The sequence below is a fragment of the Panicum virgatum genome, chromosome 7K (assembly GCF_016808335.1).
Source record: "Panicum virgatum strain AP13 chromosome 7K, P.virgatum_v5, whole genome shotgun sequence".
In the NCBI taxonomy this organism is placed as follows: domain Eukaryota; kingdom Viridiplantae; phylum Streptophyta; class Magnoliopsida; order Poales; family Poaceae; genus Panicum; species Panicum virgatum.
In genome coordinates, this window is record NC_053142.1 from 51770451 (window position 1) to 51831095 (window position 60645).

The 60645-nt window shown below is 47.6% G+C and overlaps 9 protein-coding genes across 12 annotated transcripts; 7 read left to right on the forward strand and 2 right to left on the reverse strand.

Annotated features, from left to right (window-relative positions):
• Positions 1-21276: 21276 nt before the first annotated feature.
• On the forward strand, positions 21277-22546 carry LOC120642125 (phosphatidylinositol N-acetylglucosaminyltransferase subunit P-like). The gene is made up of 3 exons (XM_039918535.1): positions 21277-21620; positions 21883-22001; positions 22082-22546. The coding sequence occupies exons 1-3, from the start codon at positions 21280-21282 to the stop codon at positions 22198-22200; spliced, it is 579 nt and encodes a 192-aa protein (XP_039774469.1). The 5' UTR covers positions 21277-21279; the 3' UTR covers positions 22201-22546.
• A 1242-nt stretch (positions 22547-23788) lies between these two features.
• LOC120642127 (protochlorophyllide reductase) lies at positions 23789-25786 on the forward strand. Its single transcript, XM_039918536.1, has 3 exons — positions 23789-24040; positions 24128-25251; positions 25643-25786. Exons 1-2 carry the CDS (start codon positions 23930-23932, stop codon positions 25190-25192), a joined length of 1176 nt encoding a protein of 391 aa, XP_039774470.1. The 5' UTR covers positions 23789-23929; the 3' UTR covers positions 25193-25251; positions 25643-25786.
• A 643-nt stretch (positions 25787-26429) lies between these two features.
• On the forward strand, positions 26430-30018 carry LOC120642128 (N-acetylglucosaminyl-phosphatidylinositol de-N-acetylase-like). Of its 2 annotated transcripts, XM_039918537.1 has the most exons (10): positions 26430-26800; positions 27146-27216; positions 27571-27635; positions 27724-27768; positions 27845-27925; positions 28472-28539; positions 28782-28830; positions 29046-29206; positions 29596-29662; positions 29730-30018. In XM_039918537.1, the coding sequence occupies exons 1-9, from the start codon at positions 26613-26615 to the stop codon at positions 29657-29659; spliced, it is 792 nt and encodes a 263-aa protein (XP_039774471.1). In that variant the 5' UTR covers positions 26430-26612; the 3' UTR covers positions 29660-29662; positions 29730-30018. The 2 variants fall into 2 exon arrangements, with proteins under 2 accessions (XP_039774471.1, XP_039774472.1); XM_039918538.1 differs by lacking the exon at positions 27845-27925 and having other exon boundaries at positions 29596-30018.
• Positions 30019-30290: 272 nt separating this feature from the next.
• On the forward strand, positions 30291-32977 carry LOC120642129 (probable polyol transporter 4). Of its 2 annotated transcripts, none has more exons than XM_039918540.1 (2): positions 30291-30768; positions 31105-32977. In XM_039918540.1, the coding sequence occupies exons 1-2, from the start codon at positions 30528-30530 to the stop codon at positions 32484-32486; spliced, it is 1623 nt and encodes a 540-aa protein (XP_039774474.1). In that variant the 5' UTR covers positions 30291-30527; the 3' UTR covers positions 32487-32977. The 2 variants fall into 2 exon arrangements, with proteins under 2 accessions (XP_039774474.1, XP_039774475.1); XM_039918541.1 differs by having other exon boundaries at positions 31143-32977.
• Positions 32978-33730: 753 nt separating this feature from the next.
• LOC120643161 (probable polyol transporter 4) lies at positions 33731-35276 on the forward strand. Its single transcript, XM_039919679.1, has one exon. The coding sequence runs from the start codon at positions 33772-33774 to the stop codon at positions 35128-35130; it is 1359 nt and encodes a 452-aa protein (XP_039775613.1). The 5' UTR covers positions 33731-33771; the 3' UTR covers positions 35131-35276.
• A 1650-nt stretch (positions 35277-36926) lies between these two features.
• LOC120643162 (probable polyol transporter 4) lies at positions 36927-38510 on the forward strand. The gene has a single exon (XM_039919680.1). It carries the CDS (start codon positions 37085-37087, stop codon positions 38447-38449), a length of 1365 nt encoding a protein of 454 aa, XP_039775614.1. The 5' UTR covers positions 36927-37084; the 3' UTR covers positions 38450-38510.
• A 5261-nt stretch (positions 38511-43771) lies between these two features.
• On the forward strand, positions 43772-46719 carry LOC120642131 (clathrin light chain 1-like). Its single transcript, XM_039918544.1, has 3 exons — positions 43772-44250; positions 45764-45917; positions 46011-46719. Exons 1-3 carry the CDS (start codon positions 43910-43912, stop codon positions 46431-46433), a joined length of 918 nt encoding a protein of 305 aa, XP_039774478.1. The 5' UTR covers positions 43772-43909; the 3' UTR covers positions 46434-46719.
• A 15-nt stretch (positions 46720-46734) lies between these two features.
• LOC120642130 (cold-responsive protein kinase 1-like) lies at positions 46735-50508 on the reverse strand. Of its 2 annotated transcripts, none has more exons than XM_039918543.1 (7): positions 50081-50508; positions 48905-49037; positions 48416-48531; positions 48069-48279; positions 47725-47962; positions 47488-47635; positions 46735-47292 (listed from the first exon to the last, which is right to left on the reverse strand). In XM_039918543.1, the coding sequence occupies exons 2-7, from the start codon at positions 48966-48968 to the stop codon at positions 46948-46950; spliced, it is 1122 nt and encodes a 373-aa protein (XP_039774477.1). In that variant the 5' UTR covers positions 48969-49037; positions 50081-50508; the 3' UTR covers positions 46735-46947. The 2 variants fall into 2 exon arrangements, with proteins under 2 accessions (XP_039774477.1, XP_039774476.1); XM_039918542.1 differs by having other exon boundaries at positions 48416-48540; positions 50081-50361.
• Positions 50509-57383: 6875 nt separating this feature from the next.
• On the reverse strand, positions 57384-58867 carry LOC120642132 (stem-specific protein TSJT1-like). The gene is made up of 2 exons (XM_039918545.1): positions 58109-58867; positions 57384-58026 (listed from the first exon to the last, which is right to left on the reverse strand). Exons 1-2 carry the CDS (start codon positions 58571-58573, stop codon positions 57706-57708), a joined length of 786 nt encoding a protein of 261 aa, XP_039774479.1. The 5' UTR covers positions 58574-58867; the 3' UTR covers positions 57384-57705.
• Positions 58868-60645: the final 1778 nt, after the last annotated feature.

Here is a 60645-nt window from a genome sequence, read left to right on the forward strand (position 1 = left end):
CTCGATGTCTTGGTTGGCACCGAGCACCCTTGAGGCGCTCTTGTTACCCAACACCGGAGTCTTGCAGACAGTTTAGTATATGTTTTCGAGATCGGGATTAACCTCCGGGCGCATTCCCGAAGGTCCAATCCCCAACAATAATTATTCCGTTGACCCCAAGTACATACAGAAATTAACTAGGACAACAAGTGCTGTTGCTGTTACGTACGTGACGATCGAGATATCCACTACTACCATACAAGAGCAACAGATTGCTACCGACGAATCCTCTGGGCGACGGCGACGGCTGCACAAGGGAACGATGGACGGGCGAATCCGCGGCCGCCTGGCAACTAACGAGATTAAGAAAATCGCAAGTGCCGCTTAAACAAGGCGAGCAATCAGGCGTTTCAGGCTGTCGTCGCTCGTGTACGCACGCCTCCTACTTGTCGACATGCACGCCTCTCCTCTCTCCGCGCGAATGATTAGCTCTCTGCTGGTCCTTGGCCTATAATCCTATATGATATGATGATCAGGACGATTGCTGGTCAAAGATGAACAGATAAGCGTCCGATTACATATATAATAATAGGTAAAAAACTAAAGAATGGAGTACGACGAATGCGATCGGCAGATAATGCCAATATGTTGGTCATCTCCACGCAAGCTAGGAGCAAACCAGCAATGTTCAGGATTACCAAGTTGTAGGACATGCATCTTCTTTATTCTTCTTTTTTAAAGAAAAAAAATCAGAGGAGGATAGCATCTTCTGATGAACGATCAAATTCTGAAAAGAGTTCATTCCAAAAATTCTCATCCGATCCGGGACAAGAATGCGGCCTTTTTTTCATTTTTATATTTAAAAAAATTAAATTTCAAAAATATATGGCCACTCCAAGAAATTTCAAAAATGGGCCCCTGTCGCCCTGGCGACAGGCCTTTTTTGTAAATTTTTTTTTACAAACCGGTCATCGGTCAGCGCGACGCGGGGGCTCGGCGACAGGGTCCCTCCTCTATATAAGCCCCCACCCCCATTCTCTCCTCATTTGAGCCAAAAAATTCCACCAAAAATCCAGAAAAAAAGAGAGGAACTTCCACCAAAAATTCTGAAAAAAAAGAGGAGTGAGGAGAAGGGAAGCGGCGAAGTTGTAAGCATCTAGGCCCTCAAAGTATGTTTTGGTGATTAATGACAACCATTATTGTGACTAATGAGTTTGTGCAGCTTAATAGATCATTATCGCTCATTTGGTCATATGTCAAAAGAGGCCCCTCATTTCATTATTCAAAAAGGCGATCTCGGTATTCAACTCAATTTTATGTCAAGACTAAGGATCTTTCTAGTCCTAAGTGTCATAAGGTCGAGAAGGACACTTAGGTTAGTATAGGTTTTATAGTTTTGTAGTGATCGCACTATTAAGAGGGGTTAAGGCTAAGTAACTTGAGCATTGACATGATCATTTGAAAATGGATGCACACTGTGGTCACTCAGGTTTCTAGAAGTTCAAATAAGTGGTTCTCAAACTATATCTCAAGAATATTTGGATTTCATTCAAGACTCAAATCAGAAAAGACAAAATCAGAAAAAGTCTATACACCGGTTTAACCGACGCTCTCAATTTTCTATACGTCGGTTAAACGAAGTCAGCAGAGTCTGGACAAATTCAATACACCGGTTAAACCGACGTGTTTGAAATTAATGTCGGTGCATTAGTCCAGAGTTAGTTTTTCCAGGGTATTTCAAGTTCTATACACCGGTTAAACCGACGCTGTTTAAATCAAGACGTCGGTGCAATTGACCAGTGAGATGGTTTTTCAGAGGAATTCAAAAGTTGTACTCACCGGTTAAACTGACGATAGGTTTGAGTTAACGTCGGTGCAGTTGTCCAGAGACTTGGTTTTTCAGTTGATCAGTGGACAACTACACTCACCGGTTAAACCGATGATACGTCGGTTAATCTGCCCAAGTGGTAACGGCTAGTTTTCAGAAGTGGCAGTTTACATTCACCGGTTAAACCGACGATGACTATTGGAGGGACGTCGGATTAACCGGCGCTACGCAGTTTTCTGGCAGATTTTCTCCAACGGCTTTATTTGTGTGAGCTGCCTATATATACCCCTCCAATGGGTCATTTCGCCCACTCTTGACACCAGGCAACATCCATACACTCATACTATAGTCAAGAGCCACATTGAGCTTCATCATTCACATACTTGTGTTTTCAATCAATCAAGAAGCAAGATTAAGGACTTGAGTAGAGAGAAGCTAGTGTGCATCCGTTCTCGGTGATCGGTTCTTGCTCAAGTGAAGGCCTTAGCTTGTTACTCTTGGTGATTGGCATCACCTAGGCGATCTTGGTGATCGGGGTGTTTCTCGCTGAGCTTGCCAAGGATTGTGGGAGCCCGGAGAAGAAGATTGTACGTGGCTTGAGCTCCACCACGCCGGGATGGTGAACGGAGACTCTTAGTGAGCGCCCAAGTCTCGGTGACATGGGAGGTGACAAGACTCTTAGTGAGTGTCACAACGTGGACTAGGGGTGTGTGCCAACACATCGACACCACGGGAAAAAATCCGGTCGTCTCTTGTCCACTCTATTTATTCAAGCATTTTCTTTCATGCAATTTACTCATGTGCTTGACTTAGATATCATAACTTAGCTCTACCTTGCTAGGCTTTACTTTGTTTTTATCTCTCTTAGCTTGTGTAGGTAGCTTAGTTATCCGGTTGGTGAATTGGTGCCCTACTAGTATTGCATAGGTTAAGGTTGCTTTACCTTGTTTTAGAAATTGAAAAAGGCTCAATTCACCCCCCTCTTGGTCCATCGATCCTTACAATTGGTATCAGAGCCTCGTTGCTCATTTGGATCATTAGGCTTCACCGCCTAGAGCTATGGCCAAGATGGGTGGTTCGCCGCCTCACTTCGAGGGCAAGAACTTTGCTTATTGGAAAGTTCGCATGGCCGCATACCTTGTTGCGATTGCCCCCGAAGTGTGGTTGGCCACTAAGACCGGGTTCACCGGAACTCCCACCACCGAACAATTAAAATGGAATGCCAAGGCTAGAAATGCAATTTTCGAGGCCATTAGTGAGGAAGTCTTTGCTAGAGTTAATGGCATGGACTTAGCAAGTGATATTTGGAAGGAACTCATTGAAATTCATGAAGGCTCCACTAAAGTTCGTGAGCAAAAATATCACTTGTTTAGAGCTAAGTATGATTCCTTTAAAATGTTAGCTCATGAAAATTGCAATGATATGTACTCTCGCTTGAATGTCATTGTCAAGGACATTAATGCTCTTGAAGTTTCCAAAATTGACAGTGGCTCCATCAACCGCAAGATTCTCATGCTCCTTCCGAAGCCCAAGTACAACATTATCAATGCTATGCTTCAAAAGGAGAATCTTGATACAATGGAAGTGGGAGAGCTTGTGGGCGAAATTCGCGCTCATGAAATGAGTATCCTTGGTATGACCGAAGAGCCAACAACAAGCAAATCAATTGCTCTCAAAACCAAGGCCAACAAGCACCGCAAGCTCAAGATGGTCAAGCAAGAATCTAGCTCAAGCAATGAAGAAGAAGATCATCATGAAAGCTCATCCGATAATGAAGAAGATGGGGAACTTGCTCTCATGATGAGAAAGTTCACACGCTTGAGCGATAAGATAAACAAGAAGGGTTACAACTTTGACCCCAAAAGAAGGATGTTCCGGTATAAGGAAGATGTCAAGTACAAAACTTGCTATAATTATGGAGAAAAAGGACACATCTCTCCCGATTGCCCCAAGCCGGACAAAAGAAAGAAGGACAACAAAGGCAAACATCGCCATGATTCAAGCGATGATGAAGAAGATGAGAAGAAGAACAAGAACAAGAAGCTTGGAAAGAAGAAGAGTCATGACAAGAAGACCAAGCTCTTCCCAAAGAAGAAAGGGCACACCAAGAGAAGCTTCTTGGTGGAAAAACAAGAATGGGTGACCGATGTCTCATCAAGCGAAGATTCAAGTGATGAAGAAGACATCGTCACCATCGCCCTCACCAATGAAGAACCACCACTACCTCCGCCTCCTATGTGCCTAATGGCAAAAGGTAACACCAAGGTATGTGAGGTGGATAGTGAAGATGATAGTGATGAAGAGCTTGATCCTTATGAATTCACTAACCTCATTAATGAGTATACATCCGTCATCAAGAGGGAAAAGGGCAAAGTCAAAATTCTTGAGAGCACTCATGCCAAGTTAGAGCTTGCCCACTCCGACTTGCTTGGCAAGTACAATGACTTGCTCAAAAAGCACAATGAGTCACTTGTACTTGCTAAGCAAGTTGAAGAGAGCCACAAAAAACTTAAACAAGAGCATAGGGAGTTGGCTCACAAATATCAAGAACTTGAATTTGCCTATGAAGCAATTGACCCAAGTCTTGAGAACTTTGCTCATGAAACTATTGAGAAGGTCAATGCTTCTACTTCATGTGATGACCTACTCATTAATGCAAATGCCACTAATGCTTTGCCCAAGCTTGTACCTTCTAGGGAAAAGGAGTTGATGGATCAAGTGGCAAGCCTCAAGAGTAGTGTGGAGAAGCTCTCAAGAGGAGAATACATCCACAAGGAAATTCTCTTCAACAATGCACGTGACTATGGCAAGAGAGGTCTTGGTTCATTTCCGGAGCCAAATCAAGACACTACTCCTTCTCCGGAGATCAAGATTAGCTTCATCAAGGAAGTTGGATCATATTGCCAACATTGCCAAGTCACCGGGCACCACACTAGGGAGTGCACCTTACCATCACGTCCTCTTCCAAATTTACCCAAGAATTACTCTTCAATGTTTCAAAATAACCATTTTCTCTTGAGTAAAGTGAAGGGCAAGGTGAAGGCCAAGTTCATTGGCAAACTCACTAAGGAGTCAAAGAAAAAGCTCCCCAAGCAACTTTGGGTCCCAAAAGCTCTTGTCACACATGTGCAAGGCCCAAAGCTTGTTTGGGTTCCCAAAACTCAAAAGTGAATTCTCATGTGTGTAGGTGAACTACAAAGCCGGTGGAAAACATTGGGTACTTGATAGCGGTTGCTCTCAACACATGACCGGCAATGATAGCATGTTCACCTCCCTTGAAGACCCCGGCGATCATGAACATGTCACCTATGGTGATAACTTAAGGGGGAAAGTCTTAGGTTTGGGTAGAATAGCAATCTCTAAAGATTTATCCATCTCTAATGTCTTGTTTGTAGAAGCACTTAGTTTTAATCTCATTTCTATTGCTCAATTGTGTGATCTTGGACTAACGTGTACCTTTGACAAGAATGGTGTTGTAGTAACTCTTGAAGAAGACAAGTCAATGGTATTCACGGGGTTTAGGCATGGCAACATCTATTTAGTGGACTTCTCTTCAAAGTAAACAAGCACCATGACATGTCTCTTCACCAAGTCTTCTCTTGGGTGGCTTTGGCATAGAAGAATTGCTCATATTGGCATGAGCAACCTCAAGAAAGCCCACAAGAGAGGGATGATCACCGGCTTGAAGGATGTCACGTTTGACAAGAACAAGCTATGTAAAGAATGTCAAGCCGGGAAGCAAGTCGCAACACATCATCCCATCAAGACGATGTTGTCTACTTCCAAGCCGCTCGAGCTACTTCACATGGATCTCTTTGGTCCAACTACATACAAGAGCATTGGTGGTAACCTCTATTGCCTAGTAATAGTTGATGATTTTTCACGTTACACTTGGGTTACGTTTCTAGGCGATAAGGGTGAAACTCCGGAAATCTTCAAGACATTTGCAAGAAGAGCTCAAAGGGAGTACAACTCCCCAATTGTGAAGATCCGGAGTGACAACGGCACCGAGTTCAAAAATATGAAGATTGAAGAATGGTGCGATGAAGATGGCATCAAGCATGAGTTTTCCGCCACCTACACGCCTCAACAAAATGGAGTGGTGGAAAGAAAGAACAAGACACTCATCACCCTAGCTAGAGCAATGTTGGATGATTATGGCACGTCCGAGAAGTTTTGGGCGGAAGCAATCAACACGGCGTGTCATGCATCCAACCGAGTATATCCTCACCGACTCCTCAAGAAAACTCCATATGAGCTCATCACCGGGAAGAAACCAAATATATCATACTTTCGAGTTTTTGGTTGCAAATGCTTCATCTACAAGAAGAAAAGGCTCGGTAAGTTTGAAAGTAGATGTGATGAAGGTTTCTTTCTTGGTTATGCATCAAACTCCAAAGCATATAGAATATTCAATCAAACCTCCGGGTTAGTTGAAGAAATATGTGATGTGGAGTTTGATGAATCTAATGGCTCCCAAGAGGAGGTTGTTGGCTATGAAAATATAGGTGATGAGGAGATTGATGAAGCTTTGAAGAATATGTCCATTGGGGATATCAAGCCGGAAGAGGTGTATGAAGACAATGATCAAGGGGGAGGACCTTCCTCATCTACACCAAGCACCTCCACGGCGCCCCAAGTGGATGAAGATCAAGAAAAAGATGATACACAACCTGAAGAAGATGTGCCAACGCCAACACCCCAAGTTCAAGAATAAGAAGAGCAAAGTGTTCCACCACAAGCACAAGTCACCCATGATCCACCCCAACAAGCATCCACGCAAGTACCGCTAGTGAAGCATGGTCGCATCTCCAAGGATCATCCAATTGGTCAAATCATTGGTAGTCCATCAAAGGGAGTAAGAACTCGCTCTAAACATGCTTTATTTTGCGAATATCACTCGTTTGTTTCTTGTATTGAACCCACTAGCGTAGAGGAAGCGCTTGAGGACTCGGATTGGGTGATGGCCATGCAAGATGAGTTGAACAACTTCACCCGCAATGAAGTTTGGGTCCTCGAAGCTCCTCCGAAAGACAAGAACATCATCGGCACCAAGTGGGTCTTTCGAAACATGCAAGATGAACATGGGGTGGTGATACACAACAAAGCAAGACTTGTGGCAAAAGGGTTCTCTCAAGTCGAAGGTTTGGATTTTGGTGAAACTTTTGCTCCGGTCGCAAGACTTGAAGCTATCCGTATCCTTCTTGCTTACTCTTCACATCATAACATTAAGTTGTATCAAATGGATGTGAAAAGTGCATTCTTAAATGACGTTATTAACGAACTTGTTTATGTTGAGCAACCTCCCGGGTTTGAAGATCCGAGGAATCCTAACCATGTTTATAGGTTGCACAAGGCACTCTATGGGCTCAAACAAGCTCCAAGGGCTTGGTATGAGAGGCTTCGTGACTTCCTAATCATGCAAGGCTTCAAGATCGGGAGGGTGGACACCACTTTGTTCACTAAAGACGTCAACGGGGATCTTTTTATTTGTCAAATTTATGTTGACGATATTATCTTTGGCTCAACTAATGATTTACTAAGCCATGAGTTTGCTACCATGATGTCTAGGGAATTCGAGATGTCCATGATTGGCGAATTGACCTTCTTCCTTGGTTTTCAAGTCAAACAAATGAAGGAAGGGACATTCATCCATCAAGAAAAGTACACCAAAGATATCTTGAAGAAGTTCAAGATGGATGAGTGCAAGCCAATCAAGACACCCATGGCAACCAATGGGCATCTCGACTTGGATGTGGACGGTAAACCGGTTGATCAATCCCTCTATCGTTCTATGATAGGGTCTTTGCTTTACCTTACCGCATCTAGGCCCGATATAATGTTTAGTGTGTGCTTGTGTGCCCGCTTTCAAGCTAACCCAAAGGAGTCACACCTCTCGGCTGTGAATAGGATCCTTCGGTATCTCAAGCACACCCCAAGCATAGGCTTGTGGTACCCCAAAGGCGCTAGCTTAGATCTCTTGGGATACTCGGATTCGGATTTTGCCGGAAGCCGTGTGGATCGTAAGAGTACCTCCGGGGGTTGCCACTTGCTTGGGCGTTCTCTAGTTTCTTGGTCGAGTAAGAAGCAAAATTCCGTGGCTTTGTCCACCGCGGAAGCGGAATATATAGCGGCCGGTGCATGTTGTGCCCAAATCCTATATATGAAGCAAACCCTTTTGGACTTTGGTGTGAAACTAGATAGGATCCCACTCCTTTGTGACAATGAAAGTGCCGTAAAAATTGCCAAGAATCCGGTTCAACACTCTCGCACAAAGCACATTGATATTCGCCATCACTTCTTGCGTGATCACGAAGCCAAAGGAGACATATCTCTTCAAGGTGTGAGATCCGAGGAGCAATTGGCGGATATTTTCACAAAACCATTAGACAAGAGTACCTTTGTTAGGCTAAGGAATGAGCTTAATGTGTTAGATGCGGCAAACGTCATGTAAGTTGCCATGTCATATAGAAGAATGCATACATATAGGACACTTGTCTAACCATGGTAAGATAGTGATGAGCAAGGGTTTAGCTAGAGGTGGTGGTCCACTTGTGTTCCTCTAGGCTTGTAGAAAGGCTCATCATGAAGAAGCTTCCCGTGGGTTCAAACTTGACAAGTAGATCTTAATTTCTTGTTATGCATTTCTTGTCATATAGATGTGCACTTCATGTTTACTTTACTTTCGCATGTGGTTGTAGCTTGCATTATCATTGCATGCGTAAGGGTCACAAAGGAGATCACTTGATGAAAATGAGACTTGTTTTGATATACAAGATCTTAATTCATGAAAAGTGAAAAGAGCAAAGAGTTAGGTGCGTTATTGCCTAGTGAGCATTGTCATGATGAGTTTGAAGCTTTCTATCTTCAATATTCCTATTACATGGCTCATACATTTTATTTGGCGCTTTGTCTCTCTTGCGGCTTTTCCTTGTGTTTAAAAAGAAATTTATTTAAGCAAGTGTGCTATCCTATTTATTTTGAGGGGTAAAGTCGTCTATGCAAGTCCATTAACTTGAGTTTATTTGAGTTTTATAAGTTTATTGGACTTAGCATAGAAGAGTGAGCTGAGTGTGGGGTTTTTGGCTTCACCGGATAAACCGACGTTCAAAGGATCTCTACCCATCGGTTTAACCGGCGTTACTAAAGTTGGGTCTCAGCTCAGGCAGTTTCAGGAGTTTAACCGACGTATACAAAAGTCAGAGCATCGGATCAACCGGTGATCATAATTGCAGATCAGACCAAGCAATCAACCGATGAGTTCACTTTTGGCATCATCGGTTCAACCGGCGTTCAAAAACAGATCTCGCAGAGTCTCGGGTGAACCACACCGACGCAATCAACCGGCGTTCAAACCCTACACGTCGGATCGACCGGTGTTAAAGAAAATCGCGGGTCCCACCTGTCATATATGTGTCTTGTGCGGGCCGCGGTTTCTCCTTCCTCCTCTGTTTCGCCCGACTCATCTCACGCCGCCGCCGCTCCACAGCCGCCTCCACGCCGCCTTCCCTTCGCGCCGCCGCCGTTCTTCCACACCGCCGCCGTGCGCCCGCGCTGCCACCGCCGACGTGCGCCCGCGCCGTTCTCGCACGCTCGCCGCACCACCGTGCCACGCCGCGCCACCCGCACAACCGTTCTGCGCCGCCTGCAGCTGCCATCACCGCCGCCTGCGCCTCACGCCGCCACCACCGCTTTCCTCACAGCCCACGCAGCCACGCCGCCTCTCCCACACGCCTTGCAGCCCACGCAGCCGCGCCGCCTTCGCCTTTCACGCCGCAGCAGCACCCGATCAGCGCTCACCAGGTGCTCGACAAATTGCTTGTTCGAGATGGGTCGCGAGAAGAGAAAGGGAAAAGAAGTTGTGGTCGAGAAGCCCGCTCGCAAGCGGACTCGTGCAGAAAAGGAGGCCGAGAGGGCCGAGATGGTAGCCAAGGCCGCCGAGGAGTAGGCATCAGGCCGTGCTCGTCCGTTCCAGATCAGGGAGGACCCCAGAGGCAGAGGCAGAGGCAGAGGCAGGGGTATGGGCAGAGTGAGAGGTGCCAGGGCCACCAGAGCCGCGACGGCAGCAGCAGCAGAGTCAGATCAGTTAGATACAGCTGCAGATTCAGATTCAGAGGTAGAGCAGTCTGAGCAGTCTCAGGGGCAGAGCACACAGGAGTCACCGACTCTACGACGGTCTGGCCGCACTCGGCAGACATCCCCAGCAGCAGAGACTTCACCAGCGACCGAGCGTCGCACTGGACCGAGGACGCGAGGAGGTCACCAGCCACAGGAGCCTCGCAGGTCCGCAGCTGCAGCAGCAGCAGCTCGTAGAGCCGAGGCCCTAGAGGCCGAGCGCGCAGTGTTCCGTATGGACACTGTTGTGCGTCTGGAGCCAGGTGTGCTGCTCCAGAACTTGACCAAGGCCAATGCGGCGAAGGTCAAGAGGCTCAGGTGGAGTGTTCAGGAGGAGGACTGGTTCCCCGTGACCCGTGACAGCCGAGTCGACCGTAGGTTCTGGACGCTTCTTCAGGCCAGTTTCTACAAGACCTACCAGAGGCGGGGTCACAGGATCTTCCCGCACAGAGTGCTTGACTGGGTGTCTCTGAGGACAGCCGCAGGGGGAGCAGATGTCAGAGAGCACTTCGCTCACTTCAGGGGCCTGCCCAGGTTACTCCAGATTGAGCAGAACAGATATATTGAGGACTGGGTCAGAGTCTTCTATGCCACGGCCTGGATTGCTCCCGAGCGTCGAGCAGTACACTTTGTTTATGGAGGCTAGGTCTTTGGTTTGTCGAGAGCGACGATAGCAGGGATTCTCGGAGTTGACTTAGTTGACGTCTCCCTGCACGAGATGGTTTACGGAGATGCAGATCCACCGCGCAGAGCGATGATTGGCGGGATTGCACCTTCTCATGAGGCGATCTCTCAGTGTTTCCGCCAGCCGTTCCCTGCCTCCTACGCCAGAGTTCCCAGCCTGCTGACCCCAGAGGCATACGCAGTACACATGGCACTCCGGAGGACTTTGCTACCGAGGAGTGGCTACCCAGAGGGGTTTACAGGACTGCAGCAGCTCCTGCTTCTACACATCCTCACTCACGAGCCGTTTGACATAGTTGACTTTATTCTGGCTGAGATAGAGGATGTGATCACAGACGGGATGGGTGTGGTGCGACAGTTTCCCTTTGCACACTGGATCAGCTATATATGTTCTATGATTGTGCCAGCAGAGTCACCCATCAGCGCTCCCTACCGTCACGACGAGGCTCCCCGGTTCCCAGTTTACCGACCGACAGCTCCACAGGACCGGAAGGAGGGGCAGACAGGCAGAGAGAGCTGTCATGGCACAGTTGTCACCAGAGGCACAGGCCCGTGTGGCACTGGAGGACGAGGCACTGCTTGCCGCCGAGGCACAGCTTCCCGGAGGAGAGGATGAGATACACTGGTCTGAGCTTGAGTCAGACTCCTCCGAGGACGTAGAGTACTTCCCTGCAGCAGCCCCAGCTAGTCACGACCACGAGGCAGGGGGGTCTAGAGAGCCAGCTCCAGAGTCACCAGCACCTGCTACAGTCTCTGAGTCCCAGGTGTCTCAGCCGTCCGAGCTCACCGCAGTTCTACAGCAGCTCGTGACTCAGCAGAGAGAGGACAGGCTTGCACAGGAGGAGGCCAGGAGAGCCCATGAGGCTCAGCTTGCTGCTATACAGAGAGAGGCCGCCCGAGAGCGGGCTGCGACCGAGGAGCGTTTTGTCGGGCTTATCGACAGGGTTTCACAGAGGACAGACGCTCAGTTTCAGCAGATGCAGCAGGGGATGATGGCGATGTTCGGAATGATCTCACAGCTTTACTCTCACACCGGACTCGCCCCGCAGCAGCCAGGACAGCCAGGCCTTCAGGGTGTTGGAGCACCTCAGCTTGCCGTTACACCAGCTCCAGCCCCTACTGCAGCTCCAGCTACCTCAGCGACACCGGAGACCACGTTCTCGATGTCCGCATTTCTTGGGTCTGCCGGTCGTCCACTGTTCTCTCCACTGCCAGCGACTTCACTCTTCCAGGAGTCTCCTTCAGCAGTCCAGTCAGTCGCCCTCCCCGTCGTACCACAGACACTACCTTCAGGGGGAGGAGGAGAGGGTTCCTTGCTTTAGCAGCCGTCACAGCCGGCAGCTTCAGCACTCACTACTTCAGATGTTGACACATCTTCTGCTGAGCCGGTTACTACTTCTACGGACCCTCTTCCAGGCAGTGCCAGCACGCGAGCCTCTACCACAGCTACACCCCCAGTCACTTCAGATCCAGCAGGCAGTTCTGACCAGCAGCTCCCGTCTGTCACCGAGGGTACACCGTCCGACGACGACGACGATGATGACCCGGACCGCTTCCTTGCAGTACCATGACAGCCGGACCAGTAGCTCGCCTTTTTGGTGCTTTGACGCCAAAGGGGGAGAGAGTCAGGGGGGGTCAGAGTTAGGGGGAGGGTAGAGATAGAGAGAGCTCGTAGTTATCAGGACTTTGATTCTTTGTATCACATTTGGTGTTAATTCATGGATATGTACATTTGTCGCTTGAGTATGCCGTTATTTGAGACATATCTATGGATTTCATTTGAGCCGTTGAGCTCTTTGGTCCTTCTTTTCGAGTTCGCTTGTGTTTATCTTGCTTTATCTTTCTCGCTCTCTCGTTATTTATGGTTGTGTTGTCATCAATCACCAAAAAGGGGGAGATTGTAAGCATTTAGGCCCTCAAGGTATGTTTTGGTGATTAATGACAACCATTATTGTGACTAATGAGTTTGTGCAGCTTAATAGATCATTATCGCTCATTTGGTCATATGTCAAAAGAGGCCCCTCATTTCATTATTCAAAAAGGCGATCTCGGTATTCAACTCAATTTTATGTCAAGACTAAGGATCTTTCTAGTCCTAAGTGTCATAAGGTCGAGAAGGACACTTAGGTTAGTATAGGTTTTATAGTTTTGTAGTGATCGCACTATTAAGAGGGGTTAAGGCTAAGTAACTTGAGCATTGACATGATCATTTGAAAATGGATGCACAATGTGGTCACTCAGGTTTCTAGAAGTTCAAATAAGTGGTTCTCAAACTATATCTCAAGAATATTTGGATTTCATTCAAGACTCAAATCAGAAAAGACAAAATCAGAAAAAGTCTATACACCGGTTTAACCGACGCTCTCAATTTTCTATACGTCGGTTAAACGAAGTCAGCAGAGTCTGGACAAATTCAATACACCGGTTAAACCGACGTGTTTGAAATTAACGTCGGTGCATTAGTCCAGAGTTGATTTTTCCAGGGTATTTCAAGTTCTATACACCGGTTAAACCGACGCTGTTTAAATCAAGACGTCGGTGCAATTGACCAGTGAGATGGTTTTTCAGAGGAATTCAAAAGTTGTACTCACCGGTTAAACCGACGATAGGTTTGAGTTAACGTCGGTGCAGTTGTCCAGAGACTTGGTTTTTCAGTTGATCAGTGGACAACTACACTCACCGGTTAAACCGATGATACGTCGGTTAATCTGCCCAAGTGGTAACGGCTAGTTTTCAGAAGTGGCAGTTTACATTCACCGGTTAAACCGACGATGACTATTGGAGGGACGTCGGATTAACCGGCGCTACGCAGTTTTCTGGCAGCTTTTGTCCAACGGCTCTATTTGTGTGAGCTGCCTATATATACCCCTCCAATGGGTCATTTCGCCCACTCTTGACACCAGGCAACATCCATACACTCATACTATAGTCAAGAGCCACATTGAGCTTCATCATTCACATACTTGTGTTTTCAATCAATCAAGAAGCAAGATTAAGGACTTGAGTAGAGAGAAGCTAGTGTGCATCCGTTCTCGGTGATCGGTTCTTGCTCAAGTGAAGGCCTTAGCTTGTTACTCTTGGTGATTGGCATCACCTAGGCGATCTTGGTGATCGGGGTGTTTCTCGCTGAGCTTGCCAAGGATTGTGGGAGCCCGGAGAAGAAGATTGTACGTGGCTTGAGCTCCACCACGCCGGGATGGTGAACGGAGACTCTTAGTGAGCGCCCAAGTCTCGGTGACATGGGAGGTGACAAGACTCTTAGTGAGTGTCACAACGTGGACTAGGGGTGTGTGCCAACACATCGACACCACAGGAAAAAATCCGGTCGTCTCTTGTCCACTCTCTTTATTCAAGCATTTTCTTTCATGCAATTTACTCATGTGCTTGACTTAGAGATCATAACTTAGCTCTACCTTGCTAGGCTTTACTTTGTTTTTATCTCTCTTAGCTTGTGTAGGTAGCTTAGTTATCCGGTTGGTGAATTGGTGCCCTACTAGTATTGCATAGGTTAAGGTTGCTTTACCTTGTTTTAGAAATTGAAAAAGGCCCAATTCACCCCCCCTCTTGGTCCATCGATCCTTACAGAAGTCCTGCCGGATTACGCACTTGTGATCTGCAGGTAATTATATTTGAATCCATTGATATTGTATAGCAATTTAACATAATTAGTGCTATAGTAGAACAATTTAAGTACGAGTTCGAGAATAGAATTAATTTTTTGATAGTGAAATATAGAATTGTAAATTTATAATGACAGTACCTTATTGATATTACATCATAAGGCAATGGCTGCCTCCAATTCTGGAGGATTTTCATGGACCGAAGAAAAATCTAGTATAATACTTGATATCATGACATATTTTTTAATCAGTAAGAAGTTGGATCCATTAGCGGATGGTACGATAGAGATGGTGTTGTCCAAAATAGTAGAATTTAAAGATTTCACAATGTTTCGAGTTATTATAACTCTATGCTAGAATTCTCTTTACATCTTGCATTGTAATACCTCGAAATATTGGGAAATCTTTAAATTCTACTATTTTCGACAACACCATCTCGCCCGTTGGGGGGGCGACCCCCCCGAGCCCCCGCGCCGCGCTGACCGAGGACCGGTTTGTAAATTTTTTTTACAAAAAAGGACTGGCGCCCCCTGCATGGGCGACAGGGGCCCATTTTTGAAATTTTTTAAAATAGCCATATATTTTTGAAATTTATTTTTTTTAATATAAAATGAAAAAAAGGCAAGAATGCGAGTGTTTGCCCGCTTCATGGCCCATACACGATGAGACCCATGTTCACTTGGTTCTGGCGCTTTTTTCTTTTTTATATTTTTAAAAAATAAAAATTTCAAAAATATATGTCCGTTTTGAAATATTTCAAAAATACCCCCCGGTCGCCCCCCATAGGGCGACAGGCCTTAAGTGTATTTTTTTTTTCAAATTCGCAATGAGGTCCCTGGTGAAAAAAAGCCCTGTCGCCCCCCCAACGGGCGACTGGGGGGGCGACAGGGGCCCGTCGCCCACCCCTGGGGCGACAGGGGCCTGTACATGCCGCCATTCCCTTTGTCATTTGAGCCTGTCATATGCCGCCATTTCCTTTGTCATTTGAGCCTAAAAATTCAGGAAAAAAGAGAGGGGTGAGAAGAAGAAAAACGGCGAAGCTCTGCCGAATTGCGTACGTTTTGAAATGGTGGAAGGGCACTGCTATTGGGTCACATATGTCTGGGCAAAGAATGCCACATTTGGGAAACCCGTGATCGCCGTGCTGAGCAGTGGCAACCTGTGATCTCGTACTCGCAGCTAGATACACTATGGTTCCTATTTTGAGCTATTCGAGCGTGTAGTCGTCATCATCGTCGGCAGGATCTCGGCCGCTAACTCCTACCGCACCTAACTTGTCCTTTATTAATTCACGGGAAAAAATCGCAAGAACTTCCCTTATTTCACGAGCATTATGGAACCCACAAACATAATAAGTTCACATCAATAGTATGAATAGAAACAAATGACAAGTAAACTAGGACAATCATAAACATCGGATACAAATAAGCGGTCCACAGCTATCTCATTACAAATAAACATCAGAGATACAAACATCAGATATATCTAACCACCCCTAGGGCATCGGACCCTCTTAGCCCTCTGCTGGGCACGGACATGGCCCTCGGAGTAGGTGAGAACATCCGGAGACCTCACCTGTCGCTCAGGACGCGCAAGGGGTTGCGGTGTCTGCTGCTGAGAGATCCCAAGTGGTTCTCCTCCTAGCTGTGAATACCCCAAGACATCGGGGTCACCTTGCGCGGCAGGCTCTTCTGGACTCAAGCTGTCGAAGTCGTCTAAGGTGAAGGTCTCGTTATCTGGTCGAAAGGAGGAAGAAGAAGGTCCGGCGCCCGCATGGGGGTAGAATCCTACGCAAAAAATTTGGATGTTAGCGTACGCTCGTATATTTTGTCATGACATGTAGAAATAGAAATACGAAACATAAACTAACCTGTGTAGGCCGGTATCTGTGGCTCCGGTACCATCCCTGGATACGGTCCGCCAACTGGTGCTGTCCCTTTAAACATTCCAGTATGGCCGAACACAGTAGCTGGATCATATCTTGTATGTGATATTAGTAAATATATAGGAACACTTGATGTAATTTTAAAGAGATATGTACGTTATCTGCACTTGGGAAGAACTGCGACGTCAGCCCGTGCACGGTCGACGGACACGGGAACGACGACGAGGCCTGAGACGACCCATGGCTGTCTTCGTACTGCACACGGCTTCCGAAGTTGTGCACTACCTGACGCAACTGATCACGCTGCCTCGACCATGCCTCTGTCTGCTCAAACTGGGTCATTGGGGATCCGGCACGTACCCTCGTCAAGTAAGTCGAGCAGTCCGTCTCCATCATGTTGCAAAGGCGAAGCTGCATCAATTCAGTAAAGGTACAGTTACAAACACATGAATTATCTTATGAATATGATTATATATATATATATATGCAAATATGATCAAGAGACTCACCGCGCCAGCTAGTGACTCCACGTGGTGCCGGGCATAGCCATCCTGAGACCTCGCCTGGTGTGGCTGCGGGTGAGTGTCAACAAAAACCAGACGAGCCCGAGTCCGGGGTAAGTACCAGGTGAGGTAAGCCCTAAAGGAGCTGTCTGTGTGTGGTCCTGTTGGATGGATCAAGTGCTCGTCTGCCTGTTCCCATTGGTCCACCCACGGCTGGATCTTGGTGAGCCAATCATCAGAGTATGACAAGCCACTCCTAGACAACCTACAAAGTGGACCACGAAGAATCGTTAGATTCGACACGAATGTATGAGCCAAGTTCATTCATAATTACCTGTGATCCTGGCGACTGACACGCTCCAACGCGGTGGGCACCGGAAACTCCTGGCGCTACCCAAACTGTCTCCTGACTCTCCAGGGGCAATATGCCTCAACCGCGATGTCATAAACCAGGACGGCGGAAGTAAGCCACAGGCTCGCATTCGCGGAGCAGTGCGAAGACAGGCCTGCTGGTGCACGGGTAGCCACAGCCTCTGGGCTGTAAGGCTCCCAGACAACGTCCTCGGGCGTCAGCATGTCGAGCTCTGAAACAAACTCAGGATATGCGCGTCTAACCTGCGCATGCGCCTAGGACCTCTGCATTCGGAATAAGTAACATTAAAAGTGCGCTAATGCATCATGTAACAATGAATAACAAAATTAGATGTATAAGAACGTACCTGACGCCAGATCCAGATAGTTCCCATAGTGGGCCTCTCGTCCTCCTCTTCGCCGTACATGCTCCCGTGGTAAGGCTCGTGGCTGACCATGGGCCGACCAACGGCTAGCCTCTCGTACGACCAAAGCTGTAGCAGTAGTGGGCACCCTGCCAAGATAGCGTTCCCATGTGTCTTCATGCAGCCGTCGCAGAGTCCACGGTAAGTGGCTGCAAGTACCGCCTCACCCCAGCTGTAGGGCGGTATGTCCTCATCCCCATCCGCAATCTCCCGTGCATACGGAAGGAGAATCCTATCGATCGAGTTGCCATGAGTGTTGTTGAACATGATGTAACCAAACAACCAAAGTAGGTACGCCTCCAGCGATCTGGTCACACTGTACTCGTCTGCATCCGCAGCCAACAAGGCAGGCTGCATAAACAATTAAGATTAATGGTTTCAACTGTCAATGGAACATGTGAATTGTAACAATTAAATTTATATATGGAATGAATACGTACTGTAAACTGTAGGAACCAGGTCTTCGAAGGACCTGCTGCTCGCGGGTGCGGGTTGATCGGACCTGCTTCTTCCACGCGGTCAACCAGGGCAAAACGGGCCTCCAGCTCATCCTTCCACGAGGCCGCCACCACACGCGGACCTACAACCTCCCCGACGATAGGGAGGCCGAGGAGGTAGGCCACGTCCTGCAGCGTAGGAGTCATCTCCCCACACGGGAGGTGGAACGTGTGTGTCTCCGTCCTCCATCTGTCAACGAGCGCCGTCAGGAGGGATCGGTCGAGCTGAATAGGCCCAACCTCGACAAGACGGCTCAGAGTCAGTAGACCGGCATCACGTAACCTGAAAATAAACAAAATTGTCGAAACAAAGGAATACCGACAAATACATAATTGATAAACAATAATATTTCATTACATACCGGTCACACCAATCGTGGTGTATAGAGATCGCCTCCCCGGGTGGACGAGGACGTAGCACTTCTAGGGCTCGGTGCTCAACAGCTGCAAAGTAAGACCTGTGGCTCGAGTCGATCACTGGGTCTAGCAAGGAGTCCATCTTCATACCTGCATTCAAAAATATATAAGAACACATAGGTAAATATATATTTCATACAAACTCTCTGAAATACTTCATGCACCCATACATGATGAACTCAACAATTCTCACAAGAGGAAAGGCACGACAAGAATGCATAACCATATTGAAACACTCTGCATGGTTCGTTGTCTGAATACCATACCGTATTCCGTTGGTATCATAAAGGAATGGCCATTTCTCCTTAGGTGCACCTCGAATCCAGTGTGAAAATGGCTTCTCAATTGAATCCCTAGCCTCTGCAGCCTGACTCGTGCCTGCTCCTGATGCCCTTGCCTTCACTAGCTCTGCAGTCAACTGATCAAGCATCTGCAATAATGCATTGAATTTTCTCTGTTGATTTTGGGTGCACAACCTCTTAAACAGGTTCTTAAGATCCTTGTTCTTGAAGTGCTCATAGAAGTTTGCACCCATATGCCTAATGAACCACCTGTTTTTGACATCGGGCCACAATGGAGGTGTTGTCGCAGTTCCACGTTGCAATTTCAGTATTGATTGCAGGATACCTGAATGCCTATCACTAATAAGGCACACATCTGGGCATGCAGCAACAACATGAATCTTCACTCGTTCAAGGAACCAATACCAACTGTCTATGTTCTCATTCTCAACAAATGCAAATGTGAGCGGAACTATTTGGTTGTTGCAATCTACACCGATTGCGGTGAGTATCTGACCTTTATACCTTCCAGTCAAAAATGTGCCATCAATGCAGATCACCGGAAGACAAAACTGAAATGCTCTAACACAAGCACCTATGCAAAAGAAGGCTCGTTGCATAATTCTTTGTCCCCTAGTCACGGCTGGTACGAGGTATGTGTCATAAAAGCTTCCAGGATTTCTAGCAGCAACCTGGGATAATATACGAGGTAGGTTATCATATGAAGCCTCGTATGTGCCGAACCGCATCTCCAACACCCTTTGTTTAGCCCTCCATGCCTTCAAATAACTGATGGTGTACTGGTAAGTCTGCTCAATGTGTCGAACAATCATTTTTGGCTCATAATTAAGGTTGTCCATAATAAACCCATACATTTGCTTTGCAACAAAGTCGCATGATATATTGCGATGCGAGGGAAGAACTTCTGACAGCAAACAAGTGTGCTCTGTGACAATGGAACATTTCCATTTGGACTTCCATTTTCCCTTGAATGCATGTACTCGCCACGGACATCCATCATTCACACACTTCACCTCATATTCTTTACTGCCAGACTTTACGACTCTGAATTCTCGTTTCAATGATATTGCCCATAGTCTCACAGTATCTTTTACGGCTTCAATGTTTGGATATGTTGCACCTTGCACTACCTCATTCCCTCTGTACTCCCACTCCTGATTTCGTACATCTTCTGCGACATGACTGCCAAAACCATGCTCTTTCCACTCTTTTGGCAATGAGTACTGCTCGTTATCAGATGAGCCCTCATATTCTTCCATCTCTATTGCGGTTTGGTCTTCTGCCTCCATCTCGTCGACAATGCTATGTATCCTCTCTCCCTCATCAGCAAGGCCCTGTGGTCCCATGTTTTGGTTCCCTGTGTCTTCTGACTCATCTTGCTCAACATAATTGGTCTCTCTTTGAATACTCGGAGTTCCTTGATCTGCACAATGTTTGATTTCATTTTGTGTCTTCTCCCGGATTTGAACAAGAATGGCCAGAGGCCACCCACGCTCTAGAGCTGCTTGCATGTACTTCTGCCAGTCATCAGTGCTGTGTATCATCATCAATTCCCATAATTCACTTTCTACCTCCCAATTAACAAGAGACTGGACAGTGATCACATGTGTCAACGGATCAACATGGAACCTACGCTGCAACCACTTACATATGGAACCAAAACTCCTTTCCAGAGGTTTATCTATGCCGCTAGATGTGCGCTTAAAGGCAGAAAGATCTACTCCATTTGGCCCATACATAACATTGTATTCATCATAAAATACTTGAAACTGCATCTTGCTCGACATGTCTGTATATCACATAATACTTATCGAGTTATACTCTTTACTTCACTACCTTATTCAATAATCCGTAAAAACTAAGTATGAAATTCAACTACAACGTATAAGTATTCATAACTACGTGATGACACTCAAATTCTATACTGCATATGCCAAATTCTATTCTAAATCATAATTAATTTATAAACACGTCTCTAATAGTACTGCAATTGTAATAATAAATGCGTAGTACTCATTTTCTAAACTAATTTACTACTACATAACTACAAACTAAAGTATCATTAAACTCCTACTTAAATGATTTTACTATAGCACTAATTAAATTAAATTACTCACTCCTACTTAAATTACTCATACTTAAATACGTAGTACTTAAATATAGCAATATATAAACTAAATGTACTAACTTGCAGATCACAAGTGCTGAATCCGGCAGGGCTTCGCCGCTTTTCTTCTCCTCACTCCTCTCTTTTTTTCTGGATTTTTGGTGGAATTTTCGGGCTCAAATGAGGAGGGAAGGGGATGGTTGGAGCTTATATAGGGGGTGATACCCGGTCGCCCGAGGGGGGGGGCGACAGGCCCCCCTGCCGCGCCCGTGGGCTGGGCCCAGCGGTCGCTCGAGGGGGGGCGACAGGCCCCCCTGTCGCTCGTTGGGGGGGCGACAGGGCCTTTTTTTTCAGGGACCTCATTGCGAATTTGAAGAAAAAAAATACACTTAAGGTCTGTCGCCCTATGGGGGCGACCGGGGGTATTTTTGAAATATTTCAAAACGGATATATATTTTTGAAATTTTTATTTTTTAAAAATATAAAAAAGAAAAAAGCGCTTGGTTCTGGGCTTCAGGAATCATGATGGCCTTGGCCCATGAAGAGCAAGGAAACCCACCACACCCATGTGCCGGTGTGCGCTTCGCCGCTGGCCTGTTGCCGAGATGGACGAGGGAGCGAGGAGGAAGGCGATGGAGTGGCCGCCGCCGTCGACGTCGCCGTCGCTGGTGGTGCGCAGCCCCAGGCAGACGGTCAGCCTGATCCGCAACCGCCGTCCCCACCGCGACTGGGACAACTCCACGAGGTCCCCCTCCTTCGCCGCCCGCGACCACGGGCCCAAGCCGTCGGAGGTGTACGGCTTCGTCGGATCCATCACCACCGCCATGGCCACCGCCGTCTACCTCGCCTGGGCGTACACGCCCGAGCCCGTCCTCCGCTCTCTCGGCATCACCTACTACCCTAGCAAGTACGAAACGCTTCTCAGCTCTCACACTCCAATCCTCCTGTCCATGATGGCATTCTCTTCCATTTCGGTTTTCGCTCATTCAAATTTCTGTATCGTCAGCACCCGAATAGGCACCGGATGATCGGAATCCGGACAAAATTAAATGAAACCTGAGTTTCGTAAATGAATGGCAGCAATAGGATTGCCTCCTTGGTCTATAAATCAGCTCAATTCGGAATGGTGCGCTTTGCTGCAGCTGATTTCAGTCTTGTTTTTCGTTCAGGTATTGGGCATTGGCGGTGCCATCGTTCGTGATCGTGGCCGTGGCGCTGTCCATGGCCATCTACATGGGTCTCAACTTCGTCGCCACTCCTCCCCCGACTTCCTTCAGTACAATCTTCGGTGAGCCTGATTTCCCTTCCTCCTCCAAATAATTGCATCTGTTGTTGTTGTAGTAACAGTTGCTCTTGTAAATTCACCAGATGAAAATAGTCGGGAGCGCATGACGTTTTCTCCTGCAATGGAAGAAGAGATGCCGATTGAACCTATTTCAGACATCAGTATTGACCAAATCAACGATCTCATGTTTGGTGGTAGATGATTTACTACTACGGATGGAAAATGGATCTACCTCGGAGCACAATACTGGAAACAGTAGCAACATAAAGAAAGCATCCTCATCAGATTGCCTTCATAACCAATTGAGGAACTCCATTCTTTACTCTTTAGGGTGGATTTTATATGTGTGAATTCATTGTGAAGGAACCTTCCAGCATTTCTCTGTCTAGAATTTCAGCTGTATACCCCTCAAAAAAAATTCAGCTGTATTTATTTTTTCAATTCGACAACGGAGCTGCAAATGTTTGCAACCAACAATGCTAGTGGCAAATGGCAGAGTGAATGGAATCCAGAAGGCAATAAGCTAGCTGAATAACTTGATGGGCGTATGCATCTAGTTAATTCTGATTGATCAACCGGATAAGCTCTTGAAAAGACATACGGTACTTCACTACCGGGCTTCTGTATCAGAGATAACAACCGCGAGCTACACTGCCTCTGCCTGAAGAAGTTGTGGAAGATACAGATACAAGTTTTTCCCCCGGGAGACAGGAAAGTTGGGAGTCCATTGATCTTCTACTTGTTCTCACCCTCTTGGCTTCTTTCTTGTGGAGTATCATCGCTGTAGCTTGTAGGTCTTGAGTCAGCATCAAACCCAATATTTGCTGCAGGAGTTGCTGAACCGGATTACTGCAGGAGGATGGCTGCTTATCTTGGATTGGGTTTGCATCTTTGGTATGAACATTCTGCACTACAAGAAACAGAATCCATTCTGAAAACACTTTTCTTTTTTACGAAACTACGGCAACCTGGGGGTTGGCTGAAAAACTTGTACTCATCCGTTTTGTACCGTGAGCACTTCTCTGAAACCTGAAAGCCGAGGTGCCGGCGATAGTGAACCAACTACAGTAGTAGTAAGTAGTAACCAGGCGGTTTGGACGTGTCAGCATTTCAGCAGCGTTGATTTTTGCTTGCTGGTAAACTTCACTAGTTCGCTACACCGGACGTGGGACCCACGCAGGTTTATTTTGGGCACCACTCTACACCATGGAGAGAGAGCCCTTGAGCCCGTTTCGCGGCTCAACTTTGCTGAACATTTGCCGAGCTAAAAACCGGTGAAAGCGTAAAAAGACCATCGGCCACGTAGGACGCCACATCATCCAGAGCCCCAATGGGCCTCTCCTACGTGTCACGCCCTGCGTCCACTCGTTTGCCGCACGCTCACGTGGGCTCATCTGATCCGTGCAAAACAGCAAGATCCGACCGGCTGCTCCCATGCACCTCCCCATGCTGCATAATTGCACATTTCAATCCGCTGCTCCGGCCCCAAGCACAGTGCACCATCTGAAGCAACTAGCACAAGGATTTGCCCCACCAGAATCACCAATGAGCCGTCACCACGTCACCAATATTGTTCACGAAAAAGACCGCGCCCCCACGGAAGATCCCGGGACGTCGCCGTCGCTTGGCGGAAGGAAACCAGCAAAAATATCCCGCGGGAAAATATCGTCCAAGAAAATCCGGGCCACGCGCTGCGATTGGCTGGGGAAGCTCCACCGTGGCACCAGGGCCCACCCCTTATCCTATCTCCGTGGCGCTCCACGCTCCTCGGGCCGCGTATAAATGCCTCCCGCCGGCGAGCTCTCCGCCACTCACCGCCTCCAAACACGGTGACCTCGCCGCGAACAAACAGCCCATCTCGCTATCGCTCAGCTGAACTACTCGGCTTTAGCTACGCTCCAAGTCACTCCGCCACGCTCCTACCGGCCGCCATGGCTCTGCAGGCCGCTGTCCTCCCTTGCACTCTCTCCGTCCCCCAGAAGCACAAGGGCAACCTCGCCGCCGTGGTGAAGGACACGGCTTTCCTCACCGTTCACCAGAAGGTTAGTTAGCACCTGTTCTGCAAGAATGCACGTTTGCACAATGCTCTTTGGATCACTGATGCATTTGGTTTTTTGGGTAATAAGCAGAGCACCCAGAAGCCGCGTGTTCCGTCGCTTTCGGTGCGGGCGCAGGCCGTGGCGACGGCGCCCGTGGCCACCCCGGGGGCCAGCACCAGCACGTCGGCCAACAAGAAGACGCTGCGGCAGGGGGTGGTGGTGATCACGGGCGCGTCCTCGGGGCTGGGCCTGGCGGCGGCCAAGGCGCTGGCGGAGACGGGCAAGTGGCACGTCGTCATGGCGTGCCGCGACTTCCTCAAGGCGGCCAAGGCGGCCAAGGGCGCCGGCATGGCGGAGGGCAGCTACACCATCATGCACCTGGACCTGGCCTCCCTCGACAGCGTCCGCCAGTTCGTCGACAACTTCCGCCGCGCCGGCATGCCGCTCGACGCCCTCGTCTGCAACGCCGCCATCTACCGCCCCACGGCGCGGACGCCGACGTTCTCGGCGGACGGGTACGAGATGAGCGTGGGCGTCAACCACCTGGGCCACTTCCTCCTCGCGCGCCTCCTCCTCGACGACCTCCGCAAGTCCGACTACCCGTCGCGGCGGCTCGTCATCCTCGGCTCCATCACCGGCAACACCAACACGCTGGCCGGGAACATCCCGCCCAAGGCCGGGCTGGGCGACCTCCGCGGCCTCGCCGGCGGCCTGCGCGGCCAGAACGGGTCCGCCATGATCGACGGCTCCGAGAGCTTCGACGGCGCCAAGGCGTACAAGGACAGCAAGATCTGCAACATGCTCACCATGCAGGAGCTGCACCGGCGCTACCACGAGGAGACGGGCATCACCTTCGCGTCGCTCTACCCCGGCTGCATCGCCACCACGGGGCTCTTCCGCGAGCACATCCCGCTCTTCCGCCTGCTCTTCCCGCCGTTCCAGAAGTTCATCACCAAGGGGTTCGTGTCAGAGGCGGAGTCCGGCAAGAGGCTGGCGCAGGTGGTCAGCGACCCCAGCCTCACCAAGTCGGGGGTCTACTGGAGCTGGAACAAGGACTCGGCCTCCTTCGAGAACCAGCTCTCGCAGGAGGCCAGCGATCCGGAGAAGGCCAGGAAGCTCTGGGAGATAAGCGAGAAGTTCGTCGGCCTAGCCTGACCACCAGGAGCTTGCTGACACTTGTATCGAGCAGAGGAGTTTTTGCTTCGTTGTTTCATGTGGGCAACGTATCTAGTGCAAACCAAGGACCTTGTGCAAACCTGTGCAAATCTACTAAACAAAGTTTCAAAAAATTCTGAAAAAAATCATGAATGTGCTTCTCAGATTACATCATCTATATATAAAATTTCATGGTCAAATTCGTCTTACTCTAGAAGTTACAAAAAAAGACAAATTTGAGATGCATTTGAACCATTATTGTTGTCAGAAAATTTGTCTTTTTTGTAACTTTTAGAGTAAGATGAATTTGACCATAAAATTTTGTATATAGATGAGGTAAGCTGAGAAGCACATTCATGATTTTTTTCAGAATTTTTTGAAATTTTTTTTAGTAGGTTTGCACGGGTTTACACAAGATCCTTGGTTTGCACCAGATACGTTCCCTTTCATGTGTACCATTAGCAACCATTTTGTTTATTAGGAGCTGGCGATGACAGTCGGAGAAGCCTGTAATTGATCGATCATGCACCATGCACAATTGTTTTTTTCTCACAAAGTATTATGGAATAAAACGACAGGCTTAGTATGAGATTATGTTTCTTACTCGCTCCCAATTTTTAAATATTTTTCCCTTAATTTGCGTGTTCACGAGATGGTTATGAGAGGACAGGTGTCGCATTTAAGCTCAATTTCCTATGAGTACGCTTACGAACTACTACAAATCAGAGACAGGCCTGCCATTTTATTTGGTTACCAATGGGCTATGACAGTTGATAAATGCCTCCGCAGTAACATAAAAGGGTAAATTTGTCATCGAAAAAATAATAATAAAGAAACATCAAACTAGTTTTGACAATGTCAAACGGCGGGAGTGTCAGGCACGTGGGATCTGTTTGATGCTGTGTTTAGTTCCAAAATTTCTCTCTCAAAATTTCACTATTCACCTATCACATCAAATCTCTTGCCTCATGCATGAAGTATTAAATATAGGTAAATAAAAAACTAATTGTATAGTTTTGATGTACACGACGAGACGAATCTTTTGAGCCTAGTTAGGTCATGATAGGATAACAATTACTATAAACAAACGAAAAGTATTATAATATACTACAGTATCCGATGTGACTTTTTTACCATTATTTTACGGATAACAGCAAAAACAACCGGAGAAAGCAGTAGTTAGAAAAAGTATGGGTCCCACATGTCATTCTTTATTTGCTTTCTTCCTCATCTCCTAGCGGCCGCCGCAAGTCCCTCGCCTGCGACTGCGAGGCCCACGTCCTCGCGTGCCTCGCTGAGGCCTCCGCTGCCGTGGTCGATTTCGCCGCGCCGTCGGCCACTGAAGCCCGAGGTCATCTCAGAGCCGCGCAGCAACGCTCCAGTAGCGATCCGAGCAGCGGCGCGCCGACCGCCGGAACGGATGGGGTGGATCTGGACTGTCTTCGCGGCGGGAGCCGTGCTCCTCTGGGCGATCTCTCTGGGGCGGATCCTGTCCTTCCCCGCGCCGACCTGCGTGCCCGCGAGCCCGCACTTCATGCCCCCTCTTCGCGGCGACAGGAGGAGCCGGAACGTGCTGCTGGTCGTCGCCCACCCCGACGACGAGTCCATGTAAATCCTCCCGCCTTCCTCACCGATCCGTGCCTGCTGATTTCCCGTACTAGTTTTGTTTTTTGAACTTTTCCTTACCGTGCATTATGCACGCCACATGTTCGGCAATATTCCTGTGCACACCGGATCGAGCTGGATGGAATGCGATCGAGCGTTCGGCATTGTGTGAGCTCGGCTTAGTGGGAAAAATCATCATGCATCTGTTTTGTGCAGAATTCGGATGAAACATTCCTGTTATTCTTGTGATGAATGCTCAGTGGCCTTGGTTTCTGAAACGTGTGCTTACCTCTAGTTTGCTTCATTGGTTGATCCCTTATTGCTTTCTCATTTTTGTTATATCTACAGGTTCTTCGCTCCAACTATTCTGTTCCTCAAGTCAAAGGGTCACAATATTCACATTCTGTGCATGTCTCAAGGTATTTTTGCTGTCCCTTACATTTGTTCCTTTGAACCAGTATGGCTGATGTAATGTCAGCTAGGATGCATTACTCCATTTTCATATGAAACCATGATGTCCAATTGTCCATTTAGTCTTTTACTGTATGCTTCAGCACTTTGAGATCACAGAGCAGAGATTCATCTCTGATCATGCATGGTGCTTACACATGCAGTGCCCTTGTGTATGCATAATTTTTGTTGACTTAATAACAATGACAATTGACAAAGTGAAAACGATAAATAAAAGTGCTATGGAAGCTTTTACTAGTATTTGTTTCCTTGACATGCCATGCGAACTGTGAATAACCAAAACTTATGTACTCCTTTCACAGGTAATGCTGATGGTCTTGGAATTACTCGGAAACAAGAATTGTACTGTGCCTGTGACACTCTTAAGGTACTCAGATGCTAAACTAGGTCCATTTTACACTCAAGAGCAAGTTTTGTACACTGTACAATTACTAACTCGGCTTCTTCCATTACAGATTCCACGTGAACAAGTTAAAGTCTTGGACCACCCAAAATTGCAGGTATTTATTTTGAGTCCATGCTTGCATAACTGTACATGTTCGGAAAACATGTGATCAACCCTTATACATTTCATAGGATGGATTTCATGAGAAATGGGACCATGGGCTATTAGCAGAACTTACCATGGAACATATCCAACTGTGGGCCATCGACACGGTAGTAGCTACTTCTTTGAGACCTTATGAACTTCAAAATACTCTGGATTTTTGTTCTCATAGTATGCTACTGGCTGCTCCTCGCACTCATATTGAGTGCACATGTTTCTTCCATCCTCCAAGATTATAATGTTCAAGGAGCAGGAGTAGTTGAGAACACAAATGAGCCGGTGTGCATTTTGTGCAATATAAGAAATGTTTACACTTTACAGAGCAATTATCACCAAGTTACCAGTTCTCCTTTTTTACTTTTCCTGAATAATTAGGCAAGTTACATATATTGGGGATATGCTTGTTCAAACGTCTACAGTTTCTGAACTCTACCTAATCTTGAGTGAAGTGTTGTTATCTGATATGTTTACATTAATTTCCATCATTTTCAATCCTCAATATGATTTCTTTGCAAATAGTTACTAAATATCATACACCAAATGACTGCAAGATGTACAATTTAATTGCTTTAGCTTCATTGCAATGTACCTCTTTTTTTTTGTTATTTTCCTTCGTCAGCTCCTGTTTATTGATGCAATATTTGCTGCCATTTTAGATTGTGACATTTGATTCATATGGAGTATCAGGCCACCCAAACCACCAAGATGTTCATCACGGCATATGGTCAGTTCAGTTATCTGGTTTCACACTTTATGAGTAGCCACAGTACCATAAACTTGAAATTGTTAATATTTTGATTCTGATATGACTGGCATCAGAGCTGTTGTTATTTTTGACTGTGCACTACCTTTTCTCATCTCATTTTCTTATGGATTTTTGGAGTACACATATGCCTGTTACATTTATGTTGTACGTTTGTTTATGTTCCTTAATAGTCTAAAAAGGGTCTATCTCTGTGTGAACAGCAAGTTTCTCCATGCGAACGGGCAAGGAAGCATTGAAGCTTGGGAACTTGTAAGTTTCTTCCCTTAAATCCTTGGATCACCTTCTTTAGGCTTATTGATAAAGGTCATTTGTGTGCTGAAGTTCCCAGCCACCTTATCTTTAGTTTACCCTCCCCCCTTTTTATCTTTAGTGTGCCATGTTTGTTCTTGTTTTTTTCTTCTCCCTGGAAGCAACACATTAGTGTAAAGGAAAGATGATCCAGGTTGGATTAATTGTAATTGTAGGCAAGCCTGAATATTCTTCGCAAGTACAGTGGTCCGCTCGACATTTGGTTATCATCGTTGATCTCCTTCTCAAGTTCAAAGCAACCAATCTATACGCTGGTTAACAATAGTCCATCCAGAAGTTATGAGGCTATGGCGGCACACAGAAGTCAGTGGATTTGGTAAGTACAAAAGTTTCGTATGTTGAATGTCGTCTCCATATTTGCGGAGAAAGAATCATTTCTGGCTGGAGGCCAGTCTGTAGTGTCATGAGTTTAAAATGGAGTTTCTGATTCATGTGATTCCACACACACATCATGGACAACATGCTGAGTCAATGACGGGGTGTAGTCATAACATCAACTTGGCCACATTATTGGAAAACAATATAGAATCATGTTTACCTCAGTTAAGGAAGCTCATTGTTGAATAAAAGATTTTTAAGTTCTTAGACTTTTAAATAAATAGGCATAAGATGCTATCTCCAAACTCAGAAAATTGACTAGTTATTTGCTTTGTGCATTTTATGCAAGAAAACCTGTGTATTACATGTGTTTTTGGCTTTTTGCAGGTTTAGAAGATTGTTTGTCATGTTCTCAAGTTATACATACATTAATGTGCTACAGAAAGTTTAGCATGTGACGTCATATCAGAACAAGTAAATATTCTGCCATACTTGCCTCCAATGTAACTCGTTCTTCACAGGGCCACAGGCAACTATAAGCGAGCTTCTGAAGAAAAGTGTTGGTTCTGAGCGGGGACTTCAGAAACACAATCGAGGTTGCACAAGATTTTTTTTTTTAGAGTAGTTGCACAAGAATTTAGGAATGCTGGTGGCTCCTTGTCTTTTATTATCGATTGTTTTCGTTGTACGCTGTCCATAGTCAGTGCTCATAGGGTGATGTTCATAGAACTCTTGATCCCAAACTCTGTACTGTTTGCGTGGGTTGTTGAAGTTGAAATACAGTCAATCAGTATTGCAGTATGCTCACCAGCTTATGGGTGTGGTCGCACAATTTTCTGGTTCAAGTTTGACGTCCGTGGCGAACTGACCTGCTACCAAATGCGGTCGTTTGCTGGAGTACAAGTTGGGTGGCGTGTTGACTAGATACCAAACGGAATCAGACATGGCAGAAATTACAGATCCCCTGTGTTTGAGGCCACAGTTCACAAATCACCAAGAGTCCAGGGGTCTTACAGGAAAGACGCCACATTTGAAAATGCGACTCCCGACGCCAAAGATCGAGTTGAACGACGACCGAATCGCCTGTAGCGAAAAGTACACGATGAACGTATTAAAATCTTCTTCCTTCGTCGCCTCTCCTGCCTTTCGTCTTCGTCCTCCGTCCTCAGATCAAGCACTGTTGCCTCCTACTACTAGTTAACCGCTACCATTCTTTCGAGAGAAACCGGAAGCTTTCTTAAAAAAGGAGAGAGAGAAACCGGAAGCTCTTCTGAATTGAAAGAAGTTGGAGAAGAAAGCGCGGGAAAGCGGAGCAGAGCATGATGCTCCCAAGTGCCGAGCTGTCGGCGACGTCCAACGGCGGCGGCGCCAATGGCCTGCCGGCGCTGCCGGATTTCATGGGCAGGAAGAGCAGATACGTGCGCATGGACGACGTGCTCCCTCCGGAGCAGGAAGGGGAGGAGGACGGCGGCGTCCGCGTCCGTGAGCGCCAGAGCAGCAGGAGATACGTCTTCGCCTGCTCCGTCTTCGCCTCCCTCAACTCCGTGCTGCTCGGCTACGGTAATTAAACCTCCGTCCCCGGCGCTCGCTAGTTCATTCGAAAGAAATTAACGGGGGGAATTACTTGTTGGTTTGGGTTTTCAACTTTTCATACGAGTTTCTTGACGAGTTCGGGACTTCGGGTAGGATTAGAACTTTAGGAGTTGACTTTTTACCCGGGGTGGAAATGGCTAGTGTTTACAGCCTGTTTAGTCTTTAGTGTGCTAGCAGTAACAGAAAAAAAAAACTGCCTGATTGACAGGAAAAATGAAACATCACAACTAGTCAATGCAATCCTACACTGCGGGTGTAATCTGTTTTGCTAATGAAGTTTCATAATTCATACCCAAATGTCAGATGTTGGTGTGATGAGCGGTTGCATTCTGTTCATTCAGAGGGACCTCCACATCAACGAGGTGCAGCAAGAAGTCCTGGTCGGCTGCCTCAGCTTCATCTCCCTCCTCGGCAGCCTCGCCGGCGGGAGGACGTCCGACGCCATCGGCCGCAAGTGGACCATCGGCCTCGCCGCCGTCGTCTTCCAGGCCGGCGCGGCCGTCATGACGTTCGCCCCGTCCTTCCGGGTCCTCATGATCGGCAGGCTGCTGGCCGGCATCGGCATCGGGTTCGGCGTCATGATCGCGCCGGTGTACATCGCCGAGATATCCCCCGCCGCTTCCAGGGGCTCCTTCACCTCCTTCCCAGAGATCTTCATCAACATCGGGATTCTTCTCGGGTACATCTCCAACTACGCCTTCTCCGGCCTCTCCGACCACATCAACTGGCGTGTCATGCTCGCCGTCGGCATCCTCCCGTCCGTGTCCATCGCCTTCGCGCTGCTCGTCATCCCGGAGTCGCCGCGGTGGCTGGTCATGCAGAACAGAGCCGACGAGGCGCGCGCCGTGCTTCTCAAGGTGACTGACAGCGAGGACGAGGCGAGAGAGAGGCTTGCCGAGATCGAGGCTGCCGCGGCAGCCACGAACGCCGGCAAGTACGGGGACAAGACGGTGTGGCAGGAGCTGTCCAGGCCGTCGCCGGTGATCGCCCGGATGCTCGTAACCGGGCTGGGCATCCAGTGCTTCCAGCAGATCACGGGCATCGACGCTCTCGTGTACTACAGCCCGACCATATTCCGGAATGCCGGGATCACCACCGAGAGCCAGCTCCTCGCCGCCACGGTCGCCGTCGGGTTCTTCAAGACGGCGTTCATAGCGCTCGCCATCGTGCTGATCGACCGCGTCGGCTGGAAGCCGCTGCTGTACGTGAGCACGGTCGGCATGACCGCCTGCCTGGCCGTCCTGTCCGCCGCGCTCCTCCTCCTCGCGCACGGGTGGGTGTCGAGAGGCGCCGGCATCGCCGTCGCCATCCTGACGGTGTGCGGCGACGTGGCGTTCTTCTCGGTGGGGATCGGGCCCATCTGCTGGGTGGTGAGTTCGGAGATCTTCCCGCTGCGGCTGCGCGCGCAGGCCGCGGCGCTCGGAGCCGTGGCGAACAGGGTGACCAGCGGCGCGGTGGCCATGTCGTTCCTGTCCATCTGCCGCGCCATCTCCGTCGCGGGCGCCTTCTCCGCGTTCGCGGTCATATCCGCCCTCTCCGTGGTGTTCGTGCACAGATTCGTGCCCGAGACCAGCGGCAAGACGCTGGAGCAGATCGAGTTGCTGTTTGGTGGCGGCGACGGCGAGGGCCGGGGAGACCTGGAGCTCAACGACGTGGAACATTTGGTGCACAAGCACAAGGGATGAGTCTGCAGTTACTCGCCACGAAAGGAGAGGTCTTCCGATCATTCAGCTCAGCACTACACTACAGGTGCTCGCTGTTTCCTAGCAGGGTACAAGTATAAACTGGGTCTCTGATGCCGTGGTACAGTACAGTCAAGCTGAAGCTGTATCTGAAAGAAACGCAGCGGTTCAACTTCCAACTTCCATGTCATGGAATTGTAGGACGAGGTAGTTTGGTACAGACATGCTAGAGGTAGAGGTGACACTGATCGCATGGGGATGGATTCGAATTCACTTCAATCTTCGCTTATGCAGAGAAACTAACGGTTGGATTTCTTCCTTGATGAAACACTGAACTTAAAGAGACACATTTACACATAGTATACATTCATATTCAGATCCAGTGTACTGTACTAGCACTCTTTGGAACTACAGTACTGTATGTCAGGAGTTGCAATGATTTATACCTTACTGGAAACTATAACATGGATTAATTTCAAGAATTTCCTCTGTTAGCTTTGCTGTCCAAATTTCAGTTACTTACACTTTCAGGCCTGTTGATATTGTATACATTGGTCATGAAGCTAATGTACTAATATTCATATTGCACATTGCTCAAGTTTCTAGTATGAGCCGAAAATCAGACATCAATATCAGAGTAGGATCCTGATCTGACAATCCTGGCTCACCGCACTACTCCAACTTTGTTGAAAAGTGGCCATTTCAAAATGAGTGCAGATTCCTCATTTCTTTGAGTTGAGTGAGCTGATAGATACAAAATCGCACGGAAGCCTATAAAAAAAAGTGCCATCGGTCTTAAACAAATCCCATCTTGTTTCCTCCTGGATTCCTTCAGCTTCCTCCCTTCCTCAGATCCATAGAACTCTTACCATTGCCAGACCAACTTCAACGTTGCTGGGAAGAGCAGAGAGGAGGAGAGCTTCGAGCAAGCCGGGGCGCCCGGTTACCTATCATGGGGACTCCAGGCCCCGGTGCGGTGGCCGGCGGCGGCAGCCTGCTTGGTTTCTTTGCAAGGAAGAGCAAGTACGCGCGCATGGACGACGTTCTCCGGCAGGAGACGGAAGACGGTGGCGCCGGTATCCATGTTCGCGGCAGCGGCAGCAGCAGGAGATATGTCTTTTGCCTGCTCGGTCTTCGCGTCGCTCAACCACGTCCTGCTCGGCTACGGTGGGCTCCGATGAATGATAATTTCTTGATTCAGATTTGGTTATAGTAGTTCAGAATTTTAGAGTTCAGAGATGCCATGACTTACAATGTGTTTGATGATGCGTGTCCAGATATCGGTGTGATGAGTGGCTGCATCATCTTCATCGAGAAGGACCTCCACATCACGGAGGTGCAGCAAGAGCTGCTGGTGGGATGCCTCACCTTCATCTCCCTCCTTGGTTGCCTTGCCGCCGGCCGGACCTCGGACGCCATTGGCCGGAAATGGACCATCGGCCTCGCCGCCGCCGTGTTCCAGGCCGGCGCTGCCATCATGACGTTCTCGCCTTCCTTCGCCATGCTCATGGCAGGCCGGTTGCTAGCTGGCATCGGCATCGGCTTCGCCGTCATGGTCGCGCCCGTGTACATCTCGGAGATCTCACCGGCCATGATGCGGGGCTCCTTCGCGTCCTTCCCGGAGATCTTCGGCAGTCTAGGCATCCTCCTCGGCTACGTATCCAACCTCGTCTTCGCTGGCCTGCCCGACGGCATCAACTGGCGCGTCATGCTTGGTGCCGGCATCCTCCCCTCCATCTCCATAGTTTTCGTGCTGCTGGTCATCCCGGAGTCGCCGCGGTGGCTCGTGATGCAGAGTCGGGCGGGCGACGCGCGCGCGGTGTTGCTCAAGGTCACGGACAGTGAGGAGGAGGCGGAGGCGAGGCTCGCAGAGATCGAAATGGCCGCGCGTGTCACTACCTCCTCCAGCGAGGCGGTGTGGCGGGAGCTTCTCCGGCCGTCGCCGGCGATCCGCCGGATGCTCGTCACCGGGCTGGGCATCCAGTTCTTACAGCAGATCACCGGCATCGACGCGCTGGTGTACTACAGCCCGACCATATTCCGCGACGCCGGCATGGCAACGGATACCCAGCTCCTCGCCGCCACCGTCGCGGTGGGGTTCTCCAAGACGGCGTTCATCGTGGTCGCTATCGTCCTGGTCGACCGCATCGGCTGGAAGCCGCTCCTCTACATCAGCACGATCGGCATCACCGTGTGCCTGGCTCTGCTGGCCGCGTCGCTCGCCCTCCTCGCTCACGGCGTGCTGCCGACGGGCGCGGCGATCGGGCTCGCCGTCGCGACGGTGTGCGGCTTCATGGCCTTCTTCTGGGTGGGGATGGGGCCCGTCAACATGGTGCTGAGCTCGGAGATCTACCCGCTGCGGCTGCGCGCGCAGGCCGTGGGGGTGGGCGTGGCACTCAACAGGATGACCAGCGGCGCCGTGTCCGTCGCCGGCGCGTTCGCCGCGTTCGCGGTCATCTCGGCGCTGTCCGTGGTGTTCGTGCACAGGTTGGTGCCCGAGACGAGAGGCAAGACGCTAGAGCAGATCGAGTCGCTGTTCGGTGGTGGCGGCGCGGCGCTCGGCGAGGTGGAGATGGAGCTCGGCGACGCGGAGCTTCTTGTGCACAAAAGATTAGTTTCACACGCTTCGAGGCTTCCAAATGAATAGAGGATTCATCCGCGAACCTGGTTCATTTGAACCTGGTTCGTTGTTTTTCTTTTTGAGCATCACTAAGCCTCGTATGCAGGTTACCGGTGCCATGGTGTACAAACACCATTGTATAAATGATGAGTATTGGATTCAGAACATGTTTGGTTAATGGTCACATCTTGCGATACTTTGTCAGATATAGGTGAATTTAGTCAACTTGGACACATGCTTAGTTTATAACAGTGTAATATTCTAGTTTCAAATGGCTTTACTTCGATAAGTCCGAAGCTGACTGACAATGTTAGAAAAAAAATAAAAGACTCATGGAGTTAATTTGAACTAGATCCTGAAAATTCCTTTCCAATGAGGCCCTCAAACATTAGAGAGGCAGCGGCTGCACGTATCAATGGCAGATCAGCGACCACCAAAACTCCCGGCTGGCCATGTTTGGTTTACACCATGAAATTTTTTTCACAAAATTGACGAATACATGCATGAAGTACTAAACGGAATTTATTTGCGAAACTTTTTCACGTATAGATGTAACTTTTCGAGACGAATCTAATGAGTCAAGTTTTATCATGATTAGCTACAGTGATACTACAGTAACTACGACTAATCATTCCCTAAACGTACGGTCAAAGGTCTTACTAGGTAGAGTAACTGCTACAATACCATAGTTGTGGAGATAGTTTTATAATTAGACTTTATTTAATACTCTTAATTAGTAGTCAAAGCATCGACATGAAATTTTTTTCAGGGCAAACCAAACACGGCAACAGCAAGAAAACGAGCAGATTCTGGCTCTGCTAGTGAGCTGGGCCTTGTTTGGATGCGCGTTAGAATCCTAGCGCTAGAAGAGAATCTTTCCCGCATGAAGGACTGAATGAAGTCTATTTGCAAAACCTTTCTAGGGATGGGTGTAACTTTTCGCGACGAATCTAATGACGGTAATTAATCGATGATTAGCTACAGTGATTCTTCAGGATTACTAGCGCAGGGGTTCTGGAGTTGATTTTGTAAACTGACTTTGTTTGACACGTAATAATCGGTCAAAGTGTCACTATTCACTAACACGCTACGAACCAAACGGACCTGGTACCGCCTCGCCTGAGCTCAGCTGAAAAGCACAGAAACATATAAAACACCTGCATGTCTTAAACAAATCCCGCCTTGTTTCCTGCTCCATCTCTCTTCCTCGCATCCTTCCTCAGATCCATTGCTGCTCTTCCCGTTACCCGGCCTCGCCTCGCCTCGCCTGCCAGGTTTCTCGGAGGAGGCGACGAGGACGGTCTGAGTAAGCTAGAGCCTAGAGGTGATGGGGGCCGAGGTGGCGGCTGGCGGCGGCAGCCTGCCGGGTTTCTTGGGGAGGAAGAGCAGATACGCGCGCATGGACGACGTGCTCCCGCCGGAGCCTGAAGATGGCGGCGGTGTCCGTGTTCGCGGCAGCAGCAGCCGGAGATACGTCTTTGCCTACTCGGTCTTCGCGTCGCTCAACCATGTCCTGCTCGGCTACGGTGAGATCCTCCTACTCCAATGGCGTTTCTTGATGCAGATTTGGCTTTACCTGTTCAGGCAACTTGGCTTGGGATTAGAGGGCTGCGTTGACTTCTCTTCACTGCAAAATGGGTGTGCTCTATCTTAGTGTTTTGTTTAAGCGAAAAGTTTGATCATGACCATGAATATTGTGTCCACACTAAATTGCACGAATCAACAGACCAGCAGAAATCCTTTTGAAGTCTACCACAATGGGATGATAGCAAACTGCTATGTAAATTCAGATGATAACTCATTTAACAGGATGCTCAGTCTCAAACTGAAATTACTGAAATAAACTGCTTGAGGCATCTGGAAATGGTTGTTGTTGTGGAGTACAGTACCCAACTAGTAGCTCAATGCATTCTGATGCCTGCACAAATTGTGATCTTGCAGTGACAGAATTCTTGTGTTGGTGTGTCCAGACGTCGGCGTGATGAGCGGCTGCATTATCTTCATCCAAAAGGATCTCCGTATCACGGAGGTGCAGCAAGAAGTGCTAGTCGGGTGCCTCAGCTTCATCTCCCTCCTCGGCAGTCTAGCCGCTGGCAGAACCTCGGACGCCATCGGCCGGAAGTGGACCATCGGCCTCGCCGCCGCCGTGTTCCAGGCCGGCGCGGCCATCATGACGTTCGCGCCGTCCTTCGCCGTGCTCATGACGGGGCGGCTGCTGGCCGGCATCGGCATCGGGATCGGAATCATGGTCGCGCCCGTCTACATCTCGGAGATCTCGCCGGCTACGCTGCGGGGCACTCTCGCGTCCTTCCCCGAGATCTTCATCAGCTTCGGCATCCTCCTCGGCTACGTCTCCAACCTTGTGTTCGCGGGCCTGCCCGACCACATCAATTGGCGGGTCATGCTCGGCGCCGGCATCGTCCCGTCCATCTCCATCGCGTTCGTCCTGCTGGTCATCCCGGAGTCGCCGCGGTGGCTGGTGATGCAGAGCCGGGCTGGCGACGCGCGCGCGGTGCTCGCCAAGGTCTCGGACAGCGAGGAGGAGGCGCAGGAGAGGCTCGCCGAGATCGAGGAAGCCGCTTGTGCCACTGCTTCAGGCAAGGCAGCGTGGCGGGAGCTCCTGAGGCCGTCGCCGGTGGTCCGCCGGATGCTGATCACCGGACTGGGCGTCCAGTTCTTCCAGCAGGCCACCGGCATCGACGCGCTGGTGTACTACAGCCCCACCATATTCCGGGACTCCGGCATGACGACGGAGAGCCAGCTCCTCGCCGCCACCGTCGCGGTGGGGTTCTCCAAGGTGGCGTTCATCGTGATCGCCATCGTCCTGGTGGACCACGTCGGCCGGAAGCCGCTCCTGTACATCAGCACGATCGGCATCACCGTGTGCCTGGCCGTGCTGGCGGCGTCGCTGGCCCTGCTCGCGCGCGGCGTGCTGCCGACGGGCGCGGCGATCGGGCTCGCCGTCGCGACGGTGTGCGGCTTCGTGGCCTTCTTCTCGGTGGGGATCGGGCCCATCAACATGGTGCTGAGCTCGGAGATCTACCCGCTGCGGCTGCGCGCGCAGGCCGTGGGCATCGGCTTCGCCCTGAACCGGATGGCCAGTGGCGGCGTGGCCATGTCGTTCCTCTCCATCTGCCGCGCCGTGACCGTCGCCGGCGCGTTCACCGCGTTCGCCGTCGTCTCGGCAGCGTCGGTGGTGTTTGTGCACCTGTTCGTGCCGGAGACAAGCGGCAAGACATTGGAGCAGATAGAGTCCCTGTTTGGTGGTGGTGGTGGTGTGACGTCCGGTGAGGTGGAGCTCGGCGATGCCGAGCATCTTGAGCACAAGAGACTAGTAACGCGCTGATGAGCATATTGGCTCATTGATGGTAGACACTGGAAAAGATGATATCAACAGTCTTTTCTCTTAGGAATTCCTGTAGGCGTTTGTATTCTTTGTTCTTTCTCCATATTAGAATAAAGACGACTTTTAACACACAACCACATTCATGGTTACTTCAAACGCATCATCATCGATAAAAAGAATTGAGATTTTTTTGAGGGGGATATAAAAAGAATTGTGATTTTTTTGGAGGGGGATAAAAAGAATTGAGATGCAAATTAGAAGAAAAAAAGAGAAAAGGCAAGCAATCCAGGCCTGTTGGGCTCAATCTGAACCATGACAACGCGAGAAGCCCATTTAGAAACCCACGACCGACGCGGTTTTTTTTTCGTTTTTTTACAAAAAATATATTTTCGATTTGAAAATTTACATGAATATATCCCGGCCGCCCAGCTGCCGGGCGGCCGGGATCTGGCCGCCCGGCAGCAGGGGCTTCTGTGCAAAAAAATTTGCAAAAATAATTGCGCGCAGGTCCCTGGAGCCGGTCGCCCGGCAGCGGGGCGGCCGGCCCTGGCCGCCGGCTGCTGGGCGACCGGCTCTCCCACCCTTATATAAGGGTTGGCTAGTCCCCGCCCCTCATTTGCATCACAAAAATTTCATAAACCAAGAAAAAAGAGGGAGGGAGGGAGAGCGGCGAAGCCCTGCTGGATTTTCGAGCCGGCGACCACAGGTAACCAAAATTCTTGTACGCTTTACAAATAGATTATGTTGTAATTATTTTTGTTGAAACAGTAGATTAGCAATCAATTTAATTATTGTTAGGAGTGATTAGTGGTACATTTAGGTGCAGTTACTTGTAATGATTAGCCTTGATACAGTACATTTAGTGTTAGATTAAGTACTAGAAAATTGTTAGAGAAGTATTAGAAAGTCTTAAAAATTGGAAGATAATATTAAATTTTTTTAGAAAATGTTAGAAAATTATAGAAAAATTGTTAGAGAAGTATTAGAAAGTCTTAACAATCAGTTTAATTATTATTAGGAGTGATTAGTGGTACATTTAGGTGTAGTTACTGATAATGATTAGCGTTGATATAGTATATTAGCAATCTGATTGATTACTTGTGATTGCCAGTGCTCAACACCATGGCATCCTCAGGATCCACCTACATTCCATGGAATAAGGTGACGGAAACAGTCCCCAAAGGAGTCCAGGTGCCTATGTGTTTTTGCGGATCCTTGTGCAAACTAATGAAATCAAGGGTTTTGGGGGGACGACTTTGGCAAGAGATTCTTCATGTGCGAGAATTACGAGTACGACCCGCCCAAGCATTATGGCAAGGACCGAGCAAAGGTACTACAAAACACTATCAGAGTTTGTCACTTTCAGATCTAGTAATGACTTCTAACATGATTTGGGGAAAGACTCCACCGCCTCTATGTGATTTCATGCAGTGGTTAGACACCGAGCAATCTCAGCAGGATAAGGACTACGTGGAGCGTCAAGCAAGTTAGGCTGCACAAAGGCGGCAACGAATGCTGCATGAAGAACAGATGGAGGAGAAGCGCAAGAAAAACCAGGAAGAGATTCAGAAGAGGATTGTAGAAGTGGAACGTCAGAAGGCAGAGAAACGTGAAGTTGATAGGGAGAGAAAGCGAGAGAAGGCCCGCCGTGCTAAGGAAGTAGGGTCTGAAGCTATTCGAAAGGAAAAATATCCCCGGTGCACTCAGTAAAGCACCACCATGTAATCCCGGCATTTTACATTTCCTAAGGCATGTTAGGTTTACTCACAACACGAGGTTATCGTGTTGCACATGCCATGCTTTTCATTGTTTAAGTATCTAGTAGTACGAACGCCTTAAACCTCTGCTTTGCAATTGTAGCATTGTTTACAAAACTGTATTGCAAACCGAAAATTTATGATTCGTAACTACCCTTCTATTTTCAGTACACTACATTCAGTGAGTAATATAATTGAACCAACCTACACATTTAGAACTACAACCAAGAAATCTTACTACACAAATATCTTCGTAATATTACATGCTACAATCTGGTGCAAATACATATCCATACATAACGAAATGTAATTATCACATACATGTCCGAATACATATCCATACATTTGGTTCAAATACATATGCACACATAACGAAATCTAGACGCGACGGGCTCCAAAATCTGGAGGCAATCCATCGGTGGGATTTCCAGAAGGTCCAACCTCAGCACCAACATTATCTTCTTGCATTTTAGGGCACTTCTTGTAAGTGTGACCATCTGCTCCACACAAGTTGCATCTTTTTTCTTCTTCCTGCCTCAGACTCATCCATTCCGTTACGGATACGAAGTATCTGCCGTCGACCTACCCCTCTCCTAGCATCTGGATTGGGAATGTACATTGGAGAGATATTTGGTGTAGTAAATGATCCCAGACTGCCTATGCCATATATCTCATGGCCCCAAGTGTGCACAGCGGTTTCTTTTCTAAAATATTGTGAAACAAAAACCCCAGGATCCAACCCAGATTCTGAACATGCCGCAATGACATGGGAGCATGGTAAGTGAAGAAGCTGTGGCTTCTTGCATCTGCAAAAAACCTTGCCTTCCGGTGTTATCAAGCAATCCTGAACGACCCTTTGTCTGCGGACACACTGCCCTGTCCTGTCCTTGCATGAAAACTCAACCTTTGATCATTTGTGCCCATGGAGACCACTCTGTGATATTGAGTCTTTTCAATCTTTTCTTTCATGTAGTTAGTGATCCTATTAAAAAAATCACTCTTGGATCATTAAGTAAGACAACAGCTGCCTGGTACCGCTCTCTGAAGTACCTTGTGCATCCGTACATGATGAACTCAACTATGCCAACAAGAGGAAATCCGCGAACATGACGCATTACCATATTTTAACACTCTGCATGGTTGGTTGTCTCGATCCCATATCGACGACCACTAGTGTCGTATAGAATTGACCACTTCTTCTTAGGTGCATCTTTAATCCACTGTGTGAAAGGTCCGCCGCCGGAACGTCTCCGGCTGGAGGTTGAGGCCTGTTCCTTTAGCAGCTCGGCGCACATGTTATCTAACACCTGCCACAATGCATCAAACTTCCGCTGTTGATTCTGAGTGTACAATCTCTTGAACAAATTCATAAGTTCCTTATTTTTGAAGCGCTCATAAAAGTTTGCACCCATATGCCTTATGCACCACCTACTCACAACATCTGGCCATAGAGGAGGCTGTCCTCGACTTCCTTCATGTACTTGCCTTATTGCTGCTAGAAGACCAGCATGTCTGTCACTGATGATGCAAACATCAGGTCTTCCAGCAACAACGTGAATCTTCACACGTTCAAGGAACCAGTACCAGCTCTCTATGTTCTCATTCTCAACAAAAGCAAAGACGATGAGAACCACCTGCTTGTTGCAATCAACTCCAATCGCTGTCAGTATTTTCCCCTTATATCTTACTGTCAAGAATGTGCCGTCAATACATAGAACATGAAGACAATACATAAATACCCTCACACATGCACTAAGGCAGAAGAAAGCACGAAGCAGAAACCCAGGTCCCCCATCTAAACTCGGTACAATGTAGGTATCAGCCGCGCTTCCAGGATTTCTTTGCACAATTGCTGACAGCATGTGAGGCAGGTTATCATATGATGCCTCATATGTACCAAATCTCATCTCTAACATCTTTTGTTTTACCCGCCAAGCCTTTGCATAGTTGATTTTGTATTGAAAACGGTCGTCGATTTCCCTAATTATCAATTTTGACTCATAATCAATTTTGTCCAGAATCACCCCATACAACTTCTTGGCCACGAAAGTGGATGTGATGTTACGGTGAGTTTGCGCAACAGCAGTTAATCTACATGTATGTGGTTTAACAATTGAATACTCCCAGTGTGTTTTGTACTTGCCCTTGTAGGCATGTACTCGCTATGTACAATCGCTATTGACACACTTCACCTCATATTCTTTGCTGCTAGACTTCACAACTCTGAATTCCTTCCTCAACGATATAGCCCAAAGCTTCACAGCATCTTTCACAGCTTCAATGCTAGGATACTTTGCCCCCTGCACAACCTTATTCTCTCTGTATTCGTACTCATTACTCTTAATATCCGGTATCACTGGATTTCCAAAACCCTTGCCTCGCCATTCACCTAGCAACGGGTAGTCCTCATCGTCTGATGAGTCCCCACATTCTTCCATCATTCGAGTCTCTTGGTCTTCATTCTGTACAGCTTCCACTATTCCAGGTATCCGCTCCCCCTCATCAGCTAAACCTTGCGGCTCAGGTTGAATGACATGCACGTTCTGATCTTCTTTTTCTCCTACCTGATCAGATATACCTTGCGGCTCAGATTCTGTGATATGCATGTTCTGATCTTTATTTTTTTGTTCCACTGCTTGGTTCATATGAGATGATGTACTTGTTGACCCTTCACCGAAATGGGCTGTCTTCTGGTGAATCTGAATTAGCATTGCAAGAGGCCACCCGCGGTCAAGAGCATGTAAGTCCGTCATTCTTCGGTGTTTGATATAAGCATCAACTCCCAGAAATCCCCTTCAGTTCCCCAATTTGTCACAGTTTGAACGGTTAGGAAATGAGTCTTTGGATTCACATTGAATTTATCGTGAAGCCATTTGTGTATGGAACCAAAACTCCTCTCTAAGGGTTTATCTATTCCGCACTCTCTTCGTTCAAAAGTTGATAGATCTACTCCATACACATCATGAGAAATATATTCGTCACCATAATGAACTTAAAAATATCTGGACACACAATCATGATATTAAATTGATTGCTAATCTACTATTTCAACAAAAATAATTACAACAAAAATAATTGCTCGACATATCTGGACACACAATCATGATATTTGTAAAGCGTACAAGAATTTTGGTTACCTGCAGTCGCCGGCTCGAAAATCTGGCAGGGCTTCGCCTCTTTCCCTCCCTCCCTCTTTTTTCTTGGTTTCTGGAATTTTTGTGATGCAAATGAGGGGTGGGGGGACCAGCCAACCCTTATATAAGGGTGGGAGAGCCGGTCGCCCAGCAGCCGGGCGGCCAGGGCCAGCCGCCCCGCTGCCGGGCGACCGGCCCCAAGGACCTGCGCGCAATTATTTTTGCAAAATTTTTTGCACAGAAGCCCCTGCCGCCCTGCTGCCGGGCGGCCAGGTCCCGGCCGCCCGGCAGCTGGGCGGCCGGGGTATATTCCTGTAAATTTCCAAATCGAAAATATATTTTTGTAAAAAACGAAAATAAAAAATAAAAAAATAAAAAAACCGCCACGACCGACCAAATAATTTTTGTAACCGGCTAGGCGAATTTAATCAGCAGCCTGGCGGGCCCAGCAAAGCAAAGCAAAGCAAAGCGCGCCCATCCGCACGCACGCGCACAGCACCACCACCAGACACCACCAGTCCACCAGGCCGGCGCCGCCCAAAACCTCCGCGTCGCGTCTCCCCTCCACCATGGCCTCCTTCTTCGCCGACGACGGCGCCGACGAGCTGCCGCGCACCACCTCCCACCCCTTCGACGCCGACGACTTCGGCGCTGCCGACCCCGCGGCGGCCGGCGGCGACGGCGCCGGGGGATACGGCGGCTACGCCTCCTTCGCCGATGGGGGGATCGAGGAGGTGGAGGAGGAGATCACTGTCGAGTCCGATGGGGTCCCGATCCGCCACGTCTCCGGGGGGTACTCGCCCTCGCCCTTCTCCCCCGACCTCGAGCCCGACGCCGGCGACGGCCCGATCCTGCCACCGCCGACCGAGATGGGCCGGGAGGAGGGCTTCCTCCTCCGTGAATGGCGGAGGTGAGCACCGCCGCTTCCGATCTGTGTGGGGTTGTGCTGTTTTTCTGTCTGTATGGTTGCTTGCGTTGCGTGTGAGCTAGGGTTCCTGCTGCTCGAGTCAGATCTGAAGTGTTCCTGTGCTATTTCGCCTAATTCAGCCACTTCAACAATTCAGAGGTAGTTTTGGGTATGGGATTCAGCGGTTTCTATTACCTGGCTCTATTGATTGGGTCAAACTAGAAATTGCTGTGAAGGGAATGACCAGTTGTGGACTACAGTAGTTTCTAAGCTGAGGACTGGATATAGTTACAGGTCTTCTCCTTCTCCATCAGGTAGTTGATGCGTTGCTAAAAAATAGCGCTTACTATTGGAGGGTCAGTTAGCTATTGGCGTATGGTTTAGATTTTAGAAACTGTGTTTTCAATACTGTTGTCGTGTGTAGGCTGGTTGGGAGCTATATAATCCATAAAATATGAACTTGTGAATATAACTACATCAGTGATGGTCCATGATCGTTAGTTGGTGCATATAGTTTCAGTACTTCGAGTCGGTTTCTTATTTTTTGTGCTTTTACCTCTCTTTAGTTACTTAAAGAAATCCTGAAGTAGCAAGTGTGGTTACAGTTTTTTGTTTGGAAATTTGTGTTTTCTATTAGCTCAATTTTATTTGGAATCAGGATGAAACTATATTGCTATTTAGAGATCCGTTCAGTGTTGGATTACTTTGCAGGCTGAGAACCAGAACCCAGTACAGTTGTTAAGTTTGGTTCTCTATCAGATGGTTGGTGCATTTCTAGAAGTAACTGTTGACTGGAGGATGTGTTAGCAACAAGTGTACATGTTGTGAATATAACTAGTTAGTTATTCACAAGTTATCTTCTGCAACCAGTTAATGCTTCATCTAGTGCTGCCTCATATGTTACTCTTCCAGTTGTATGTTTTGTTGATATTGCTCCCAGTCGTGATCCTTGACTATAAGGTGGGCATATGCTTTTTGTTCTTTTAGACGTCTATATGCGTTGCTTTGATTTGAAATCCTTAAACTAGGAGAAAAACCATACATCTTTTTGTGATCACGATGCATACTCTATGCACTAAATTGTCTTTTCCATACAACTTCATTTGTTTTATGAGTGCATGCTCATTTTTACTTTTGAATCCGCTATAATACTTGAATACGGATAGCAGTTCTTGAGCAAGGGAATTGTTTTTTATCCTAATTTAAGAGGTGTTTGATATGATCTGCTTCATTGGGAGACTTTCCCAGTAGCAAATTTTTCTTGCACTGTTTTGGCTGTAATGCTTGTCTTGTATAAAGCCCAGTAAACAAAATTTTGCAAGGAGCCGGTAACCATTTTGTAGGGTGCTTGAATACAGGCCATGTTACTGTCCTAAATTCTGATAGCTGATTGTTACCTTTTTCTTGCCCTTAAATCAAACAAGTCATTTTTATATCTTCATTAACTATTTTGTTGTTTTTGCCTGTTACTCTTGTTATAATTAGATCTGCTTCCTTTTTTCTAAAATGCTTTCAGGCAAAATGCTATGGAACTTGAGAAAAAGGAACAGAGGGAGAAGGAGCTACGTGCCCAAATAATTGCTGAAGCTGAAGAATTCAAGATAGCTTTCTATGAGAAGAGGATACAGAACTGTGAGACAAATGAGGTCCACAACAGAGAAAGGGAGAAGGTATGTGAGAAAATCATTCGACTTATTAGTGCATTTGTCTATGTCTGTAAGCTAATATATTTTGATTACTAATTTTTTGGTACTACGCTGCAGATTTTCGTGGCCGGTCAGGAGAAATTCCATGCTGGTGCGGACAAGCAGTACTGGAAATCGATTTCAGATCTCATTCCGCATGAAATTGCCACCATTGAGAAGCGTGGAAAGAAAGACAAGGACAAGAAGCCATCTATCACAGTTATTCAGGGCCCGAAGCCAGGCAAGCCCACCGACCTCTCCCGGATGCGCCAGATCTTGGTGAAGCTGAAGCATGCTCCTCCACCACACATGCTGCAACCTCCACCAGCACCTGCTGCTAAAGAAGGCGCAAAGGATGGAGCCAAAGAAGGTGCAAAGGATGGTGCCAAAGAAGGTGCTGCAGCCCCAGCAAATGGCACCAAGCAGCCTGCAGAGAGCAAAGAAACCCCCGCCAATGGCCCATCGGAGGCAGAGAAAGAGCAGCCTGCAGCGTCTGAGTGACTTATAAGGGTAGCATTACAGAGACACGAGAGCCTTGACTGTGCGTAGATGGAAGCGTGTTTATTTCTGATTTCCAGACTCAGTGTATCCTGTAGCGATCTTTTGTAGAGATTTGCGTCAGGATGGCTTTATATCAGCGAAGAACATTCATGTTAGTATCACAGAAGTTGTATCTTTACTGTTTTCTCCTTGCCAAGTAGCTCCACTGGATGCTTGCGATGATCTCAAGTTCAGTCCTGAAACTGTTGTGAGAGCTTAACCCAATGCTGGCTGATAATTGCCGGAATATGATATCTCAAGCTGTGGAATGAGCAACAATCTTGCATTGCTCTGGCATGAATCCCTAATCTATATGTACAAGATCTAGTTGCCGCATTTGCAGTTGGAAAAAAACCACACACCAACACATACGCACACGCACTCTATTATGCCGTCAGGTCGGTCAGCCACTGTACATCAGTACATCGCCAGTTCACAACGCAAAGATTACATCTGCTGGTGCTGATTCATTCCTTCACCTGGGGCTCATCTCAGTCACTGTTGGAGGAACAACCGTGCTGAACATGTTGGAGTCCTCTGACGCCAAGTGCTTGGACTTTGAGTTGCTCGACGTGCTCGCCTTGGACACATTGCTCCTGTACTCGTGCATGTACGCCGGCGCCGTCAGCTCCTTCTCATTGATCCGGATCGGCTTGGACAGCATGGTCACGACCTGCAGCATCGACGGCCGCCGCGCCGCAGCTGCCTGTATGCAGAAAAGGGCCACCTTGATGTACCGGATGACTTCTTCTTCAGGGTAGTCTCCGAGGGTTGGGTCGATCAGTTCCTTGAGCTTTTTGGCTTCGTACAGCTCCCAGGTCTGTGTGAATGTTCGGGATTAGACTTGGATGGAGGCGGGTGGTATGTGCTTGTGATTATTTTCACAGCTAAACAATTTACAACTTCAGCAACCTTTTTCCATGAACTGCTGTTGTGAAGTTGGGTTGCAGATTTCTGCCTCTTTTATGGATGAAAAAACATTCAGAAAATGCAGATGATGTAAAAATAGACTGACCTTCTCCAGAAGAATCTTGTCATCTGCTAGTATGCTCCTGGAACTACTTGTGCCGCTTACTATCTCCAGCACAAGGACCCCAAAGCTGTATATATCTGCTTTCTTCGTTAACTGGCCGTGCCATGCGTATTCAGGTGCAAGGTAGCCTCTGCAAGCAGCACAACAATCTAGTTATCCTAAGGAAACACGACAACAAATCGAGCCAAGCGCCAAGACTGCCAATAGGTCGATACTCACGTTGTTCCAGCTACCCGGGTGCTGATGTGGGTGACATTATCAGGAAATAGCTTGGCCAGACCAAAGTCCCCGATCTTGGGGCTGTAATTTTTATCGAGAAGTATATTGCTAGCCTTGATATCTCTATGTACAATCGGTGATGCAATCTCTTCGTGCAGGTATGCAAGACCTCGAGCAACTCCAAGACATATAGCAGATCTTATGCTCCAGGTAAAGTCAGCAGGCACACTGTTAGAACCTGCAGAAGCACAAGGTAGATTTCTGATAAGGCAACTGAAATCTAGGTGGCAAATGCATTCATATACCAGAACATCCATTTTAGTATAATGGCATAAGATTCATACCCAACAGTGCACGGTCAAGACTGCTGTTCTTAAGATACTCATACACCAAAATTCGGTTATTTCCTTCAACGCAACAACCAATTAATTCAACCAGGTTGGGATGCTTCACGTTGCTAATGACATCAATTTCTGTCAAGAATTCTCTAATGCCCTGCCTGGATTCAGCAGAAAGAACTTTCACCGCAACCTCTTGCCCATTTCGAATGGTTCCCTGAAAAGTTATAAGATATACTTCTAACTAAGAATGCAAGGACTAAAAGATCATGCATACTTTGAGGATAAATAGCCATCCTTTGGTTCCTCCCCTCAACCCTCAAACTGAACACCATCAAGAAATGAATTGTTACCTTATAAACTGTCCCAAAGCCACCTCGACCTACTTTGTTTGTGCGATTGAAGTTATCTGTGGCAGATCTTAACTCAGCATAGGAGAAGAGCCTTATGTTCTTCTCAGAATAAATACCTGAAATTACTCAAAAAAAAAAGAATAAATACCTGAAAGCAGCAGCACTTGATAATGATGAATGTACAAGATGGGCTTTATAATTTTATATTGCAATGCTAAAAAGGGTAAAAACTAAAAAGAAAAGGTACTGCACAAGTCCGTTCATCTTGTATTTTGCTACACACCCAGTACATATACATCTGCTATAAACCCCTTCTTATAGTTCTATTTCAACCGCACCAAGATATTGCAAGGTTGAAGTGTTGAAAAGGACACTGATGAAAAGACAGATACCTGCTGGCTAAATACATCACAATTCGCAACTAGGAAACTTTGTTGGTTAGCATGTTAATGCAACAAATCTTGCAACATGCTAATACATTATTCTTACCGCCTATGCTGTTGAAGTAAGCATTCTCTTGTTTCTTGGTTCTAGGAAGACAACACCAACTCATATCCTCACTTGTTATGGTAGTCGTGTGGAATTCAACATGCAGCACAGGAATCTTCAGGAAAATTTCAGTCTGCAAAAATTCATTGTGATGCGTTAGACAAGTCTTGTAAATGCATCTCGCATTTGCATGTTAAGACAAGATGGTGAATAAAAATAATAGACAAGCGTCGGCGAACTCTGTCCTATCGCTGGGCACAGCACTGATGATTGGAACACAAGTGAGCTCAGTGCCATCTCGTCCCTATCCCAATTCAGGAACACCTGGGTAATACAGAGCCATGACCTCGTGAAGGGAAACATTTCTTGCATCTGGGCACCTGCCGCCTCGTCCGGCAGTGGAAACCAGCATATTATTGTTATTTTTGTAGGGAAACTAGACTGGATTTATTTGTTCCTGCACCATCCTCCTCCAATCAGTGAATCTGCACGTCTGCATATCCCCACAGGGCAACATCCCCTAGCCTACCCTGTCCCCAAGTCAAACGTGCCATTAGAACCGCATGCTGGCTGAACCCTTATTATTTACCGGATCACAACTACTCCTGAATCCTGATCACCTTGCTAATCCCCTAGAGGAAGAATTGCCCCTAGAAACACAGGTATTCAGCATGTCTCGCCTTCTAAGTCTCTCCTTTGGAGTATTTGAAAAAAAAAGGAAGCCTCTCCTTTTGGAAACAACTTTTCAGCTCCTGGACAAATTTAGCAACTTTGGCTTAGGCTCTTGTTGGCTTCATATTGCCGGATTTCTCCTGAACAAATACTCCAATCGAGGAGAGGCTCTTGTTGGCTTCATATTGCCGGATTCTCGTAATTAATTGACTTAGAGCACGAGACAGCTGATCGAGCAGACACGAGAAATCAGGAACTGCAGAAGAGCCTTATTATGTTGAAGAGATCCTGTCCCGACCTACAAAAGGACTAAGAAACTGGATGCGCCAGCGGCAGAAGAGATTCAGAGATGAAAAGCGCAAGACAAGGACGCCTTGCCCGCAGCACCTTCAGGATCCAGTGCAAGAAAGAAAAAAAGGCGACGAACGACACAAGTGCTTGGAGAAAAACTGCCGGCAGAAAGAGGGGCGATCGAGAAAAGATGAAGACTTGATGGAGTGATACCTGAGGAAGAATTAAAGCAGCTAGCTAGCTCTGGCTAGCAGGTCGTCGTTGCTGTACGTACGCTTCCGTTGTTCTGGGACGAGCTAGATCGATCGGTGGCGAAGCAGGGGAGCGAGCGGATTGCAAGGGAATTAGCAGCAGCTAGCTCTGAAGCTGTGGGGAGGAGGGGAAGGAAGAGGATGAAGGTGGTTGGGACTTCAATTACAAGTAGATTTCTGTGGTTGGCGTGCGGGTCCAGCGGCTATCCTGGCCTATTGGCGCTGCCGGTGTGGAAAAGGAGGCCGCCGGCCGGAGAACACATGAGCAGGCGACGCGACGGCGACACGAGCACCACAGTGCCAGGGAAGAAAGAAGAAGGTAGGAAAAAAGAAAAGACGGCAGCAGCCGGGAAGGAGGAGAGGAAGAAGAAGGGGTCTCGTGTCGAGGTGCTGCCGCCCGGGCTCGTGGACCTTTTTTTCCCCTTTTTGAATAATCAAATCAGCAGGGGCGTGGATTGAATTCGTCTCGTGGTATAACCGTGTTTAGTTAGGTTGCAAAATTTTTTTTGCAAATGCATACTAATTTGAAGTACTAAATAAAATTTATTTATAAAACTTTTTGCACAGATGAGTTGTAAATCGCGAGACGAATCTAATGATGCTAATTAATTCATGAGTAATTAATAATTAGTGGATGGTTACTGTAGCATCACTGTTGCAAATCATGGATTAAGTAGGCTCATTAGATTCGTCTTGCGATTTACAGTCCATCAATGCAAAAAATTTTGTAATTAAATTTCATTTAATACTCCATGTATGTGTCGAAATATTCGATGTGACGTTTTTTTCGTGTTTACAGATTTACAGAGTCGGATGGGCCATAGTGTGACGGAGCTGCAGCAGCGAGGTGGATTGGGAGAGGGGCCGGGCTCTCTCGCCTGCCCACTAATATTTCTGCCGCCGTCATTAAGTCGCTTAACAAAGCATCATTTGCTATGTTGGGCTGGTAAAAAGCTGACCGATTTCTATGAGAGATAATAGTAATACTCTAAATCGGAATAAGCCGGCAACAGTGCCATGTTTGATGTTGCGTCGCTAGCTGCCGTGGAGGCGCTGCGACTAGTAGTACTACTTGTTGCGTTGTGGGCAGGTGCGGGCGTGGCGTGCGGCGGGTCGTCCCGTGCGCGGACTCGCCCGGTCACGGCGCCGGCGCCGCTTCCTTCCTTCCACACCCCGGCGGCCGGCGGGCCCTGCAGCGGCCTCTCGCGATGATGGGGCGCAGAACAGAAGAGGCCGGGCCGGCAGCGGCGCACCCACGAATATATCAAGCGGTTGGGCTTGCTTGGTCTGTCAAGTCAGCTCTCTCGGCCGATCAGGAGGGATACGGTAGCCGCCGTCCGTAGTGCTAGGGCTCGCGTTCAGACAGAGACTTTTTGACTGGGTGAACGTCCAATGCAACCACGCCACCCCTGACCCTGAGTGAACGTACATTTCCAGAATCCGATTACATAGGTTCCCAAACAATTCTTTACAGTAGTACATGTCATATCAAATCGTTAGACACATATATAAAATATTAAATATAGTTAAAAAATAACTAATTACATAATCTAACTGATTAGTACGAGATGAATCTTTTAAGCTTAATTAGTCTATAATTAAATATTATTTATTAAATAATAACGAAATGAGCTACAGTACCAAAATCCAAACCTTTTCGCGAACTAAACATAGCCATACTTTGATTATTAATATGAATCGCAGAACGTCCATGCTAGTACTACAGTTACTCTAGTTGGTACAGTATCTAAAATTTATTTGCTACTTGCTCCTTGGCGCCCTTGAATATTTTTTCACCAATACTAGTACCATATACTAGTAGTAAGTAGCATGTACTCAAACGGAGTTGCATGCATCTACATATCCCTACCTAACCTTTTGACAAACTTTGGAGCGAGCGAGGCCGTTTGATTAGTCCCTCCATCCTACAGCTCTCTAATCAAGTCTGGTCATCAGTCAACCCCGTCGTGTTTCCATTTTGTCCGCTGATGTTTCCTGTGTTTTTGTGCCTCGTCAGCGTCTGTCCCAGTCAACTTTATTCCGTCCCACTGTGGGCGTTCACATTTCTAATAGCATGCTTCATTGCTAGATGCACGATATTATATTATATTGCAATTAGTCAACGCGATCGACAGATTCATACTTTCTGCCATGACCTAATCAATAATAAGCTCATCACTGACGTACGGCATCGCACAAGAGTAGTATGCACATCTTCTTCTTTTTTTTGCCCTCCTTTCCTTCTTCAAGCTAGCCTGCTCAGCTCCCCATGCGCGAGGTAGCCAGGTAGGTGACTAAGGTGAGGCGAGACTAGAGCAACCGCACGTTAAATATAGATCGATCGATCATGAAGAAAACGTGGCTGTCTAATAATATATATAGGAAAAATCTATTCTATATGTACTTGTAGTTACTCCATTCTATATCTCTACTACATATATATGTATCTCATGATGTATGACGTTTCTGATCCAAAGAAGAGCATATACGTGGAGTATGTGATCATACAAAAGAGTATGTGGACATACTAACTTTTATATGCGTGGTCAGAAAATTTTAGATACACATATATCCAGATGCCAATTTTGATGAATGGCAATTGTTTACTAGTAAAGAAATCAACAATTGGAGTCTTGGCTGATGCACAATAGTATGCGGTGGAATGTACTTTTTCTACATGATTATGATTTCATATTCATGTTTTTAGGTTTTAGTATCGGAATGTACTCACTCCATCCCAAAATAAGTGTAGTTTTAGCGTTCAAATTTTGTCCCACAAAAAAGTGTAGTTTTAGCTTGTAATGAAATCCATCTAATTAAAGCAATACTAAGTACTACCAAGAAAGTATTGTATAGTAAAACGCATAGAGCCAATTAAATATTTAGTGGATATTACTTTTCTAGTTTCAATGCATATGCATTTATTGAGGATACAGAAAACCAAATAAATAATATGAATTACTAGAAGTAATTAGAGATAACAAAATCATTTCTTAGAATGAGTAATGTAGCCCTTTTAGATTTGCAGTCACAAGTGGCATCTCTATTTTTTAGTATATCTTTATTGAAATGCACTATATATAATTCTATTCTTGCAGTTATGATAGGGCGCGTGCAGCAAATGTTGTAGTCTGCATTGATGATGCATCCAAGTCGCCTGCCCGCAATGATCACCGGCGACGGCGAGGAGGCGACCGCGACATAGCCGCCGGCCGGGGCGCGGCGGGCGTGGCCAACCAATGCAAGCCCATATTTAATTTAATTTGTCTAGGCTCCGCCGGCACTCCCAACCATTGACCGTTATTACTCCACCTCCATCTTATAGTTTGGATCCTGACTCTTCGCAGCATCTTTTTTTCTCTTCTTTTTTTTTTCCGTTCTGCGGATGCATTTTGACTCTTGATTGAAAACAAGAGAGCAAGGAACAAGACATGCAGCTAGTGATGTCCACTTGTCCAGCTTGAGCTTGCCTACATCAACGCACGATCTAAGAAGAGCTTGCTAGCTGGGCGCTGTGACTGTGACGCTCGTACTTGCCTCCGAGCCTGTGGTGTGAGCGAGGCCTCAAAAGTAGTTTCCGTATTCTCTGGGTCTGGGTACCCCAAATCCAACGTTTTCCTCCCAAATGAAATTAACGCTTGCCTGGCTGCACATGCCTTTTCTTTTCTTTTCTTTTGAGATGCGTTTCAGACTGAATCATTATATTCAACGCGAGGGTACAGTTTCAGAATAATCAAACTAGTACTACTACGTAACAGTGCCAGCTGCAACATGATGCTGAGTTGCACCAATTAGGCCGCCGGAACACTCTCGATCATCAGCGTGCCCTTGATCTATCCTTGACTCGCTTCTCTCCCGTCTCCTGCACGTACCTACGTGCTAGTCTTGTCCTGATTATATAAGACGTCGATCGATCGATGCTTGATAGTCCCTTCTTCTTAATTGCATTACTATTGGATAGGACGACGGCAGAAAAGTAAACGATCCGCACTGCGAATCTTCGTCTCCGCGTCGTCCCTTGTTCATCACTAATCCCGTACGTCTTCTTTCCAGAAACAGCTAGCTGTGATCAGAATTTGACCACACGTAGGCCACGGCTAAATTTTGGCCAATGTATTCTCTCTCTCTGAACAAATTGGCCAATGTATTCTCAATGAAATAGACATAATCTCGTGCCCGTTCAATTCAAATGGTGCACGCAATTATATTAATTACATGTTCAAAAGACCGATCATATCGTTGGTCCCGTAACTAATCCCGTTTGAGAAGAGATCTCTCATTGGCTTTTCTTGATCGGCCACCATACGGTCGGCCTTCAATCAAACCAAACCAAATCAAATATGTAATTCAAGTCAGAGCGTGATGACGTCACTGAGTTTGGTGCTGCCGGCCGGCCGGCTTAAATTCCAATTCTTTGAAAACACAACCATATCATTGACAGTTCAGCTAGCAACGCCAACCACAACGATAAACCCGACCGACCGACGACCATCCGAATTAATTTTGTGCGAAGTCCACACCTGGCTGGGATCTCTATCCTACTGCAATGCTATTGTGGATATGTATACAAGAGAGATTAGGTCAGTCTCAATGGAAGTTTCATGCAGGGTTTCATGATATTAAATACCATCAATTTTGCTGACATAACAAAGAGAGAGAATGATAGAGTTTTATGGGATGTGAGGAGAGTTTCATCACCATAAAACTCATCTAGTACAATTATCTAGTTCTCAATCTAGATAATTATGCCAATAAAACTCCCACTGAGACTGGTCTTAAAGATTATCGTCATGGCACGAGCCAGATGGGAATGGATATGGTCGCTACTTGCTAGATATATACTCCATTCACATTCTAGCTATAAAATACATTAATAAATTTGGACTAAGTTTTTCTTAAAAAATGCATTAATATGTACAAAATCAAATTAATTTAATTAAACCCACCAGCCACTATAAAATATGTTACGATAATATATTTGATTGGCATTGTAGTAGGTGCTGATATATACTATTACTTTCTGTAGACTTAGTTAAAGTTAGAGAAATTCAAATTAGAACACCAGTACACATTCAAACCGGAGTAGTAGTGTATATTCATTCCCCGCTCTTTTTCCCCTGCTTATTAGTCAGTCGGGATGCAGGACAAAACTATCTTGCTCCGTTTTCAGATGGCGTGACGAGAATCTCTTCCGGCACCGATTGTCAGCAGCCATGTTTATTCCTTGTGCTTTACTGCTCGGTCCGGCGCGAAAAGGGAATGAAGCAGGTGAGAAGCATCGCATCGCATCTCACTGCGTTGGAAAAGAAAAGAAAAAGACATTTTACCGGTGTTGGGCTAGGTTTTTTAGATAATGAGAAAGAGAGTATCCAGCCTTAACCTCAAAAGAGGCTACACCTGATTATTACAAATTTTTCAAAACATCCGTATGCGAGAACACTGATAAGACTAATAGCCAATCCGAAAGTTTTGATGAAGACATTTATTAAGAGCAAATTCTATTACTAAACTTCCATCTATGGTTGGCAAAGAACTGCATGATCAAAACCTCCATAATTTGACATGCCTTCTGTAACACCTTCTTGTCTTCATCACGTCTTTGTAGCTGTGCCCAAAATCTGAGTCAATGGATGTCTCGATAAAGTAACTGCATATAAGTTTTAGTTGGAGATTTGTCAAACACCATATCATTCCTATTAAGCCAAATAATCCAACATAAAACAGATGCTTCTACTAACAGTTATCTTTTTAACTTGGTTCCAACCCCCCTAAGCCAATTACTAAATAAATGAGTAATGCTATGATGTGGATTTAAATTCAAAGCAAACTGTACAACTCTCCATAGAAATTTAGCTACGTGGCAGTCAAAATGGAGGTGTTGAATAGTTTCATTACTAAAATGGTGTTGAGCTAGGTAGCCGGACAGGTCAAACAAGAAACATTTTACCCCTGCGCTGTCGCAGATCAAATAAAGATGCTTGTTTTTTTTGAGTAGTAAATAAAGATGCTTGTTGGAACGGACATGGTGTTTAGACGAAACGTAATTTTTTTTATGGAATTTTGCTAATTTGAAGTACTAAATGAAATCTATTTATAAAATTTTTTGCACAGATAGGTTGTAAATCGCGAGATGAATCTAATGATGCTAATTAATCTATGGTTAATTCATAATTAGTGGATGGTTACTGTAGCATCACTGTTACAAAATCATGGATTAAGTAGGCTCATTAGATTCGTCTCGCGATTTACAGCTCATCTATGCAAAAAGTTTTGTAAATAAACTTTATTTAGTACTCCATATATATATTCAAATATTCGATGTGGTGTTTTTTTACGTCTACGGGATTTACGGATTGCGATCTATACAAGCCCAGGGACCGTTCGTTTCTGAATCTCGAGAAGAAGGGAAACAGTCGCCGCCGCCCGCTGTTCCGGCTTTGGACGCTTGCTGCAATTGACAGTGTTTTCAGGCCTGGCCGGCTGTTGTCTGGTGGTCCTGCAAGATATCACCGCGGGTCGCCCTGACTTTTCGGAACCGCACGCGTGTTCGTGTGCTGCCTGAAATACAGTAAACAGCTGCAGTTCGTGTCCTCTGCCACCTGGCTCAGGCTGTGCGTTGAACAAATCTGGGGTCAGAGAGAGGGCTGAGATTTGGGGTTGATTTCCACGCGTTTTAAATCTGAAGCAAACCAGAGCTTTCTTCTTTTCTGCGGCGGCGTCAACTTTCCTGGATCATCTCTGCCTCTGACAAAATGTTAGTTGTGATGGTAGTTGGTAATGGTAGCAGCAGCAGCGACCTAACCTTTTCATGATTAATTAATACTACTAGTTAGCAAACAATTGTTTTGTTTTTGAGAGGAGCAAACACAATTAATTAGGCGGCCACAAGGATCCGGAGCCGCGCCACCCAATGCCGGCCCACTAACAGCCGGCCCAGGGACCTGCGCAGCCCAGCCGCCTAACCTAATGGATTTAAAATGGGCCTAAGCGGAGGGAAGAACATGGGCTTGTTGTCCTCTAGGCTAGGCCCGACTGGTATTACTTCTTGGCATTGGCAACGACCTCGCCCATTTTAAATAGTGGGCTGGCTAATTGGCTAACTTGTACTTTCCCACTGGTTAATGGATCTTAACAGTGCCTAAATTCATTCCCAAATCTAATCTCACTGCCCCCCGTGGCCTTTCAATCAGTATAATAACAAATAAAAATATAAACCTTACATACAGAAGCTAAACGCCTAAACATCAGTAAGTTACATAAGATTATTGAGGCAAACAAACTGTTATTGATCATGTTCAACAGCCAAGTCCACAAGCACAGGGAAATGTACAATGTGCCAACACAAGGAGGAAGAGGACGACATCAGGCAGTAAAACAAAGGCGGCATGCTTCCGTACGTGGTCTTGAGATACATTAGTGTAGTGGATCGGAAGGAAAAATTAAAGCAGCAGCTAGCATATATAGCGGGCGACGAAGAAGGAAGAAAACAAGAAAGAAAGGGCACATGGCTAGCAGCGGCGCTCTTGATTTGATTGAAAAAAAAAGAGAGAGTGAAAAGATATGATGTTCTACTAGTAGCTAGCAGCTCTAGATGGCTTTGTCGTCCCATGCGGCGGCCCAGTTGGTGGCGCTGCCGACGCGCGGCATGGAGTTGATCTTGGTGAAGGTGTCGACCTTGAAGGTGGCGCCGCACATGACGCCCTCGCTGTCGACCCGGGGCATCGCCTTGAGCCTGTTCATGGGGTGCTCGAAGCTCTTGAGGCCGCCCTCGCTGTGGAACATGCACCCCACGGGGAAGGGCGCGTACGACTTGCCGCACCCGCGCTTGACGATCTCCCGGTCCTCGCAGATCACCACGGAGCCGTCCGCCGCGATGCCCCAGTAGAGCGGAACGCCGCCGTCGGCGCTCTGCATGCGTCACATTTTTTTTTGGTTATGTATCAGTCGCGTACGACGATCGAAGTTGAGCCAGCAGAAGGTACCAGCCTACCAGGGCTGCGAATACGGCGCCGGACTTGTTGTCGAAGACGACGAAGGCGAATGATCCGGCGAGGTCCTTGACGACCTGGTCGGCGGGGTAGGGCCCGCGGTCGCGCAGGGTGCGGTAGGCCTCGATGACGAGCAGCGCCTCGTTGGTGGACTTGCCGCAGAGGCCGTACTGGCGGATGAGGGCGCTGAGGTTGTCGAGGCGGCCGAGGAAGACGCAGTAGATGTCGTCGAGGCCGCAGAACATGCGCTGGTGGTGGCCGGCCCCGGCAGCAGGGCAGGCGCGCGCGCCGACGCAGGCGAGCGCGGCGCCGCCCCCGAAGGAGGTGGAGAAGGCGTCGGCGGGGTGCGCGGCGTGGAAGTCCCGGAGGATCTCGTCGGGGCTCCTGGGCTTGGCGGCGCCGCCGCTCCGGGGGCTGTTGAGCTCCTGCGGCGCGTGCGCCACCTGCTTCTGGAAGATGGCCAGCATCCTTGCTTGTAGTCGGGCGGATCGGTGTCCTGCTGCTGCTGCTGCTGCTGCTGCACCCACCGGCTGCTAGCTAGCTAGCTGTGGAAGAAGAAATGAAGAAGAATAGTGGCGGATCTGAATGGGGAATTGGAATGGAACGGAGCTCCGGATCTTATAGCGTGACGGCTTGTTTAACTTGGGGCTTGGGAGTGAGAGCTGCTGCCTGCTGATGTGAAGGAAGGGATGGTCCGTCCCAAGAGGATAAGATCATGACGTAATCCGGCTCCCAATTGGGAAGGGAATCCGGTGGGCTGCTGCCCAGCCCAGCAGCGCGCCCGTGTAACCGTGGTTTGCTATCTTTTGGGTGCTGCTGTTTCCCGGGGACCCTGGTCGTATCCACTACTGTACACGTCTGGTTTACGACGACGTCTTGTACCAAACCAAACCTCCGATGTTGAGGCGATGTGACACGGACTTTAATTTGTCCCCATCGATTGAGAAAAACAGCATCATCCATCCATCAAGTCGAGTCGTGGGAGAAATGAGTGGATGACTAATGGATGATCGTGCCGCGTGGCAATTAGCTGCAGGCCGGTATAATCTTTTTTTTTTCTTTTTTGAAGAAACACCGGCCGGTATAATCAATCACCCATGGCTCATCTGGGAGAGAGAAAGAAAACAGCTTGCCCATCATACGGCTCGCTGCACGACACAGGTCCACCCGAGCGGACACGACGTGCCGCGCAGCAGTGCGGGCTCGTACACCCACGCCCCTCGCCGGCTGGCGCGTGTCATGGCCCGCGATTCAGGCTGCCGCTGAGACTGTCGAGACGGGCCCCACCCCACCCCACCTCGCGTGCGGTAAGTACGCGCTCGCGGTTGGATCCATCCGATCCGCTGCGCACGGCACGGGCGGATAGGGATAAGGTTGGCACGGCATGGGCGCGGGGCACACGTCACCCGCGCGTCGGACCGCGAGATAAAAAAAATAAAAACAATTGGCAGCGTCCGTCCAGGACCAGGACCGGTTGGTTGGGCCGAGGAGGATGAGGAGCTCACGTGTCCACCTCGGCCTCGGGTCACCTTTCTCTTTATCCGGTTACACGTCATCCTTCCTCTCCTCGCGTGTTGATCCCTCCACTCCCGCCCACCAGTACTGACAGCCTAGGCTTAAATGTTAACCACCGAGCATGTGGCGTGTGTTACTACTCCTATGCTATCTTATAGAGCGCGTTAGGTAGACTAATTAAGCCGGAATGATCTAGTGCCACGTCGGCATGTGTCGGCGTCGCTAATTTTGACGAGATTAGTGACTGGATCACGTTTAAAACAAAGCTGCTGGGCTTTTCTTTAAGCCGACAAGATCTAGCTGCCGTGTGTCCTAAACGTGCTGCCACACGAAACCCCGACTTCTCCCGTGTTTATCAAGGACCAGGAGGAAGATGCCCCCCTGCTGCATAGTGCCGTCGTGAAACAAGTCAACTCTGGATTTCTGCAGGGGCAAATGACCTGGCTTCCGACATGCATAGAGTTTTGTTTTTGTCCCAGTCTGCTTGCCTAATTTTTTCTTCGTCGTAATCTGATCTTTGTTCTATTTTTTGATACAATACGGCAAGCTTTATTCAATCAAAATAGTTACATCGTTCATCAACGAGTCTAAAATAAAACTAGGGGGCTCATCAACCCAAATATAACTTGTTTACATTGCTGAGCTCTTCTAGCTAAATTGTGAGCCACCTGATTTGCCTCCCCTGCTACAGTGTTCAATAGATATATCTTGAAACCCACTCCAGATGATATTGCAATCATCATATATTGCAGCTGCCAAATTTGCGGAGAAGCCTCCCTCTTTCATAATTTGTACCACTTCCATGCAATCCGATTGAACGATTAGTCGGTTGCACCCTATATGCTGAGCTAGCATTAATCCCTCTTTCAGCGCATAAGCCTCTATCATCGGAGCATCAACAAGATGTGGTACGAAACTATGAGCTGCTATCAGCACACCTCCAGAGCAATCTCTTATGATTGAACCAACACTTCCACAACCACCATTTTCGTCGTAACCGGCATCAATGTTAACCATGCCTTAA

Bases quoted from the DNA above. Each gene is read 5' to 3' on its own strand.
- LOC120642125 (XM_039918535.1), top strand. From the start codon at position 21,280: ATGTGCCGGTGTGCGCTTCGCCGCTGGCCTGTTGCCGAGATGGACGAG. The intron at 21,621-21,882 runs GTACGAAACGCT...TTTTTCGTTCAG, and splicing joins ATCACCTACTACCCTAGCAA to GTATTGGGCATTGGCGGTGC. The intron at 22,002-22,081 runs GTGAGCCTGATT...TAAATTCACCAG, and splicing joins TTCCTTCAGTACAATCTTCG to ATGAAAATAGTCGGGAGCGC.
- LOC120642127 (XM_039918536.1), top strand. From the start codon at position 23,930: ATGGCTCTGCAGGCCGCTGTCCTCCCTTGCACTCTCTCCGTCCCCCAG. The intron at 24,041-24,127 runs GTTAGTTAGCAC...GGTAATAAGCAG, and splicing joins TCCTCACCGTTCACCAGAAG to AGCACCCAGAAGCCGCGTGT.
- LOC120642128 (XM_039918537.1), top strand. From the start codon at position 26,613: ATGGGGTGGATCTGGACTGTCTTCGCGGCGGGAGCCGTGCTCCTCTGG. The intron at 27,636-27,723 runs GTACTCAGATGC...CTTCCATTACAG, and splicing joins GTGCCTGTGACACTCTTAAG to ATTCCACGTGAACAAGTTAA. The intron at 27,926-28,471 runs GTAGTAGCTACT...CTGCCATTTTAG, and splicing joins AACTGTGGGCCATCGACACG to ATTGTGACATTTGATTCATA.
- LOC120642129 (XM_039918540.1), top strand. From the start codon at position 30,528: ATGATGCTCCCAAGTGCCGAGCTGTCGGCGACGTCCAACGGCGGCGGC. The intron at 30,769-31,104 runs GTAATTAAACCT...CCCAAATGTCAG, and splicing joins CTCCGTGCTGCTCGGCTACG to ATGTTGGTGTGATGAGCGGT.
- LOC120643161 (XM_039919679.1), top strand. From the start codon at position 33,772: ATGAGTGGCTGCATCATCTTCATCGAGAAGGACCTCCACATCACGGAG.
- LOC120643162 (XM_039919680.1), top strand. From the start codon at position 37,085: ATGAGCGGCTGCATTATCTTCATCCAAAAGGATCTCCGTATCACGGAG.
- LOC120642131 (XM_039918544.1), top strand. From the start codon at position 43,910: ATGGCCTCCTTCTTCGCCGACGACGGCGCCGACGAGCTGCCGCGCACC. The intron at 44,251-45,763 runs GTGAGCACCGCC...AAATGCTTTCAG, and splicing joins CTCCTCCGTGAATGGCGGAG to GCAAAATGCTATGGAACTTG. The intron at 45,918-46,010 runs GTATGTGAGAAA...ACTACGCTGCAG, and splicing joins ACAACAGAGAAAGGGAGAAG to ATTTTCGTGGCCGGTCAGGA.
- LOC120642130 (XM_039918542.1), bottom strand. From the start codon at position 48,968: ATGAGTTGGTGTTGTCTTCCTAGAACCAAGAAACAAGAGAATGCTTAC. The intron at 48,541-48,904 runs GTAAGAATAATG...TTTTTTTTTGAG, and splicing joins TTACTTCAACAGCATAGGCG to TAATTTCAGGTATTTATTCT. The intron at 47,636-47,724 runs GTGAGTATCGAC...TGCTGCTTGCAG, and splicing joins ACCCGGGTAGCTGGAACAAC to AGGCTACCTTGCACCTGAAT.
- LOC120642132 (XM_039918545.1), bottom strand. From the start codon at position 58,573: ATGCTGGCCATCTTCCAGAAGCAGGTGGCGCACGCGCCGCAGGAGCTC. The intron at 58,027-58,108 runs GTAGGCTGGTAC...TGACGCATGCAG, and splicing joins GCGCCGTATTCGCAGCCCTG to AGCGCCGACGGCGGCGTTCC.